The sequence below is a fragment of the Ostrea edulis genome, chromosome 1 (genome assembly GCF_947568905.1).
Source record: "Ostrea edulis chromosome 1, xbOstEdul1.1, whole genome shotgun sequence".
In the NCBI taxonomy this organism is placed as follows: domain Eukaryota; kingdom Metazoa; phylum Mollusca; class Bivalvia; order Ostreida; family Ostreidae; genus Ostrea; species Ostrea edulis.
The window spans coordinates 85461399-85533487 of record NC_079164.1 but is presented as its reverse complement, the minus strand read 5'-3'; the positions used below and the strand labels follow the sequence as shown (position 1 = coordinate 85533487).

The following is a 72089-nucleotide window of genomic DNA, read 5'->3' as shown; positions in this document are numbered from 1 at the left end:
GTTTTCCTATTCTGTATACCTAAGCTAAATTCTAATATTCAGCAGCAGCATTATATAAAACAAGATACAAATGCCCCCCCCCCCCCCCTCAAGTACTCATACTGATGGGAGACTTTACATATACCCTGGTATGTTACATTAACACTTTATGACAGTTCTGGATACAGCCAAGAGTCATAACCCTGGGGTTATGAAATTCACAATTTTGGTACATCCACTTTGCTTCTCCTAAATCCCGTGGCGATCCGAGTTAGATTAGGTCCTCAGTACCCCTTGCTTGTCGTAAGAGGCGACTAAATGGGGCGATCCTTCGGATGAGACCGCAAAAAAAACGAGGCTCCGTGTCACAGCAGGTGTGGCACGATAAAGATCCCTCCCTGCTCAAAGGGCGTAAGCACCGAGCATAGGCCTAAATTGAAAAATTCTCAAGCGGGACATTAAACAATATACAATCAATCAATCAATCACTCTGCAATATCTTTAGCCCTTCAACAATCGCAAACTCCCTTTTCATTGCCTCTTCATGGCAATTACTTTTCTCACGTGTAACGAATTTTAGGGTTGCTGTTTTCCAATGTTTAAAACCACTAGATAGGAAAGTGTTTAGGTCAAGTAAAGTCAGGTGACCTATTGTAGTTGGTCTGCGTCCATCGTCTTCCGTCGTGCGTCAGCAATCGGTGTATTTTGAAACTGGGAGGTTACCTATGAAAATCATTCGATTCTTCAGAATGTTCAAATTTTGGTTTAAAGTGTTGCGTAGTGAAAATTGTATAATTAGAAATTGTTACGATGAATTATATTACAACTGTGATAGAATGAAAAATTGTAGCGAAAATTGGACCTATTGCATTAAACAAAAATTGTACGATATAGGGTTAGGATATATTTGGTGTGATCAGGAGAATGCAACTTCTAAACTTTTCTTTCCTGTTATAAAACAGAGGTTGACTGATATGTGTGTTCAAAATTTAGTTGAACAAATTAATTGTTCTTCAAAGCGTATTATTTACAAACATGTTATTGATCACTTTTCTTTACAGTATTACCTTTGTAAACCTATACCTAATATGTATAAAAGACACATTTGTCGAATTAGACTATCCTCTCATAATCTTGAAATTGAAACAGGCCGCCATAACAATATACTTAGAGAAAATAGAGTATGTAAATTTTGTAAAAATGACATAGAGGACGAATACCACTTTATATTAATTTGCCCTCATTACGAGGAATTTCGACATAGATATATCAAAAAGTATTATTGGCAAAAACCATCTGTTTTCAAATTTGTACAATTATTAAGTGTTCATAATGTACCCGAACTTTGTAATTTAGGGAAATATTTATGTCTTGCACTTAAGTTGCGAGAAAACCTTGTTTAAGTCATTCTCCGTTGCTTGCTTGAATTAGTACATTGCCATACAATGTCATTTTTATGTACATGTATTTATGAAATTGATGTGATAAGACATATGTCTTAAGCAATAAAGAATATATAAATTGAACATTTTTAACTTCTTGATAACTACCATTTCAATTATTTTCATATTTGGCATGAAGCATCTTTGGGACAAGGGGGACATAAATTGTAAATTTTAGGACTCTTGTACTCCTAGCACCTTAGGGGCGAGACAAAAACTGCCAAAAATTGACCAATTTTCAAACATCTTCTCTACAACCGCACATCTGTATGAAAAACTAAATGCATAGTGATGTAGAACAGGAAGGCCTCTACCAAAATCCCTGCGGTAAAGGTTCTGACTCCAGGGCGGGGCCAAACTCAGTATATAGCATTTATGTGTAAAACATAAAAAAAAAACAAAAAAAACCCCACATCTTTAATGCTTTTAATACTAAATTTAAACTAAATGGATATTAAGAATGAACTGGTAGCCTTTACTAAAATTGTAAATTTCATGATACCAGGGGTAGGGGTATTGGTATTAGAGTGGGGCCAAAATGGCCAGTGATTGACTGTGTTAAACATTTTTAACTTCTTCTTGAGAAATACCCTTTCAATTCTTTTCAGATTTGGTATAAAGCATCTTTGAAAGAAATATGACATAAATTGTAAATTTGAGGACTCTTGCACCCCTGGGGCATTAGAGGTGGGGCAAAAACTGCAACAAAAAAAATGACCAAATTACTGTATTAAGCATCTTTGGGACAAGGAGGACATAAATTATAAATTACATAGTGATGTAGAGGAGGAAGGCCTCTACCAGAATTATAAGTTTCATGATCCTTGGGGTAGAGGTTCTGACTCCAGGGCGGGGCCAAACTTGGCATATAATATTTATGTGTAAAACAATTAGAAACATCTTTAATTTTATTGATATCAAATTGAAACAAAATGGATATTTAGAATGAACAGGTAGCCCTTTACCAAATTTGTAAATTTCATGATTCCAAGGGTCAGAGTTTTCGTTTTAGGGTGAGGCCAAAGTGGTCAGTGATTAGATGTGTTAACAATTGAACATTTTAACTCCTTGATAACTACCATTCCAATTCTTTTCAAATTTGGTATGAAGCATATTTGGGACAAGGGGACATAACAGAGATAACTTGCTTAAAATCATAAACATATTACTGTTTCCTGCTCGACAAAGAATTGCTCCTTGGGGTGACAAAAATGAGAAAGATTCAAATTTTAATTAACTTCTTATGCTTAAGGTAGCTCATTACACTAAAATTTTATTTATTGGCTCGTGAAAATACCTCTTATGAAGTATGATTTCCCCATCGAAAGAGTGATACAATCTCTCAATTATTTTATATGATTTTTGTGATTTTTTCCGGAATGATAAAAAAGATGTTTGGTTTGCAAATAAGAGATTCTTGAGTCAAAATTTCGCTGTGATTTGATGCATGATATGAATATCTAATAAAACATGCCTAAAAGATTCAGATATAAACGTTCTGGGTTTTTAGAAAAAAATATTTATGAAAATTGAAAACGTTATTTGTTAATATTTTTTAATCTACGGATAAAATCTTCAGAAAACATGTCAGTTAGAACAGAGGTATATCAAAGAAATATGTTATAAAAAGAATTTGAAACGAAATGACCATATTTCAGATATAATCACTATATTCAAACTGGAGAAAAAAGTACCTATCCCGATCAAAATTAATAGATATTATTAAAATAATCATATTGTTGCTAATTGTATGCACTGTTAATCAAGAAATTAGTTTCTTTTATAAGTTCGTTTAATTTTTAAACCATTTTACATCAAAGGAATGTGGTTTTCTGATTATAATGTTTTCTATTCGACAAAACTGCATTACAGTGTTGGGTTATTTTGTTACTGCTTGGACGGTTTCTTCTCATAGGAGGCATAAAACAATATTATCAACAAATAATTCAATTTATGCCGCTTTGAGAAATTAGTAACTTTTTACACCGTCGGATAGTAACGGATTTTTGAGCAATCAAATTCTTTGTTTAGATAGCGTCCTTTTTCCATGCGTCCTTTTCCAAACTTTCCAAAGCCTGTTATTTTGCTGTGAAAATAAAACCCACCACCCACCCTTTGCCAATACTGTTTCGTTTATATAGAGTTGCATATTGTTACTATCAAGGTTTGCAGGTTTGATTTTGTTTTATTTGCAATATAATCTGGTGGTATTTTGCAAGGCGCAATTTTTGGACGCCTCCAAGGATTAACTCACTTACGTATATATTGTATGCATGTTCCATGTACTCTATAACTTGTATTTGTACTTCCACTACATGTATTTTTCTAGTCAGTCTCAAAGGGGGGTCACACTTTACCTGACACCTATGTACATGTTTCAGCAGGTATTGTTTATTCAGGTGATCCCCCTTAATGGTTTGTTATCCATTTTACTTAACAATTTACCTTATGTCATTCAATAAATGACATATTCGACAAAACTGCATTACAGTGTTGGGTTATTGTGTTACTGCTTGGACGGTTTCTTCTCATAGGAGGCATAAAAGGAATGTGGTTTTCTGATTACAATGTTTTCTATGACTACCTTTTAATAATTCCGATCGGGCTTGGTTCAAATTAGAAAAATCGTAATATTTCTGAATTTTGACCATTTCATTTCAATTTCTTTTTAAAATATATTTCTCTGATATACCTTTTTTCTAACTGACATGTCTTTTTTTGAAGATTTTATCCGTAGATGTAAAAATATTAGCAAATAACGTTTTCAATTTTCATAAATATTTTTTTTAATTAAAAAAATTAGAACGTCTATCTGAGTCGTTTAGGTATGTTTTCATAGCTAATCTTATTATGATCAAATCACAGCTAAATTTGGACTCTAGAGTATCTTATTTACAAACAAAGTACCTTTTTTATCATTCCGGAATAAATCACAAAATATTCATATAAAATACTTGAGAGATTGCATCACTTTTTCGATGGTGAAATCATACTTCATAAGAGGTGTTTTAACGAGCCATTAAATAAAAATTTAGTGTAATGAGCTATCTTAAGGCTAAACGCATTGGCGGCTTCAGGAATGGCTACAACGCAATACAAACATGAGGTAATGTGAGCAATACTCACTAAGAATACTCCCCGCTTACCCCAATCTTCCAAAGGGTGTTGTTAATAGGTATAAATTACCTCTTTCATGAGTGTAAAAATATGGTATGCCTTTGTAGAAGAAAATGGAAGATATAGTCCGAACACAAATCCATGGTATAAACCTATAATTTTGACCTTGAGATCAAAGGTCAAGGTCATAAAGAGGTCATGAATGTACATGACACATAGTCTCATGTTGATACACCCATGTCTTATGGTATGACTATGTCAAAACCTTATAATCAATTTTGACCTTGAGGTCAAAGTTCAAGGTCATATAGAGGTCATGAAGGTACCCGACACATCGTCTCATGGTGATACACTCATGTGTCAAATATGGTATGCCTATGTCAAAGAACAAAGAAGTTATGGCCTGGACACGAATCCCTTGTAAAAAAAAAACCAAAAAACTTTAATTTTGACCTTGAGGTCAAGGGTCAAGGTCATATGGAGGTCATGAAGGTACTTGACACATCGTCTCATGGTGATCCACCTGTGTGCCAAATATGGTATGCCTATGTCAAAGAACAAAGAAGTTATGGCCCGGACACGAATCTGCACAGACAGACAGACGGACAGACACACAGAGTGATTCCTATATACCCCCCTGAACTTCGTTCGGGGGGTATAATAAACGTGCTGCAAATGAAATTATCCAGGTGATGGGGGTGCACGTCACATCGTTCAAATTCTGGTCGCTAATGGCAGACGAAACACGAAACGTCAACAGAAAGCAACTTGTTTTATGCATTCGATGAGTAGATCAAAATCTGACCACTCAGGGAGATTTTTAGGGATACATTGTCTTGCTGACATTGGGGCCAATTTAATAACCCTAGCCATTAAAGACGCCCTTTTGCAATCTGATCTGCCCATCAGCAAAGTACGAGGCCTGTGTGCCAGTGTTAAGACATGGCTGACTGGTTCAAAGACAGGTAGAGCAACACTGGAACTCAGAGCCCTTTACATACACCACTTTAACCTAGCTTACAGCGATTCTATTAAAGGATGTAAGCTCCTTGGACATTGCAAAAGATATAAGAAAGTTGATTAAAGAGTCTCCACGAAGAGTGAGTATTTTCAATACATGTACAGATACGTATAGGAAAGATTTCATTTTAGCTGGTATAAAAACAAAAGTTACAAAACGTTAATCTTGTAAAGCTCGCACTCAAGGGCTGCACAAGTCAGACATTCGAAGAAGAATTTTTGTCACGACCCTCTATGATACAGATTTGAAACCAAAGGACTTTTAAATTTACTTCCAAATTATAATGTTGAAAACCGTTTTTGCCAAAAGAAACATCGTCAGATACATGTGTGTATCAAATATGGTTAAGTCTTTTTTTAGACATTCAAAGAAAAAGGTCTGTTTGGCGAGATCATCAAAATTCTCAAACTAATTTTGGTACTTCTTGCAATAAACTCTCATTCAGCGCCTTGAAAAGATTGAAATCGTCACTTAGATCAACAATGAGCCAAATACGAACAAACAGTTTGCTTTTATTGCATGTTTAGTAATATGAGACATGCACTGAATCCAGAAAAAAATAGTTGAGGAGTTCCTGAGTGAAAGTCAACACAGACAGGCGGAAAGTTCACTTAGTGCCAATTGTCTAATGAAATGATTGAAAACAAATGTCACCAAAAAATAGAGAGAACAAAACAAAAACCATAAAAGCAAACAGATTTAAAAAATTCGAAAATTGAAAACAAACTAAAAATATATGCATTAAAAAACAAGGAGTCCGTGGGCCCTAACCGTCACTTGAGTATCATAGTTAAGTCTCAATATGGAGTCCTTTGTGCACATGTTTATGATCTCAATATGGAGTCCTTTGTGCACATGTTTATGATCTCAATATGGAGTCCTTTGTGCACATGTTTATGATCTTTCAAAATATGCACACAATTCCTATTCATTTACAGAAGGAAAAATGAACATTTGAAGCATATAAATCATTGTGACATCCCCCAACTCCCACACCTGACCCATGGGCCATGAATTTCACAGTTTAGGAGGAGGACATTACAGACATCATAATCATGCACTCCTATGACTGAGAAAGTAGAGAAGAAAGACTATTTTTCCAGGGCCTGAACCCTGACCCAGGAACCATGAATTTCACAATTTAATAGAGAGCTTTATGGACATCATAATCATGCATTTAGTTTTTCTCAAATATACATGTACATGGCAGTAGCGACAAAAATTTCTAAGATCTAATGCATTTTCACAATATGGCCATATTGGCCCCCAACCGATGACCTGAACCTCTGGTTAAGGAGTCATGAATTTCACAATTTGATAGAGGGCTTCATGGTCATCTAAATCATGCATTAAGTTTTTCTCAAATATATATGGGAATAAAGAAGAAGATTTTCTAAGATTTAATACATTTTCACTATAAGGTTACATTGGCCCTGCCGGTAGGGTCTGAACCCCTGACCAAGGGGCCATGCATTTTTCAATTTTACTAGAGGGCTTCATGGACATTATATCCTTGCATTTAGTTTTTATCCCATATGTGTGGGAGTAGAGAAGAGGAATTTTGAAAATATGATATTTTTAAAGCATGTTTCGCCCTGCCCATGAGTCCCCAGAGGTGGTAAGGTAATAAATTTCACAATTTATATTTTTTTTATCCTAAAGATGTTTCACACCAAAGATTGTAACAATTGGCCTTTTAGTTTGCAAGAAGTTAAAAATGTAAAATTGTCAACGAACGACAGACGACACACGACGACTGACGGAACTAGGTCACCTGAGTGACTCAGGTGACCTTAAGAACAGAAAACTAAACCTGCCAAACAAACCGTTTGTCGATTTCAAGCCCGTGTAAATGGTGAGGGGTTTTCAGACAGAACTAATTGAATTTATGTACGTATACATCTATTCATAGTATCTTAAAGATTGCACAAACTTATGCAATTATTCGTTAGGAAGTCGTGTTTTTCTCATATCCTAGACAAATATTTTGTTTAGTGCCCCCCCCCCCCCCCCCGTGAAATTGCTTCCCACAGTCCTGCTGTGTAAAGAAAATACAATAATACATGTATATGAAGATTGAATCATTTTCAAGATTCTGACCTTACCCCTTAAGTTCCAGAAGTGCAGTGACCATGAAATTCATAATTTAGTTCTCTTACCCCCAAAGACTTTCCATACCAAATGATGAAAATGGTGATGCATTTACAGAAAAGAAGTTTATTATGTTCCCTTGTTAGCGAACAATGGACAACGACGGACAACTGATATTATACAAGTTAGATAGTGGAAAAGTGTATCACTCAAAATGGTTAAACTGCATAGAAGACATCTTAAATCGGACTCGTAATATGAAAATTTAGAACGATCATCATGTTAATGTTAACTTTCATTTATCTATAAAAAAAAAAAAAAAAAAAAAAAAAAAAAAGGTTAAACAGTCTTTGTATAACTCTTTTGTTGAAACTTGGTAAGATGAAATATATAACTCATCCAGGTGTTCTAATTATAGGATGTACAAGACAACTTTTGGTTTTGAAAATTATTTAACCACACTACCACAAGATTTACTGTATAATTTTTGACGACTTAGATGCAGTAGCCATAAATTGCCAATGGAATCTGGCAGGTTTTTAAGTATTAATGGGTCTGAACGATTATGTACTCTTTGTAACAAACAAGAATTCGGCGATGGATTCCATTATCTGTTCAGCTGTACTTATTTTCTTCATGAAAGGTGTAGATTCTTGCCAAAACGCTTAACTGATTATCAAAATACTATTATATAATGAATTTATGAACTGTAAAGACAAATATGATAGGACTTGCCAAATTTATCAAGTTAGTACTGTCCATTTTGTTTTAATGATATAACCCCCCTGTTGTGTTTCGTTCATTGTGTTCAACATTGTTGTTGGTCTTACCTTTTTGAACTATTATGCTCCATGTGGAGCCTTTAGTGAAATAAAAAAAAAAATTCAAAAAAAGTTTCAAAAGTTTCAAGCATTTAGTTACAATGCTACAAAATACATGTATACACAAAATGTAATAAATGATAATGTCACAAATTATGTATCCCAGAGATGCATTTCTATACATTTTTGCTGGGATCAAACCCACGAATGAAAAATACAATTCAGCCATTTTGCCTTCCGCATCACAATAAAAAAACATTCAGGTGCATGATCCGGACCTGAGATATTTTCTAGACCATAATACATTTGAGCTTCGACCATTCTTCATTTCAACCAAAACACATGAACATTTATTATTTTGTTTTACATCATTACAAACATCTAAACAAAAACATTTGTTTCTATTCTAAACTGATTTTTACTTTTGTGTATAAAACTAAGTATTCAATTAAAATGAGGAAAGGTTTTTTTTTTGTTTTGTTTTTTTTATTGTTTCTTTATATATCATTAAACATTCATCTGGCTAAACTGCATGCACATAAAAGTTTATTCCTAATTATACTGAAGAAATAAATAAAACACACTCTTTAAAAACCAAAACTCAAACTCTCTCTTTCTCTCACATTCTCCCTTCCTCTCTCTCTCTGAGACAGGTTCCCTGTGGTGAAGATTTGTACAGATAATGGATATAAACAAAGAACACCGTGATTACGGCACACACAAGTACAGTCAGCCTTACACCCCTACCCCCTGCAGCGCTTCACATGCAGAAACATCCGCTGTCTGATTTTGATTTGAACGTATTTATTGTCTAAATATATAAAGAAATTAGTTACAAGTTTTAGCAACTTAGAAAAAAGTCTTACGCAGCATTTCAAAGTTTTCAACAACCACAGTATCCTTTAGTACATTGAGGTATTCTAAAAACAAATTTGAATTCTGATTATCAACTTCAGTAGCCTGCTGTCGCGGATCTGATAAACTTACCTCTTGGCGAGATTTCGCAGACAGCAAATCCAACACAGCCGAAATTCTCTTATGTTTACACAAAGGATGTGAATTCTTTCTTCTGTGCGCCATGCTCCAGAATTTCCCCTATTAGCTAGTCGTAAAAACTTTTCTTCACGAAGCTGTAGCGATTCCCCAGAAGTTAGGAATGATGAATACCAGATGTCTTTTCACAAATTAAAGAAAAGGTCGCTCATGAAAGTTGTTCAAAAATTCTATACGTCCATATTCCCCTAATTTGATAGAATCTGTGTCAAAAATACTACTGCCCTGCCTCTGGAACGAATTATTCCGTTGTGCCAAATATGGTGCGGATACATTAAGAAGTGACGAGATCGTGTTCCGCACTGAATCTGGGGGAGCGCTGTGGTGGCGCGGCTGATAGCAGCGGAACAATCGCCAAAAATAATCCACAACGGGGTTCTGCCATCTTTGCCCCGTAAAAGGAATGTCGTATATTTTGAGGTTGGTTTCCATGGCAACGAGCGATTTAGAGGAAAGAAAACCGCTGTAAACATACACGAATTTATCATCTACAGCTGCACGCGGAGTTTGAATTTAGAGCCGATGTGAGATTAAGTTTAAATCCACAATAAAATTTTGTGTTTTACTTTCTTTGTCTGTCTATACTGTATACCTCCAAATACATTTAAAGAAAAAGAAAATTACCCAAACCATTTTATAGAGCATTATCAGTATCATTTATTTTGTGAAATTTCTGAGATCCTGTAGAATAAAGTGGATGAAACTTATTTTTTATTATGATTATATAATCACATTTGCTGAAAATTCTAGTGTAATTCAAGTTATGTTTGGAAATTTTTATTGGCAATTCCGATATTCTGTGTTTCTCGACTTTGTACAACAGATTACTTGAAAAGAAAGACAACTCCATTCTGAAGTTTTTTTTCTGTTGTTATTTTTGTTGGGGTGTTTTGTTTTGTTTATTTACCATACGGAAAAAATAGATTTTTTTGCTAATAATGAGAATTAACATATATGAAAAAGACAATAGGTATGCATCAAAATATTTATGACGATTACTATCCCAGACAAGTGGTTGGTTGGTTGTACGTGTGTAATGTCTAACGTCCCTCTCCAGAATATTTCGCTCATACGGAGACATCACCATTGCCGATTTTCAAAGATCAATTTATTCAGAAGTGGTCTTCTGATGTTGATGACTCTTCTAAAGGCCAGGTTTATAAACTTTTCAAACATTGTTTTGGTTTAGAGAAATATGTACTTGCTTTGCCTATAGAATTAAGAAAATTATTTATGAAATTTCGCACTTCAAATCACCGTTTACCCATAGAGACAGGAAGATGGTATGGTATTCCCCACAATGAAAGACTATGTACATTTTGTGATAAAGGAGAAATAGGAGATGAATTCCATTTTATTTTGCAGTGTTCAACTTTTTCACAATTAAGGAAAACTACATAGACATTTTTTTTTATGAAAGACCAAATGTTCTCAAGTTTTCTAATCTATTGTCAACTCAAGATGTGAAACTATCAAGAAATCTCTGTGTTTTTATTTCTCATATTTTTGAGATTGTCTGTTGTTCTTCGTAATTGTTCTTCTGCTACCTCTTAAACGTATTACTATTATGTTTATTTATAAATACAGTGTATATTGTGTTCCCCTCTGGTATCCAAGGAAGTAACATTGTTCCATTTAGGCCTATGCTCGGTGCTTATGGCGCTTGAGCAGGGAGGGTTCTTTCTTGTACCACACTAGCTGCAGAACTGTAGCTCTCTGAAAAAATATTGTGACGGAACAGAAAGCTACAGATCCACCCCTCATAAAAACCTTCGATTTACGGCGCACAAAAAGCTGAGGTTGAGGCCTTATATCGCTGCATTCTTGCATCACCGTCTCATAAATTTAATATTAAAAAATTCTTAACATATTTGCCTACTATTCTTGTGTCCAAACATACCTTCGAATATTCATTAAAGCCCCATACGACCCGAAAACTCACAGCTTCAAATTATTTCGTTTGTTGACGTAGCCATGTTAGGTAGCCCGTCAATTCGAACACTATTGGTATCGGTATCTATTCATAAAATTGTTATACATGTAAGTTATGTACACGCTCTTCATTTATTATCAACACGAATAATTGTTAGAAATTTAAAAAAAAGTATATAGTTTTTCTAAAGGTAAAATAAGCTCTTGATTAAAGAAAATGCTACAAAAGCCCATTATGGTCCTTAACACTCGTGTGGGAGGGATGGAGACCGGACCAGACTAATGAAAGCCGCATTGTCGTGAGTTTAGCTATTTGAATAATTGTTATTTAAAGGAACTGGGATGATATAAAATTATTTGAAATATTTAGCCAAAATATTTGTGGGGATTTTTTTTTCAGTTCAGTTCAGTTTATTAGCACAAAACCATACGGTTTACAGGCATGTAATAAGTACACCACATACATGTAGAAAAAGTAATGATATTCATCTATTACATAAGACGTTCACATCAGTATACACATGATAATACTGGGGGTACAGAGGTGTACACAACACACATTATACAATACCCATATTTCTGCTCCAGAATTGAGAACACGTGCAACATAAGTATCAAAGACTGTTAACTTTGTATATTCAGAACGTTATCTTTACACGTGTTTAGGATATACCGTGTTAACTTTGTATATTCAGATCGTTATCTTTACACGTGTTTAGGATATACCAGACATACACTTGCTACCCTGTTGAGCTAATATTTTTTGCATTAGGGATATTAGTTCACATCTAGACATTATTGTGTAAGTATGGAAATGAACTGGGATTCACATCTAGACGTTATTGTGTAAGTATGGAAATGAACTGGGATTCACATCTAGACGTTATTGTGTAAGTATGGAAATGAACTGGGATTCGTACTCTAACGTACTCTGGTTAGTAGTACCCCTAACGTACTCTGATTAGTAGTACCCCCATTTGCCACGGTATTTTTATTACGAAAGTCTACATGTATATCAAAGTGTTAATTATCTCGATAAACTGCCATGGGTGCACATGATCAGTGATGTGGGAAATTGGTCATTATCGATCTCCATGCGTACACCTGGGCAGAAGGTACCCAGTATTAAATAAACAAGATAATTACTTAACATGAACTGTAGTCTTGTTGTTTTTACCTCATCGACAAAATATTTCAGTTTAGTTATGGCTTCGCCACAAAAGAGGTTTCTGTTGAATTTCTAAGAATTATTACATAATTGTACCACGGAAACCATCCGAAATGCACACAATAGAAAATCTACAATTATTCTACTGTTTTATGGTCCATAAAAAGGAGGACAATGGGTGAATTTTTGGCTTCAAAACAAGCCAAACAGCCATTCAAATGAAAAACAAAACAACAAACAAGTATGATCATTGTATTTCCTTTTTTTATTCAATTGAAAGGCATGTCCATAGTAAATTATGTATAATGTATGAAATCCTCGATTTTTTCAAGGAGAAGTTGTACCCAGATTCCAATACCTAAAATGGTACAATTCTTAATGGGATAAACTCGTATCAAAATTTTGATTACTATATAATGACAAACTTTTTCTCCAGGAGGACTCTTACTCGAATTTATATGACAATAAAGACAGTTTTTCTCCATGAGAATCCATTTAAGAAAATGATTAAGTTTTTTTTTCTCAGGGAGAACTCGTACCTAGATTTTCATAATTTTTTTTCTCCAGGAGAACTCGTACCCAGATTTATCGGATAAAATGACGAAGTTTTTTCTCCAGGAGAACTCGTACCCAGATAAATATCCAATAAAGTGACTATGGTTTTTTTCCGGGAGAACTCGTACCCAGGTTTTTATGACAGAAATGATAAAGTTTTTCTCCAGGAGAACTCATACCCAGATTTTTATAATACAATTGACAAGTTTTTCTTTAGAAGAACTCGTACCCACATTTCTTTATGATAACTACATATGTTTTGGTTTTTAGGCTTGCCGATCAATGTTAAAAGCGGAGCGAATTAGGACATGCCCTATTCGTCCAAAGAGCTGATCCAAAATGACATTTCATTATAACAGTGTATTTACAGTCTCATCCGAAGGACCGCCCAATTTAGTCGCCTCTAAAGCTGTAAACCTATTTCTCTATAATGATTGAATTTTGTTATGAAGTTGTAAACCTATTTCTCTATAATGATTGTGTTTTGTTATAAAGCTGTAAACCTATTTCTCTATAATGATTGTGTTTTGTTATAAAGCTGTAAACCTATTTCTCTATAATGATTGTGTTTTGTTATAAAACTGTAAACCTATTTCTCTATAATGATTGTGTTTTGTTATAAAGCTGTAAACCTATTTCTCTATAATGATTGTGTTTTGTTATAAAACTGTAAACCTATTTCTCTATAATGATTGTGTTTTGTTATAAAGCTGTAAACCTATTTCTCTATAATGATTGTGTTAGTTATAAAGCTGTAAACCTATTTCTCTATAATGATTGTGTTAGTCAAAATGCTGTAAACCATTCTCTATTTCTCAGTTCCACCCTAAACTATAGCAGCCAAAAGAGTGCATCCTCAAACAGATTTATGAACAGATATTCTGCCATTTGAGTTATAAAATTGAGAAAATTGGCATAATTTACATAAGATGCATCGTTTATGTGTGTTCAAATAGACATTGCCAAACTTATAGTTCACCTTCCGAAGTCTATATAAACACCTGTACCGTGGGTACATGTATCTCTACTGGAACATCTGGACCGTGGGTAACTCTACTGGAACATCTGGACCGTGGGTATCTCTACTGGAACATCTGGACCGTGGGTAACTCTACTGGAACATCTGGACCGTGGGTATATCTACTGGACCATCTGGACCGTGGGTAACTCTACTGGAATATCTGGACCGTGGGTATCTCTACTGGAACACATGGAGCACGTGTATCTCTACTGGAACACATGGAGCACGTGTAACTCTACTGGAACACCTGGACCACGTGGAATTCTGCTGGAACACCTGGACCGCGTGTAACTGGACTGTAATGACATGAACAACACTCTGGATCAACAGGGACGTTCGCATTCTCGTGCCAGGTACAGGATGACACATTATCCAGTCATTCAAGTCCAGTGTTACATTTTAATTTCCTCAATTTCTAAACTGTTTATTTGATATGGTTTTATTACCGGTGTTTTGTTCTTTTCTTTCATTTCATTATCTTTACTAAATATTGTTTATAGGTTTATCCTCTAGTGTTTTGACCATATACATGTAACAATTTAAATAATTTGAAATGTAATCTTATATAACATATTATAACATGAGACATATGATAACTTATAACACATTAAAACATAAGGAATACCATATCATATAACACAATAAAAACGTGAGGCATGTAATACCATTTAACACATTAAAACATGAAACAAGTAATGTCACTAACACGATAAAAAAGTCAGGCAGGCAAAATTATACAACACAATAAAAACACGAGTCGTGTGATACCATATAACATAATAAAAACGTGACTCATGTTATACCATATAACAATAAAAACGTGACTCATGTGATACCATATAACACAATAAAAACGCGACTCATGTGATACCATATAACATAATAAAAACGTGACTCATGTGATACCATATAACACAATAAAAACGTGACTCATTTGATACCATATAACACAATAAAAACGTGAGTCATGTGATACCATATAACACAATTCAAATGTGAGTCATGTGATACCATATAACACAATAAAAACGTGACTCATGTGATACCATATAACACAATAAAAACGTGAGTCATGTGATACCATATAACACAATAAAAACGTGACTCATGTGATACCATATACCACAATAAAAACGCGAGTCATGTGATACCGTATAATATAATAAAAACGTGACTCATGTGATACCATATAACACAATACAAATGTGAGTCATGTGATACCATATAACACAATAAAAACGTGAGTCATGTGATACCATATAACACAATACAAATGTGAGTCATGTGATACCATATAATATAATAAAAACGTGACTCATGTGATACCATATAACACAATACAAATGTGAGTCATGTGATACCATATAACACAATAAAAACGTGAGTCATGTGATACCATATAACACAATACAAATGTGAGTCATGTGATACCATATAACACAATAAAAACGCGAGTCATGTGATACCATATAATATAATAAAAACGTGACTCATGTGATACCATATAACACAATAAAAACGTGACTCATGTGATACCATATAACACAATACAAATGTGAGTCATGTGATACCATATAACACAATAAAAACGTGAGTCATGTGATACCATATAACACAATAAAAACATCGGAAGTGTAATATACGATACAATCAATACTTCAGTATGAACTGCGTCGCTTTGCGCCGGCATACTTCATGAAACCCGTTAACGCTTCGTGAAAATAATCCCGGCGTGAAGCGTCGCAGTTCATGCCCTCATGTATTTTCACAAATGAAATTTATTTTCTAACTGTATATTCTACTTTCATTTCTGTCGGGATTCCCAATGGTTAAAATAGACGCATTATACATGTATTTATCAAGATTCATTCGCGCATTGTTCACCACTGCTGCGCATTCATTAGGAAATGAATGGCTGTTATTTCATTTTGTAAATATATAAAAAGCAGAAACATTGGAAATATAAATATAATTGTATAAAGTATATCACAGGATACTTATAATCATCCTTACGGAAATACCATAGTCAACCATAATCAACTTGACTACGGGAAAATAAGTAAAATGCATCTGATATTTTTACTACGTTTGGTGTTTGTTGTATTAAAGTAAATATTTCAACAAACTAAACAATAACAACTATGTTCTAATGTATAGTCATCTTTGATGTTAGATTTACCATAGACATAGGGCTCACGGCGGGTGTGATCGGTCGACAGGGGATGCTTACTCCTCCTAGGCACCTGATCCCTCTTCTGGTGTGTCCCGGGGTCCGTGTTTGCCCAACTATCTATTTTGTATTGCTTATAGGAGTTATGAGATTGATCACTGTTCTTATCTTCACCTTTCATAGTAAATGAAAACCTTTGAAACCATGATTAACTAAAGTACAATCTTTGATATACTATAGAAAAATGTTGACACTTCGATTTACTCTAGTTTCTGTAGACCTGTAAAAGATCTATAATTGAATAACTGAGCTTTGATTTACAAATAAATCTTGAATGATACTATGTATTCGCATTGCAAATTTTTTTACGGAGGTCAAAATAAGCCTAGTATTTCAGAACAGATGTTTACGTTATCACAGAGGTCAAAATAAGCCTTGCATTTCAGTACAAATGTTTAAGTTATCACAGAAGTCAATATAAGCCCTGTATTTCAGTACAGATGGTTAAGTTATCACAGAGGTCAAAATAAGCCCTGTATTTCAGTACAGATGTTTAAGTTATCACAGAGGTCAATATAAGCTACAGATGTTTAAGGTATCACAGAGGTCAATATAAGCTACAGATGTTTAAGTTATCACAGAGGTCAATATAAGCCTTGTATTTTAGTACAAATGCTTAAGTTTTTTACGCAGGTCAATATAGGCCTTATATTTCTTGGAATGCTCAACAGTCTGAAGCCTGTCTTTCCTCTTGGTGTACCCCAGGAAACGGCGCACATTGTCGTCAAAATTGTCCGCTTTCATGACTACGCTCTCGAACTGTAACTGATCGCTGCTATATCCATAGAAGGAGCGGGGGTGGTAGGCACATGCCCCAGGGTACCCGTAATCGATGTGGGACATCGAGGAGGAGGCGAGGATGTCCGTATGCTTCATCTTGTACAATTCTCTCATTAATTCGTTAAATTTGGACCTCTGTCTCTGTTCCTTCAAAAAGAATTTAGCTGGTGAGTAAATATTTGTCATACATATTTACAAAAAGGCAGTTTCATCTAGTCTCAATGAAATTCATTTCGTATTCCTTTTTTGTAAACATATTTCTCATATTACAACAACCACTAGTGGTACTTCACTTAATATAATTTTGAATAACTATATTAGATAGATAGATAGATAGATGTAAATAAATAGATAATATTGGTTGATTAATAGGCAAGATAGATGGATGAAAATAAGGAAAACATAATTCTGCATTTATTACATAACAAATTTCATTTCAATCATATTCTCAACCATTACAAATGTTCTCCACCCGAGATGAAAAGTACTCAATAAATTAAATTACTGCAGGAATGGAATTATATTCTGACATATAAGCCATTCAAAGCAGGACAAACAGAGTTACCACGGTCTATACAACTCCAAACATCCAATAATTCCACACCAACAATGAAATTTACTTTGGAAGAAAAATCTTTTTGAAAGACATTCTATCCACAGAATGGTATACAGAGAAAATAGAATGCAATCAATATTTTCAACAAGCACTTTAATTGTCATCAATAAATTCACCGCCAATGAAACTGGTTTATCTGGATTTTTTCCTTCTACATTGAGGGACATGAAGAAGGCGGGTTTCGGGGGCTATATTCAATTAACCCTTTCTCTGCCGACACATCATAAAGCTTTTTAAAGACTTATGACATATTGTTTTGCAAGATATTTAAAGTATATGTACACAGATACAGACAAGATATTGGCCGTATTGACCGGTCGGGTAGAGAAAAGGTTAATGCTATGCATGTCCTACAACACCGTGTAGTACAGCTATCCAATATTGATATGAAAATTAATGCAATGCATTATGATTGTGTATTCAAAAGAACGACACACACATTAACAAACTGCAGCAACTTGGGGGAAATATCTTTAATATCGATGGTGATGTTGAGGTCATTAAGAACTTTCAATACATTCTTTTATGCCTTTGTTATCCTCACTTTTTCATTGTTCATTGATCGAATTGTGAAAAAGAAAAGTCAAAATTTTGCAAATGCATGTTTCAGTTTGGCATTCTATACAAACCAATGAAATGAACATGTATTTAGTTTAATCATCTATTTCAAATAATTGGTGAGGGAGATGCTTACAGCTTGTTTGATGAAATAGAGAACTTCAGGATCCTCTTTCACAGGTTCATGGCGTAATCTGACGAACGACCTCTCCTTCCGCTGTATCAAAGGAGGCTCACACTTCAGGGGTGGTAACTCCGTTCTCTCTGATCCATATAATTCTTTGTCTGTGTCTCTGTCTGTCTGACAAGATTGCTCTCTCATTTCAGACGTCTTGTTTCCATTTTGTGGAAGTTCAATCACTAGTGTTAGGTCACGCTCTCGATTCTTTTCCTCATCCCGTATAAGAATTTCAATTCGTTTTGGATTCGGTTTTCGAGATTTGGAGTCATTTTGTGGATATATGGGATCAATTGTACGTTTGTGTGGACCGTCTGAGATGTCAGGGTTGCCTATAAGGGATGCTGACACATCGTGATGACCGTTGTTGTGTTCTTCAGTTTCCTCGTTTGGCGTCTTCGTGTGCGATGGACTGGTAGAATGCACCACGGGTTCTAGAACTTCCTCACCCTCTTGTTCTGCATGTTGGATTTCATTATGACAGAAAGTATTTGAATTTTGTCTTTCAGTGTCAAATTCTTTACTGATTATTTCATCATCTTCAGGCGTTTCCTGTTCTTCCGAATGGTACTGATTTGTCACATTATACTGTTGCACTTTATCGCGAACTAGTCTGCTTTTCTTTCGAAGTTTTTTCTCTGTGTCCCAGTGTGCAATACCCCGAGTATTTATCACTTCTTCACTTTTATCAACTCCTCGTTCGCTGTTGGAAGACCCGCCATCCTGTGTATCATTTTGGATATCCTCCATTTCTCCTCGTTTGGTTTCCTCGTTTTCATCAACCTCATGTAGCCGTTTGATTAAATCGTTGTCATGGTTTTTCTCTGTCAGACCACACTCATTGTGGTCGGTGTACTCATCATGTGGCTTGGCATACAGCTGAATTTTATTGATAGTGAGATTTGCCGTCTGAGTTGCGATCGTATCGACATCGTTATCTAAATTTTCGTTTCCGCTTTCAGATTCACTGTTTTGTGATTGTATACGATAGCTGGTTATTGAATTAGTCGAAATTTTTCTTAAAAGTTCCTTTTTATGTAATTTTTTATCTGCCTTGTTTATGCACTTCCCGTCGCTATCTTTACACTTATCTTGATTTATTACCTGAAAATTATCTTTTATTTTTGCTCTTTCTTCCTGTCCTTTATTTTCCAATTCAGTTTCCTCGTTTTCAACAAGTCCTTTTTCTGTTTGATTGGCACTGTTCTCTTTCACATTGTTTTCTCGATCTGTGTTATTTTCAGGACTGGTACTTCTGGAAATAGTGCCTCTGGAATGTGTCTGATATGTGTCATTTACAGCACTGGTAACTCTGGAATGTGACGGAGTTTTCCTGGATCCCTCCTGAACTTGGCTTAACTTTGTTTTTTGTGCTAGTTGATGGTCCTGGCTCTTTAGCCATCGCTCTACCACCGCTGCTTCTGTAAACTTACGTAATTCGGGATTTTTGTATAGCTTGGAATTGTGGACCCTGACGTCGTGCAGTGATTTTACTAAATTGTCACTATGTTCTTGTTCTTCCTTCATCAATAACTTGATGTTTTCAGCCAATATTCTGAAGTCGTCATTACTGGACTGTGGAAGGAAAATACTGTTAAAACTCAGAGACTTGTTAAAAAAGTAAAATCAATGTAGAAATAGCAACCGTTGTCCTTTTGAAGCTCTTATAATATTTGATTGAAATTATGTACATGATAACGACCACTTACTTTAGACATTCTAGGTGAAGACTTTGAATTACCAGTCGTATTCGCTTGTAGAAGTTCCAGCCTTTTATGCCGTGGTTCTAACGATGTGTTGTCAATATTGGAAATAACTTTCGAATCTGTCTTGGAGTAGTTGGCATTCAATACATTTTCTTTAAGCTGTGTGTCATTGTTTCTTGGTTCCTTGACATCCGATTGCTCTGCTTCTGATTTCTGTAATCCCACGTTTAATGTCATTCCTTTGCCTTTGTTAACATTCGTGGGTTCCCTGACGTTCGTTTGCTCTGCTTCTGATTTCTGTAATACCACGTTTAATGTCATTCCTTTGCCTTTGTTAACATTTGCATCATCCACATCCTTTCCATCTTCTACTCCCTTGCTGTCGTCCACATCATTTCCAGCTTCCGCATCCTTGAAGTCTTTCATATCCTTGTCGTCCTTCACATTATTGTCGTCTTCCACATCCTTGCCGTCCTTCACAGCCTTGTCATCTTCCATATCCTTGCCATCCTTCACATCCTTATAATCTTCAATATCCTCCACATCTTTGTCATCCTCCATATCATTGCAGTCCTCTACATCCTTACCGTCGTCAACGTTCATCACACCCATGCTGTTCTCCACACCCTTATCATCTTCCACATCTTTGACATCCTCCACACCATTGTCATCCTCCACATCATTGCCCTCCTTCACATCTTTGCCACCCCCCATACCCTTGCTATCATTCAAATCTTTTTCATCTTCCACATCTTTGCTGTCCTCCACATCCTTGACATTCTTCACACCCTTGCTGTCCTCCGCATCTTTGCCATCCTTCACATCCTTGCCGTTCTCCGCATCCTTCTCATCCTTCACATTCTTGCCATCCTCCGCTTTCTTGTCATCTTCAACATCCTTGCTGTCATCAACATCCTTGTTATCCTCCATATCATTGATGTCCTTCACATCCTTGCTGTTTTTCACACCCTTGTTATTCTCCACATCTTTGCTATTATCTACATTGTTGCCGTCCTTCAAATCCTTGTCATCCTGCACATCCTTGCCATTCTTCACACCCTTGCTGTCCTCCGCATCTTTGCCAACCTCCACATCCTTGCCGTTCTCCGCCTCCTTCTCATCCTTCACATTCTTGCCATCCTCTGTTTTCTTGTCATCTTCAATATCCTTGCTGTCATCAACATCCTTGTTATCCTCCATATCCTTGATGTCCTTCACATCCTTGCTGTTTTTCACACCCTTGTTATTCTCCACATCTTTGCTATTATCTACATTGTTGCCGTCCTCCGCATCTTTGCCATCCTGCACATCCTTACCGTTCTCCATATCCTTCCTATTGTTGCCATCCTCTACATCATTGTTGTCCTTCACATCTTTACTGTCCTTCACATCCTTGCCATCTTCCACATCATTGCCGTCCTCCACACCCTTGCTATGTTCAACACCATTTTCCGCAACATCTTTCAATAAAGTAGAAATCAGAGGTGTATAAGTCGGGTTTGTAGAAACCCTTGTCACTGTATTTTCTCTCCCTTCGATTTCAGATATTCTAATGCTTTTATTTTCATTTGACGCGTCTTGTGGATTCTTATTCCTATCATTGATGGGACTTCCCATCCTCTGTCTTATGCCTGTACACGTTTCATCCATGAAATGCATTTCCGAAGGGTTTTCAAACGAAATGATATCTGTGACAGCATGTGATTGATCATCTCCGGTATCCGTCCCAGTTGTATTTTTTGGTGGCTGCGTTGGAAATGTAATTTCATTTGTTCGCTTTCTCTGTATTTCGTTGTCATCTTTGTTTTTTTCAAATCTGTTGTCGGTGCTTCTGGAAAACGCTACTGTTTCCGCACTATTAGATTTAATGGATGATGTTGATGCAATTTTATCCATTTCCGTGTCTGAGTTCATTCTGTTATGACCATACTTTTCAGAGACAACATTCGGACTAACTGAAACACTTGGTTGATCCGGTTCATTTCCTTTATCATTACATTCTCTGTTTCTCTCCACTGTATCGTCAACACGTTCAGAAAACTCTATATGTTCCGAACTATTTGATTTCACAGGTGGTAATGTTGCAATTTTACTACCTTGTGTTATTTTGCTCTCTTCGTTATGGCCAAACTTTTCCGAGGCAATATTCGAACCAATTGATACGCGTAGCTGGTCTGGTTCACTTCGTTGATCATCGTGATTTCTGTTTCTCTCGATTCCAACGTGAACGTTTTCAGATAACGCAAAACTTTTCGAATTGTATTCATTAATGGGAGTTATTGGTAAAATCTTTTCTTTATTATCATGCCTTTTTAAAGCAGATCTTGCACCAGCTGAAAGATTTTGTCCAGTCGGTTCACTTGGTACATTATCAAATTTCTTCTTGTTCCTTTCTTGAGCTGGTTCACCTAATTGTAATATAATGCAGTGATTTTGTTCTTTGTCGTATTTTCCTCTCTTTATTTCAACTCTTACGACTTGGTTGTCGTTCAAATTCATTTCATTCATCCTCTCACCCTTTTCATTTGCAGGTTTGAAAAACCCTGCATCTTTCTGTGTTGTAATTTCCTTTTTGAAGGACACGGACTCCTGTGATACCCCGCTCAGTTTTGACGCTGACTTCTGCCGTAGCCCATAGTTCATTGACCCAGACCTACTCCTGGAATAAGGGGAGGAGGGGATGGAGTTAAGAGTCCGTGTTGACCTGCTCGTCCGTCGACTTCGTCCGCTTTTTAAACTTCTGCTGTTCTGGGTACCTCCCTCCTCCTCCAGCGCTCTTAGTTTGTCCACCATAGTGGTACTGCTCCCTTCGTTGTCTTGTATGACAGAAAAGCGTCGACGTTTGGAGTATCCCCGTTGCGTTGTAGACGTGGATTGATCTCCGTGGGATTCTTCTGGTGCCAAGCCGCACAGTTCCTGGTCTACCATATCTTGTATCACGCTCTTACGGGATGCATCGTACCATTTTGAATTACGACGGTATCGTGTCTGGTCTCTTCTGACGCGCACGGGATATAGAGCAGAAACCTCTCTTTCACTGAATTTTGAGTCTTCATTGATTGTGGACACATGACTTACACTTTTTTCGCTGTTGATGTCGTCATCTTCCGTCTCATTTTTTGTGACTTTGGTAATCGTGATATCTTCTATGGCGTTTTCGTTCCGCTTCACTCGTTCTGTTTTAATGAATTCTGCTAACGAGAATCTCCTTCCTTTATTAGTGGCCATCTGCAACAAGGTAAATTTAATTATTCACAGACAATTGAAATTTTGAAAAACCTATGGGTCTTAACTTTTTGAGTTTTCGTTGTCTAACTGAAAAATGAGTATCACATACTATCATTACTCGCACTCCGCCAAAAGCCATAATTTGACAAAACTTTGATAATTACTAAGTTTCAAAACTGCAGCCATGATGTCTCACGATAGGTGAGAAAATGATTTTGTCGCTATGTTTTCGTTTTTAAAGCTGTCAGGGAGCATGTTTTGAATCACTTATATGCGCGGATTGAGCCAAAATCTAATTAAAGTTCAAATGGGATACACTTTTGGTACATTATAATGTATAAATATATCAGACGTTTTATGCGAGTTGGTGCATGTAATTTTCATAGATAACGGTTGTCATGAAGCATTTAAAATATTATAATTGAAAACGTAATTTTAAACTTTATTTATGCTTACTCCTCCTAAGCACCTGATCCCACCTCTGGTGTGTCCAGGGGTCAGTGTTTGCCCAACTATCTATTTTGTATTGCTTATAGGAGTTATGAGATTGATCACTGTTCGTTATCTTCACCTTTCATTTACAAACGAATAAACGATTTAGAGACTTTGGGCTTATATTGAAAAAAGGGTACATTCATTAAAAACGTTGTTCGAGTTCGTCATTGAAATGCAGTCTTTAAAAGGACGTTTTACATGACGTTGATTTTAATTTTGTAGTCACATCTGCAATTACAATGAATCACGTGAAACATGGGTTTATCCATTCAATAACTCAGATGACCTTTATATTATATATAACATTACAATGAATCACGTGAAGCATGGGTTTTATATATGATTATATCATCCATCAGTAACTCAGATAACCTTTATATTATATATAACATTTTCATATATTTATTTGTGTAATTTCAGTATTTTAAAGAATATATACATGTATAAACAAACCTTGACGTTTTATGTTTGAAATTTTCGATAAAGATTATGTGACAGGCAGATGAGAAATGCATGTATTATCTTGGTTATTGTGGGAGATATATAACCTAAATAAGCATGGGGAAATTCTAATGTTTCATTCCTTATCAAAACAATATCATAAATAATATCATAAACAATATCATAGTGAATCATGATATCAGGTTTTTTTATCTGTTGTATCAAATTTTTCACGTAGTATCAAAGTTTTCAGGTAGTATCAAAGTTTTTAATATCGTATCAAAGTTTTTATGTAGTACCACAGTTTCGCGTATAGTGTCAACGTTTTTTTTAATCAATATCAAAGTTTTTGATTAGCATCAATATTTTCAAGTCTTCGGTGATTCCGAAGGTTCGTCGGACATTTAAGAAATAAAATATCATTTTTGAATGTTGTTGGGATATGACATGAATTGGTCAGGTGATCAAATCCTATAACGCCCAAAGGGTGTTATAGTAGATTTGATCACGTACCAACTTCATGTTATATCCCAATAACACTAAAAATTATATTTTATTTCTTATATTTATATTTTCTATTTTGATTTGTGTTCTTACCGAGCTTCCATGATTTTGTAGCAGATGACCAAAATAACGATCGTAGAACACAAAATATAGTTCGTTAGAGTTTTATCGAATAAAAGATTAGGAACAATATCAAAGAGAATATAAGATATAGATATTTAATTGAAAATGTTAATTTAAAAAGACGAAACGTGTAAAATAAAGGTAATTTAGAGCGTAAAGTTAACTGAAATGACAACAAGAAGAGCGGAGTAAACTACACCCGTGATGTGATTTGGTCGCGATCAGCGATGGAGAAACTGGCGTCGGTCTAGCTGCAGGTATGTTGCGTCTTTTATTTACCTTCAGTGTGTGTAAAAGAAAATAAAAACGAACTGACGGAGTGTTTGTTCACTTGAGAGATTTCTGTTGTAGGATTTTAATGAAGACTCCCACCGGTACCCTGACATGAACATATAAATTTTTCGAGCCTCGAAACCAGCCTCGCTTATGATCATGCCGAGTCATAGCCGTGATGAAAGTTGCCAGAAAACAACAGGTTAACTTATCATCTTAAAGTAAATAGGCTTATAACTCTGCCTACATTTTTTCACTTCCAATTTCATAGAACTTTATTTTATAAATTCGCCATACAGAAGTTGCAGACGGTATTTAAAACTGTATAAAATGAAACAACAGAACGGTATGTTTAATGTTTCTCTTTTATAAATTGATGAAATTCTTGTTTGTTTACAAAATAAACTCTGTATAAATATCCTGCTGCGTTTGTTTCTGTTATGATGTTATTGCAGTGGTGGATCCAGGGTTTACGAAAGGGTTGTGTGAAAGTCAAGTATTAGCCAAAATACTCAGCTATTTTGGGTGCCAATCTGGAATTTTACTCACACTATCTCTATTATTAAATTTGTGGCGAGAGGGAGGGGGGGTCTAAATCCTCCACTGCATTGCATAAGCAAGAAGTCCGGTGAAAATACAGGAACTTACTTTTGAAGCGGTGATTGTATTCATAATTTTTAATTTCATACGCAAGAACTGATCACGTGACCAAATTCATGTCACACAAAATTGAACATCGATTTCATTAGTACTGTCATATAAGGAAGTGCATTAGCAAATGTAAGTATTGGCAAATGTCCGGTAAATTTTGTTTTGGTCCGATCAATATCAGTTGTTGGCCGGACCATGCAAGTGTCCGATACTTTTTCCCCCCAATGAAATACATGTCAGATTAGGTAATTTTTCAATTTTTAGCAGCATGTCCCAAAATTTATTCTGTTCTTTAGTCATTGCAAACGGAAAACGTGTTTATGTTTAACTCAAATATTTATCAAACAATTCCTTCGAGAGGGTGATAATACAATTGAGCAATATCCCGTGAAACTACAGCCGTCTTTGAACCATTAGGTAATAAATAACATGTAAATCAAGCATTTAAACTATACTCTGATCAAGAAGTACTTGAACGACATGGGCATGTTTGATTGAACTATTTGAGTTACGGGAATTGCTCGAGTTAAAAAAAACGTGTATTTCATAACATTAGTGTTGAACACGGGTTGGAAATGTTTACTCCACTGACGAATCTGAAGTAAAATGCTTGGGTTAATAAAGTACGTCGCCGATGCCATCCTGGGCCAGAAAGTTCAAATTAACATGAAAGCTTCCTTACATTTCTTAAAATCGTGGCTCCTGGGGGTAGGGTAGGGCGACAATAGGGGATCAAATACCGGGTCTGTCAGATTCGGAGGAACGTCGTCTGCCATTTTGGCTTGTTTACGTCGTTACGGTAACGTCAATATTGAACGCTCATACTCGGAATGTTTCGGGCGCATACAATTTACGCAATACAAAGTTAGCGTTCAATAAATTCTCAGGATATTGAATGCTAACATCCTCTCTATTTTACACAGACTTTATAATAGACTACATGTATTTATTAGCTATATAATAAAATCAAATATTTACAAAGTACGACAAATTTTTTTTCGTATGAAGGTTTTATATAATATCTCAGTTTTCATACAGTAAATCGAAGGGTTTTTACTACACCTTTTTTTTTTTTGGTTGGAAGATATATTTTATATCCAAATATCAAAGATTTTTACTCTTGTTATTCAATTTGTCAAAGTATTTTGCTGAGGCAAATCAAAGAATTGATCTACGTTTTCACTGTTGTAAATCAAAGTTTAGACGTAACGAAGTTTGAATGATAATAAATTATATAGTAATTTGTTCCGGTTGCATGCATACCTCAAAAAACATTTAGTCATTAGATATAAATATTTGATTATATGTAGAACATGTTCTTATGAAATACATTCGTTATCTTATTTTAATTCAATGTTGAATTATAAACGCTATGCTTACTGTTTTCGCCGAATATTTCACATTATGGGAACGCTGTCAATCCATTTACTATCCTAAATTGTAATGGTAGAAATCTCTGTGCATTCCGTTTGGAGGTGGGTACTTTAGACCTGAAACATCTACCTAATCAATGTCTGCTGGGTGCGTGACAAGGCCATGTCGTGTAGACGTAATGGTTTCGATTTCATATACCGAGCACTGACATCCGCGAACTCCAAACAATAAAAATGTTAATTAGACATACACTCGGTGTAAATTTAGGCAAACAATGGGTCACTTACCATTGCATCGACGTTTTTGCTAATAAACATTCAACGTATGAAGTGGCTATTCTGAAATAGAAAAACATTGTTTGTCTAATGACATTTTGGTGTTAATTGAAGTCCCGCTGTTTCAACTTCAAGTCTGATTTTAAGTTTTACATAGTTATGATTTCCGATTTCGCACGCAGCAAGGGCATTCAAAAATCCATATGATAGTCAATGAATCATTCATTAATTACATTATATACGATTAACCCATCCGTTTATTCCTCCCGTCAGTTGTATGCAGCTCGAAACAACAAACATGAGACAACTTCCAAATTAACGCGATATATTGTAATAACTTTCCTTGATTATACATGTACAAGTTACTCATGGGCTGAGATGGTGGATACGTAATGTACCTGAATGAGTACAAAAAGCAAGAGGCTGAAGTACCCACGGGTTCGGTAAATATTGTACCCGCGGGCTCGGTAAATATTGTATCCGCGGGTTCAGTAAATATTATACCCGCGGACTCGGTAAATATTTTATCCACGGGTTCAGTAAATATTGTACCCGCGGACTCGGTAAATAGTGTACCCACGGACTCGGTAACTATTATACCCGCGGACTCAGTAAATTTATACGATTTATCATTGTTGATACATAAAACGTCATCGTGATTTACGTCATTTTCTAATCAGTGGTGTATTGATTTATTTTTCCATCTTAGAATACAACAATTTTCTATCCAAAATACTGATGCTACATTTTGTTAAAAATTTACCGGAGATAAGCTCCAGTATCTGCCTTGATAAGGATAAAATATTGATCAGAATTCACCAATGTTGTTCCTGAGGACTACAGTTTTCTGGGAGTATCCCCCATCCCCTAAGGCTATTAGTGTCAAATATTCCTCAAAATTCAATGTTTTGCTTCCCTGAAACTAAAACATTTCCAAACGCTAGCCCCCTTCCCTCTACAGAGAGAAAATCTCACTTAGAATACACTATTTTGCTTTATTAAGCAAACACTTTCCGGAGAAAAGTCCCAGAATTCACCTGATGCTCAGAATTCCCTATTTCGTTTCAGTAAACTAAAATGTCCTCTGGCAAGCCTTCGAACCTTTATAGATGTTGAAGAATGCTCAGAGTTGATCATTGTACATCATTTAAACTGAAAATTCACTTGTGGCAAGTCCCGAAACTCCCCTGGAGGGAGTTATGCAATTTCACACTCAACTCTTTCCCAGCTCTTTCAATCATTGATTGCGCCCCTCTTACTAGAAAACCCTGGATTCGAAAGTTCAAACTGATAATGTGATTTAATGTTCGATGTACTTTGCACATGTATAATTATATTAAATTGATCAAATGTGCTATTTCTATTCATTTTTGAACAGAGTTAATATTACAGTTTCGGTTTCAATTAAGGACATGTGGGACGATGTGGCCAAAAATAACTCGTCAATGAATATTTTTTCTTTTTTTTTTCATGAAGCACCATCAGGATGTCCTTTATAATGTCTTGAACACTGTTATTTTCCACTGTAAACGTTATTCTCGAGTAAATAACTTGCAGAAGAACATAAGATACTAACACAAACACATTCATATCAATAAAACCGACAAAATGACAGCCATCATTCTAGGAATCCCTAGAATGTTTCTTCATTCAATGTCCACTGGATGTTGCTGGTTGAAATATCGGGGTGTGCTGATTGAAATAGGCGGGTGTGCTGATTGAAATATCGGGGTGTGCTGATTGAGATAGGCGGGTGTGCTGATTGAAATATCGGGGTGTGCTGATTGAAATAGGCGGGTGTGCTGGTTGAAATATCGGGGTGTGCTGATTGAGATAGGCGGGTGTGCTGATTGAAATAGGCGGGTGTGCTGGTTGAAATATCGGGGTGTGCGGATTGAGATAGGCGGGTGTGCTGATTGAAATAGGCGGGTGTGCTGATTGAAATATCGGGGTGTGCTGATTGAAATGGGCGGGTGTTCTAATCAAAATATCGGGGTGTGCTGAATGAAATAAGCGGGTGTGCTGATTGAAATATCGGGGTGTGCTGAATGAAATAAGCGGGTGTGCTGATTGAAATAGGCGGGTGTGCTGATTGAAATATCGGAGTGTGCTGATTGAAATAGGCGGGTGTGCTGGTAGAAATATCGGGGTGTGCTGAATGAAATAAGCGGGTGTGCTGGTTGAAATGCTGGTGTGTGCTGATCGAAACATCAGTGTGCTGGTTGAAATATGGGGGGTGTGTGTTACTGATTGAAATATCGGGGTGTGCTGGTTGAAATATTGAGGTGTTGATTAAAATATTGCGATGTGTTGATTTGAAATACTAGGATGTGCTGAGTGAAATACTGGGTTGAGCTGATTGCAATACTGTGGTCTGCTGGTTGAAATATCGGGGTGTGCTGATTGAAATAGGCGGGTGTGCTGATTGAAATATCGGAGTGTGCTGATTGAAATAGGCGGGTGTGCTGGTAGAAATATCGGGGTGTGCTGATTGAAATAAGCGGGTGTGCTGATTGAAATATCGGGGTGTGCTGATTGAGATAGGCGGGTGTGCTGATTGAAATAGGCGGGTGTGCTGGTAGAAATATCGGGGTGTGCTGATTGAAATAAGCGGGTGTGCTGATTGAAATATCGGGGTGTGCTGATTGAGATAGGCGGGTGTGCTGATTGAAATATCGGGGTGTGCTGATTGAGATAGGCGGGTGTGCTGATTGAAATAGGCGGGTGTGCTGGTAGAAATATCGGGGTGTGCTGATTGAAATAGGCGGGTGTGCTGGTTGAAATATCGGGGTGTGCTGATTGAGATAGGCGGGTGTGCTGATTGAAATAGGCGGGTGTGCTGGTTGAAATATCGGGGTGTGCTGATTGAAATAGGCGGGTGTGCTGATTGAAATAGGCGGGTGTGCTGATTGAAATATCGGGCTGTGCTGATTGAAATACTGGGGTCTGCTGATTGAAACATTTAGGTGTGCTGAATGCGGGTTATAATACAGTTTGATAACGTTAAGAAATATGCAATCATACGTGTATTTGCTCTTTTTAAAGAAATTTCCCGTATGCATGCGTGTATGATACTTTTTTTCCATTGGCAATTTCATTGTATAGCTTAATTTTATATGGTATTAACTGAGATGACATTAGGTCGCACCAAAAGACGGCTTTGGAATGACGGCACAATATGCTTTTAACCTCTTCATCGTCTTAGTGTAAACTGTCCAAACTCACTTTCATAGAAAATAAGTTAAAATTACCTTCATTCCTTACATATACATAATACTGTAGATGGTTATTAATCCTTATATAGCACACAACAACTTAAAGCAAATATGAACATTGAAACGATATTTGTTTTGCTTTGTAATGCGGGAAAATTTTTAATTAGCATTATTGTATAAGAGATCAGAGGAAAGTGTCATTAAAATCGACCACCGACAAAGTAAGTTCTCCAACCATGTACAAAAACAAGCTGTTTATACGCCCAATTTTTATTTTCATAACAGTAACATTGAATCACAGAGAGTAGATGAAAAGTATTTGGGTGGATAATCAATGGCTTCCATTAGCAAAGGTCAGGTTCCATTTGATTCGCTCAATATAGCGACGTGCTTATTCTGAGTCCCACTGGCTATTAAGTGAACAATCTAAAAACGCCGATAAACAATCAAATGGATGCATTCTAATTTTTAATTAGTTTTAAATATATTTTATTTAAACACAACATCTGTATATAGACTGGTGGCCTTGACTGGTGCTGGCCTCAGAAGAATGGTTTGTAGCACACTCTCTCCCGCCGCTCGCTTGCTTTAATGGCTTTAAACACAGACATAAAAAGCGTTGGGAATTTGGTGAGGAAATACTTGGTCGGCTCCTCCATAATTTCACGGGTCTTTGCAGTTCTGTAAAAACAAAACAAACAAACACTCTAACCGATTAATTTATATTGAGTGGTAGAAGATGAATACATACAATCATGTATTTTTTCAATATATCAAAAATAATGGTTTTAGTCATAAGAGCTTTTGTAAAATGAGTTACAATTCAAACAAGAGGCCCATGGGCCTAGAATCGCTCTTCTGATACATTGTAGAACAGACAAACATTCTCACTAACCAAGATTCATCAATTAACAAAGTTTGATTATGTTAAATCAAATAGTACCTGAAAATTTAAATGTAACTGTCCATACTTTTGGTCGACACACTGAAGACTCAAGATGTATCAACTGACAAGTCAAATAGTATTCAAATATAGCCGTCTAATTCCAAAAGAAGGCCACAGTGACCTACTTTTTGGTCGACACACTCTGAAGACTCAAGACCCATCAACTGACAAAGTTTGCAATCTAATTAAAATTAGATCTTCCATCCGCTCCCCAGTTTTCGATACGTCGCGACGTATCGAAAACTGGGGAGCGGATGGAAGATCTAATTTTAATTAGATTGACAAAGTTTGACGATTGTAAGTCAAATAGTATCTGAAATATTCAAATATAGCCATCAAAATCCAAAAGTAGGTCAAGGTGACCTACTTTTTAGTCAACACACTCTGAAGACTCAACATACATCAACTGACAAAGTTTGATAATTGTAAGTCAAATAGTATCTGAAATATTAAAATATAGCCGTCATATTCCCAAAGTAGGTCACGGTGACCTACTTTTTGGTCAACAAACTATGAAGACTCAAGATGCATCAAGTGACAAAGTTTGATGATCCTAGATTTCATAGTGTCAAAATAAGCATCTAAAATTGAAAATATGAAATTTGAATGCCTGCAAAATTCAAAAAGTAGGTCACTGTGACCTACTTTTTAAAATAAATATGCTTCGAGGCCTCTGGACGCATCAACTTACAAGGTTTGATGATTCTAAACCTCTTGGTATCTGAAATAACAACCTAAAATGTATTCATAAATGACTAGCCATAAAATTCAGAAAGTAGGTCATGGTGACATACTTTTTATATGACGCAGTTGAAGGTCCCATGATCCATCAACTGACAACTTTTGATGATCATAGGCTCAAAAGTGTCCAAGATATGCATCAAAATCCATTTAATAATAATTACCTGCGAAATTCAAAAAGTAGGTCACCATGACCTACTTTTGAGACAACATGATAATAGGTCCTAAGATGCATCAACTGACAAAATTTGATGATCCTAGTCCTAATACTAAGCAAAATATCAAAGTTTTAACAAAACAAAATTTAAGCTCAACTTTGAAGTGATCTTGAGACCACACCCTTTGCCCCAGGATGATGCCTTAAACAATTTGTTATCTACAACTTATCCTCATCCTTATGCATAAGTTTGGTGATAATTTGCCCAGTGGTTCTTGAGAAGAAGATTTTTTAGCAACCACTACTTTTGTTTACATTTTCCTAATTATCTCCCCTTGCTAAAAAGTCACGACCCTAGTTTTAGTACAAATGAAAGCCCATGGGCCAAGAATACCCTGTGACAAATTTGACAAAAATTGGCCAAGAGGTTCTTGAGATATACATGTAGCCTTTTTTCCAAAAAGTTGACGCACACCGCACACGAGACATATGGCCATATGATTAGCTCTTTGAGCCTTCAGCTCAGAAGAGCTAAACATTCTCCTTTATCTACTGAAAACGTGAATAAGAGAAAGTTTTGGTCTGATTCACAGGTGCTTGGCGTTTTAAATTATATATAATTTTAAAATGTCTTTCTGCAAACAAACTATTCACAAGGTACAGGTATGTGTGGTCTGGTTGTAGTTGTGTGTGATGTTCTAGTAAAACCCAATGTTTCTCTTCTATAATGTTATGTAGCATCAAATGTATACATAATTAACGTGTTTTCCACTCTGACCAGTGCAGAGTGGGTTCTCGTGTCAGCGCCTACTATGACATAGGAGTAAATATATCATCAGACATTCGTCATTTCCATTCATAATAATGAGCGCTTGGTGAAAAAAATCCTCAATCTACTACCAAGCACCCGAAGCGTTCCTCATATAAAAATTGACCATTTCAAACTTACAGTTTATCGAAGTGTAGACAGGAGTTGTATATAAAGAGAACCAGTTCTACTGAAGTACTCCTGTACTGGCGAAACGACCGCATCTCCTGCATGACAATGGGCTCCACGTAACTAGTCTGTAAGCCAAGATTGGTCAGCATTTATAATTTACTTTCACTCATTCACTATATAAATGAAAATTGTGTTGATTCCAATTTTTTTTTACTGTTTAATACAACTATAAACAGACAACATGTAAAACCCTGTCTTCCAGACAGTCTATTTGGTTCTTCGTAGCCGCAAGCTTTTGTCAAGGCTTTTCCTTGGTTTATTTTAATTGTATTTGAATTTTAACTGACCCATTCACGCAGAGTTTCATCTTGCTCGGCAGAATTTACAATATCTATCATTGTGATTGTCCCACTGACAGCTCCTAATATAGGAATTCTGAAAAATACGACATGTAATTATAAAATTACTGAATTTAATGTCACAGAGAGAGGATCATAGGTCACAGAGCTCAATCTAGTCACAGTTCTCTTGATAAAACCTGAAATTGGCTCAGCACAACGTCGCCATGCTGTAGTGTAGACTGGTTTTCTTCTCACAAGAGGACGTGCCATTAAAAAAATTTCCTAATAAATGCACTCTAAGTTACAAACCCATTCCTGATGTCCCGGAGAACGTCTGATCCCACAATCAGTATGAAACGAAGCTTCTTCTCGTCCGCCCAGAAATACGGATGTCTGAAATATACGGAAAGAATTCGAAAAAAAGTACGTTAAATTGCCTATTTTCAAATTTCGTGACATATACTTTCAACTTTTCCATCGTCAACTTCCCATATTTATGTAGCAATATTACATTATCACCTGCATATGGTGTTTACATCTCTCAACTGATTCGATACACAAGAGCGTGTTCTGCGTATGGTCAGTTTTTAAATCGAACCAGGCTCCTGACAAACAAGTTGATGGTACGGGGGTTCCAACAGTCTCGTTTAAAATCAGCATTTTGCAAATTCTATGGTCGGTATAACGATCTAGTTTGTCGATACAACCTATCATTGTGTCAAATGCTGCCTGACGTGTTTCATGCCGATTGTTAGGCCGTTCTTGGCACACCGATTTTGACTACGGGTGATAGCTCCGTTTACCTGATCAAGATATAGGGTTCACGGCGGGTGTGACCGGTCGACAGGAGATGCTTACTCCTCCTAGGCACCTGATCCCACCTCTGGTATATCCGGGGGTCCGTGTTTGCCCAAATCTATTTTGTATTGCTTATATGAGTTGAGATTGACCACTGTTCGTTATCTTCGCCTTTCATACTGCAATTCACTTACATCTCGCGAGACTATATTCCCGCGATCTTGCCTTGTCGGATTTTCCACGAACGTTCAATTTGTTAAGCATTATTTAAGTATGAATACAAAAACATTCATCATAAGTCTGTATACAAAAACATTCACGAGAACAGTATGTTTGTGTCAAGGCAGCTTTGTAATCGCACAAATAATGAAGCACAGCGCTAGGATACAGGATACTCCCGTCTGGGACTACATGTATACATAATGTACATATCTGTGTTTTGCAAAACCGAAGTCACACGCTGTGACCCTGTAGTTTTAACTACATTAGACCTGACCAGTTTTGATGGAGCTAACCCTTACAGTGTATATGACATGATCTAGACACGATTGACTAAGTATAGTTATAAAATTACAAAATAAGGCCACATTGACCTACTTTGGGGTCATCACCACCACCACCCCTTATATGCATCAACTAAAAGTTTGATGGTCCTAGGCCTCACAGTGCTTTAGATATCATCCGGGTATCTAAATATGTACAGTCATTAAATTCCAAACTGAGGCCACAGTGAATTCTACCTTTGGGTTGCGACACATCATCTTTCACCCAATATGCTTTTGAATAAGTTAAAGAGGTTCGCACTTGAAATTTGGAGTAATGTAAATTTTTTGGGAAACGTATTTTTTATTTCTACTTTGATGGAGAATTAGGAAATTAAAAGAAAAACTGGGGTCGCTACACTTGTTATTGAGCTAAGCTATTAGGTGTTTATATAGATAATAATTTATCATGGATGCACAATGGGAGTTTATTTCAAAGAAATTGTAAGAAAACTTGGTGTACTAAAGAGAGGGGTTTATTTAATGTCACCAAATGCATAAAGGTTTTCAATAAGTATTGTTTTTCCACATTTTACTTACTGCTATACTGTCTGGTGTAACGTACAAAATCAACTATATTTAGAAGGAAAAAATCAAGCTGCAAAAGAGGGCAGTAAGAATATCTTTAAATATTCGAGATATCAGGACCTCTACCATCTTGGCTAGCCAAGGTTTTGCGATCCGCTCCCCTACTCCAGAGAAGCGAAGCGGATCGTAAACCCTTGGCTAGCGAAGATGGACCTCTACTGGCTTTTTATTTTCTTGTTTGAACTGGATGCCAATTAAGGATTATTTCATGTTTAGAAAGGTTGTCTTACTGTTCAAGGTTATAAACAATCAAATGCCAAATTACCTAAACGTATGTCAATATACAAGATATGTCGAATGGTTATATGTCTAAAACTGAAAATTATAAACGTTCATACAGCTACTCTTCTGCATTTCTTTGGAACAAACTGTCTCAAAATGTTCGAAAATTTGGTTCAGCTGGTATTTTTAAAGCTGTGTATCTGACCATATAATTGTTCAGGTCATTGATATGTAGGACCACAATGGAAACTAACTATACGCTAATTTGTGTCATTCTAGATAAATAAAGGCTATTATCATTATTACCACAGTGTTCTAAACATGACCTTTTTGCACTTAAAATTTATTCAATTGAACTTGATTTGTTTGTTGGTGTCAACACAACATATGCAACACAAATTAATCATTACATAAAATAGATACATAATCATGTCTTTTAACACTTCAGATCAAAAGATTGATATTAGTAATGTAAATAAATAATTACCTTTTTGCACTTGATATACGGAAAAATTCACGATATCAAATTTGAGAGTTTAAAGGACATATTAGAAGTAATGTCAATTTCTAAAACACATCATTTTCAAAGTCTTGTCTTAAAATTTAAAATAGAACTATTAAAAGTGGGGGTTAGAGACCAAATTTTTAAATTATTGGCGAAAATACTGAATTTTTATACAAAATTTCAAGTAAATTAATTTAAATTTGTTAAAGAATCGGTGTTCTGTTTTGAAAAATATACCAACTAAATTAATAATTTACAGCTTTTGATCTAGTTTCAAGTCTCAACTACCTGTATCATAAATTATAAAACTGAAATACATGTACAGGAGTATAAAAATAGAAGATATATTGGATGAAACCGAAACTGTAATATCACGCAGATTTGGAACTTTTTGATTAATCAGTCCTTCCGCCACAAAATATAGTTCCTGCAAAACCCTTTCAATATTTCAATTGATACATTTTTTCAACTGGAAAGGGTCTCAGTAATCGATGTGTAATATGTTTGCACCAATGGGATCAATATCGAACCAGTAAATACTTAGTTATAGCATCCTGCTCAGTTGTGCTCAAAAGCTCCCTTAAAATGATCCTAGGCCTCATAGTGTGCAAGGTTTGATCCGGTCACGGTTTGAATTTTATAGTCATAAATTTCCGGGAGAAGGCCACAGAAACATTTATGGGTCGTGACAAACATTTTACCCCAAAATGCATCAGCTGACCAGATTTATAGTCTTAGGACTAACAGTGTGAACAATATAACCCGAACATGGAAAGACAGACGGGAGATCCCATACGGCCACTCAGTCGGGCCGCCAGTCAAAACAGCGGCATATAGAATGTTATTAATAGTAATGTATACAAAATCCCAGCTCCAGTGGATCTCGACTAACACGTACATGAGAATGTCGGAGAATTCAGGACGGGCAACGGACGGCATCACTAACATGTCAGACAGGAGGCTGTTCATCTCCTGGTTCTGTTGGGTGACCTTGGACCAGTTCGCCTGGATGCTAACTGTAATCTCAAGACTATTTTCTCCGTACGCATGTTTCCCCCCGGACATGATGTAACATATCAGCATGCCTGCCACCTACAGAAATGAAATCCAGTGTATACACCCTGTACATAATAGCTATAGGTAACAAGTACATACAAATATTTTCATTGATAACGTATTATTTGTTGAATTCGGTCCACCAGATAATAGAAAGGAACTCGGGGGCCCCGGGTCATGAAGCGGAATTTATTCCAAAACATTACTTTTGTTAAAAACCATTGTGATTCTACGCAAAAAGGACTCGCAAGTTAATATCAAAAAGTTGTTTATGCAGTATGTTAAGATCATGTCTTCCAACAGCCAATTGGAAGTTCCATGGTCACATATAGCTGGTCTGTTTTCGTATTCTTTTAAGGCAGAATTTATTCGAAAATTCTACATAACAAAAAGAATAGCTTGTGGTGACCTTAAACTCGATATCTAGATACATCGACGACGTTTAATGTTTATGTCGATTCGATATATCAAGTGAACTCGAAATGAAAGACAGCAGAGAGGCTTCCACTTCTGTCTGTTTCATATTTGGATGTTTTTATTCTTCTTCAAATCATAGACTATAAATGCAAACCAACAACTCAACTTCATGACAAACGAGATACAAGAGAACATATTCTGCATATGATGAATATCTAAATCGGTCAAAAGAGGAAGCTTACTCCTCCTTTGATATTTCCAAGAGTCCGTGTTTTCGATTTGGTTTACTATTCTTTATTGATTCGCTATCCTCACATTCAAATAAAATATTCCGAAACATGTCAAGCAAAATTGTGTCGAAGAGATTTAAGATATATTATTATACCTCATATAAAGAATCACTAGTAAAACAAAATCTGATTGGCCGAGAAGGTCACGTGACCGTCGTGTTTGCCCTGCAACAAAACTTCGTGTTCCACCCCTTCGGATATCTCGTGTTTCCCTTTCGTGTCCAGTTAAATGAACAAACCCGAGTGTTCCGAATGATGCAGACAACAACATGCATGCAGCCTCGTGCATTTCCATAAATTTAACGTCAAGGTAAACGAATTTTATTGTGACTTCACAATGAGTCCGAGTCATTGTACTTTGATAGTTCGTAAGGCACAAAACATGCGGGTCTCTGATATACAATTAAATTGCTTGGTTTTGATTGATAGAAAAAACAAGCAAGTAAATAAGCATTCATGGAGAATGGAAATACAAAAACTGGTTATCATATCACTGTAACTCGTTGTTTTTACATTCTAATACGTTGACAACGCGGTGTTATTGTTAAGGCAATCTCAGCTACATACAATGTATAGCTGAGCGGACTCCAATTTCAAATACATTTTTGTAGTCTTGCTTTGTTTCGGTATAATAAACAATTTATTGCATGAATGTTCGGGAGATATGAAGATTTATTCACCCAAGAAAAATCATATTCCCCGAGGGCAACATGATTTTTCTTGGGTGAATAAATCTTCATATCTCCCTCACTATCATGCAATAAATGTATATTGTATTATTATACCTCAGTATGAGAGTTATATGCAACGCGTAATCTGATTGGTCTAGACGGTCACATGCCAGGGATAACAAAACTTCATATCTCCCAAACTTCCACCAGAGTTCGTTTGCTCACAAACCAAACTCTTCCACTTAGGCATTATGGGATAGCGATTTCTTAGGCCGCGTATACTGTGACGTCACTGTAGAATGACGAAAAAACATAACGTCAAACGTAACCAACTTTCAAAACAAGAACGTAAACATCAAATTCATTACTTTACACAATAATTTGAACAGAGTATCCCTACTTTTTAATGATCTTTTGATCATTTTATGTTTAAAATAAAATCCATACTTTTATATTAATGCTTTTAATATTAATATCTTCAGACTTTTAACTACGAACTACTTCTTTAGTGTAATTTGTCTGCGTGATAATCGCGGACTCACAATATACAAATCTGTATATTGTGGTGCGTCACATAGGAGAGGTCTATTCGTAGGCACTGTGACGTAATGAGGCCTCGACGGGGAGTTTGCATATCTCCCTCTCAAACTTCCACCAGAGTTCGTTTGCTCACAAACCAAACTCTTCCACTTAGGCATTATGGGATAGCGATTTCTTAGGGCGCGTATACTGTGACGTCACTGTAGAATGACGAAAAAACATAACGTCAAACGTAAACAACTTTCAAAACAAGAACGTAAACATCAAGTTCATTACTTTACACAATAATTTGAACAGTCTCCCTACTTTTTAATGATCTTTTGATCATTTTATGTTTAAAATAAAATCCATACTTTTATATTAATGCTCTTAATATTAATATCTTCAAACTTTTAACTGCGAACTACTTCTTTAGTGTAATTTGTCTGCGTGATAATCGCGGACTCACAATATACAAATCTGTATATTGTGGTGCGTCACATAGGAGAGGTCTATTCGTAGGTGACGTAATGAGGCCTCGACGGGGAGTTTGATCTCCCTCTCAAACATCATATTTCCCTATCATATTTACCCCTTGGGCAGCCTCGTGCATTTTCCATAAATTTAACGTCAAGGTAGACGAAGTGTATTGTGACGTCACAATAAGTCCGTGTCATTCTACTTTCATAGTTTGTAAGGCACAAAATATGCGGGTCTCTGATACACTGTTGAATGCATGGTTTTAGTTGATACAGAAAACCCAAGGAAGTTAATCTACATTCAAGGAAAATGGAAATACAAAAACTGGTTATCATTTCACTGTATTTCGTTGTTTGTATCTTCTACCGTAATACGTTGATGGCGCGGTTTTACCGTTAGGGCGATCTCAGTCATATAGATGAGCGGACTCCAATTTCAAATACATTTTTGTAGTCTTGCTTTGTTTCGGTATAATAAACAATTCATTGCATGAATGATCGGGAGATATGAAGATTTATTCACCCAAGAAAAATCATATTCCCCGAGGGCAACGCCCGAGGGGACTATGATTTTATTTGGGTGAATAAATCTTCATATATCCCTCACTATCATGCAATAAATGTATATTATTATTACCTGAACATCAGACTTGAAGGAATATGCCTCAGACTCCGTGATCACTTCCGTTGGTGTCCAGCAGTTCCGGTCCGCTGTAAACCATAAACGATAATGTCAAGTGATGAGTACAGTCACGGAGGAAAACAAAAGCAAATCGCGATGAAAATTTCAACTCACCAAATATCGCCTTGTTGCTCATTAACTGAATCCGTTTTGTGGAGGCCCTGGGAAAACCATACTCACTCAGTCGGAGTCTACCTTCGGTGTCAACTAAGATGTTGGAAGGCTAAATTGGAAAGAATATTTATGACATTTTAAGCTGTGAACTATTGGAATCTATTCATTGAACAATTTTTTTTTATTTTCACAGTTGTTATTTTCACACATAACAATAACAACCGGAAGTGGTAATTTTTGGAATATTCATCCGCGATATATACAAACTGTACTTTTAAGATTTTTTCTTGATATTTTCACTCGTGAATAAATACATCATTTCAACCCGTTGGATAGAGCAAATATCACATCATACAAAATAGATATCCTATATATATGCAATGATGACGCCGCTACATGAAACAAGTCTTATATCACAGAAGTCCAGTGGGACATGTCATTACTGGTGACTTAAATATAGCTGAAAATTACGATCTGAAATCCCTCATTTTAAGAGAAGGGTGAAGATAACGAACAGTTATCAATTTCATAACTCCCATAATGTAAAACTTATACGGTACCAATTTTGATGCACCTGATGCGCATTTCGACAAATAATGTCTCTTCAGTGATGCTCAAGTCGAAATTTCGGAAATTCGAAATGACAAAAAGCTAAAAGGAACTAAAAGGAAAACTAGAGTGCCAAAAAAACTGGAGCCAAATTCGTCCAAGAATCAGAGCTATGCATGAGGGAGATATCATCCTTAAGCAATACAAAATAGAGAGTTGGGCAAACACGGACCCCCGGACACACCAGAGGTGGGATCAGGTGTCTAGGAGGAGTAAGAATCCCCTGTCGACCGGTCACACCCGCCTTGAGCCCTAGAAGAGGTCCAAAAATGAGAGAATCACTGTCTCTCAATTCAACGAGTCAATTGGCGAAGAAATTAATTTCTATCATGGATTCTGTCGAAAATCATGTCATACAATCAATTAAATATGAAAGAGACACCAAGATACCTTGTTAGAATGGATAAAGAGTTATATACCGGATTATATGGGTTCAATTCGAGTCAGTGATATAGGATATTGGCTCATTTCGTTATTCGACATAAATTTATAGTTGTAGTGTAAATTCAGCATAAAGTAATAAAAGGTAAGTTTGAGTTATTTGTCATTCCACACAGAGTAATACGGTTAAATCTGGATCATTTCAAACGTTTTCGAAGTTAATGATAGAATATACATGTATACACGTGGATTTCAAATATCAATGACTTCTGAAACTTCGAAGGTCATTATACTGACGTCATTTCAAAAACTTTTGAGGTTTTATAAGTTGACAAAATATGTGAATTGAAGTAAACGTTATTATTTAATGAATTTCATTAGCACCTTATGAAAAGTATCCCAAACCAGTTAGATATACAAGATGTATAGATTTGTTCGCAGTCCGGAATTCTCTGGATTAGTCCAAATGAAGAGGATTAAAAACTGACGAGTAATGCCCAGAAAGATTAACTACTTCCTACATACTAGACCAACAGAGAACTGCTACGTATATGTATGTACTAACCTTCAAGGAAATCAGTATTGATGGTGAGGTGTGTGGATCTTAAAACTTACCATGATGTTTCCGTGGGGGACACCACAGTTCTCGTGGAGAGACGCCAGTCCCTTCACCAGCTGCCAAGCAAGCTTGTTGATTGTAAGTGGATCCAACTCCTGAGTGAGACAAAGCCTGTCGATGTACTCCGCCAGGGTGTACTCGTGTAGCTCCATCGCTAGGTAACACATGTCCTCCTCAATGGCGAAGGACTACGGACAAAGTTAGAAATGATGTATCAATACACAATAGATTATCGCATAGATCACAGGTATGTTAAGGCAGGTCATGCTTCATTTATGCACGTAAACTGCATAATTTTTAAAATCTGTCTTACATAGAGAGAGGGAGCTACTAACTGTTAAAAACTATTTTGGTTGTTTACATGCGAACATTTTGTATCATAACAACATGACAAACATGCGCTTCCTTATGACGTCATTGCATGACTGTTATAAATAGATCATGGAGGTACCTTAATAGAAAATGTAAAAGTAACACATTATCCCAAGATTCAAATATTGGTCTAACTGGCGATAATGACGGTAAAATACCCATATTATATCAGAATTACTGATAGAATCCTACCACTTTCAATAAGAAATAATTATTGAACATTTAAACACGAAACCATCTAGATCTAGCTCATGTTTTACATTTTGCATAATGCTATGTAGTTTTCTTTAAAAATTTTCTTAACAGACGATTCTATCAGTAATTGCCGTGTACATTAGTTTATGACCTTTCAAACGGTGTATAGAAAGTCTCTAAAAGTATGCGGCCTAATGTACTAATTTAACTATGTAATTCTGATATTACATTAATGTACTACTTTTGCAGTTTTATTTCAGTCTGTGACAGAAGAAAATCGGATCGACATGCTAAATGGAATGTTTTCTCCGTTAAACAAAGATGTCAATGAATGATATCAACATACCTTCTTAATATCAATAAATTCTCAGCGTTTCACATATATATTCCATATATCCCATGTCATATTTTTCAAATACTCTACATTTTGTCGATATTTGCATGGCACACATAAACAAATTCCTTGCATGTGTCAACGTCACTCGGTGTGTAGTCATGACGTCATCAGTTTACTTTCATATCGATCAGACAGAAATTACACAACAGCAGTATAGCATTTCGAATTTCGTTGGATCTTAGTAGCTGCATGGTTTATTTTATGCATAAATAAAACTTAAATAAAAAATAAAATCGGAATTTAATATATGCTTAGTGATATACTTATTTCAATTATGACGTAACATTGTTTCGTGGATTTTATCCCAGTAAAAATTTTCATAACCTGCCTTAACGAACCCGCGATGATGATGATGATGATAATGATGATGATGGTACTTTACCATATGTAAAAATACAATAGTTAAAGAGAATATATCAACAATAAATATCAAAAATCAAACTCTTCTGCGTGTCTTCTGGACGACTGGGTGGACATCCCACTAAATCAGCCACAGAAAACCTGAAATAGTCTATATACACATTAATATTTAACATTTACCAAAATCCTTCATGACGAATTCTGATCTGGTAAAGCTTGAGTCTTAATACACTGTAAAACGATATATACCTTGTATCTGACAAGAAAAAATTGCGTAAAATGATCCGATACTAAAGTTTCTAGGAATCCCTTGCCCAGTGTTCGACTTTTAAGGTCCACGGCTTGAATTGCCACCTCCGACCCGTCACTCAAAAAACCAAGCACTCCTCCTTCGTCTCTAGAAGGAAAGAAATTAAATTCAAGGTATAAACAAAACTTTCCGCACGAAAAATAACATTCTTAGATCATTTATTTCTGGCCTTTTCAAATATGTACTCACGAGTACGGGATCTTGAATTTCTCAGTTTCTGTCGGAAAGATGATTTCCCCGACACGTCTTCGTAGATGTTCTGGTAACTCATATATCTCTTGTAACTTTGACCTCCATCTGAAGCTGTTTCTGTGCCAATTGGTCACGGGCGCTTTTGGTGTTGGGGGAAACGTTATATTTGGCTTCCTCTCAAAATTCACCAGAGTGTCTTCCATTCTAGTATTCATCCAATCTTCGACAGTACTATTGGTCTCTTTACCTACTACGTCCTTTGGATGTCTATGTTGATGTTTTTCGGGATAATTCCTGGTGTCGGTGCTACTCGATAAAGGCTGATGACTTATCGCACCGTTTTCGGGATTATAGCGTGCGCGTACACCCACTGGATGATTTACGTTATTCGGAATCCTACTTGCATCTACTTTTGGTATTTCGTGGCACAACATGTTTTCAACCTCTTGTTTCGACAATCCTAAGGCTGAAGCGTAATACTGAAAGTCGTGGAAGTAGTTGGTCTCCATAGCGGCAGGGTTGTTGTACTGTTGATAGTAATTTTGCAGCTGAATGAATTGTATCAATTCCACTTTGTGCCGATTTAGTGCGATTTGTGTCTTGTCTACTAATCTTTCTTCAGCATCGTGAAATCCAGGAAACGAGCAGGCATATTTGTCCTTCTCATCACGCAGTTCCTCGGAATATGCAATGTCCTCCTGGTGGTGTTCAATAGTCAAAGCATTTCTGAGGATACTATCTCCTAGAGGACAATTCCCGGAAATTGTTTCCAACTCGCACTTAGCTTTTTCAGACTCGGTATTCTTTGGAAGATATCGATTTTGCCCGAGTGTGATATCTATACCAGTAGATTGCAAACCGTCCAGGAAGCTTCTTAATGCACTTTCTTTATCGACAAGCAATTGCGAGTTGCTGAGTGATTCGGTTGGCTGCACGAATTTTGTACCCAAGTGAGGCATTCTGCGCTCATGGCCAATAGGTTGAATGATTGCTACTTTAGTGTTATTCATTTCACCGGAATCTGATCGCATGCCATTTGGATTCTTCGTAAGCTCTGTCTCAAGTTTGGTCAATGACATTTCTTTACAATGTTTGACACTCGAAAGGTTATGATTCTTTCCACTACAAATAAAACCTTCTGTTGTCTCAGCTACATTGGGTGGAACATTTGAATGATCTCCTGTTTCACGTTTTGTCAGAGGCGGAAAGTTGTTTGCAATGTCTAGATTTTCAGCATAGCCTTCTAGGTCCCTGTATCTGGATGCTTGACCGATATTCATATCAAATGAAGAGAATTCGTTTGTGTGGGCCCTTTGTTGTTGCTGAGTATGAAATAGTTGATTGTTGATGTTTATTGGAGTGTCTCTGTTGAGAGTTTTCTTTGAGATTGTTTTGAGTGAAGACGCTTCTTCTTTTGTATACGTGAAAGCAGGATGCCTGAAGACAGGGGTGAGCTTGTTATCATCCTCCTTCTCGTGGTGAACTAAATATCTAGTTTCCGGTATTTCTGAGCGCGTGTTATTCATGAATTGTATTGCCACGTCTTTCAATGTTGGCGCTGGGATTTTGCCCCATGGAAATGTGTTTTGTCTCCCTTTGGGAGTTGCCACAGTAGTATCCAATGATACCATATCATTTTCTGAATCTGCTTGGATAATTAACTCGACAGTATCCGGTGTAGATGCACCAATTACTCCCATATCATTGCAAGATTCCTTTTGTGATTTGCTACATATTCCATTATTTTGATCATAATGAGTATGAATTTGTGTGTCTTCCTTTATGAAAGAAGCCTGTTGTATTCTATATGGAGTATCATCTAACACCTCTCGAGTAGGAAAGTATTCTAATTCTTTTCTGGTACCCTTCTTTACCAAAGCACCACTATCGTATGGAAGTTGGTTTGGTTGTCCGGTAGAAGGTGACATACAACTGTGTTGTTTCCAAAAACTATTTTCTTCCGCAGTATGACGAACGTTTCTTTTAAACTGGGATGTTTCTATCCAGTATGGATCGCTTTCCACTTCAGTGGAGCACAGCTTGCTATCATCAACCCACGCTGGGATTTCTTGGCATGGATCCTGATTTACCTTGTATTCATCACTGTCCCGAAGCTCTGCTGTTGATTCAGACTTCACTGATCTATGAACATTTTCGTCCTCCCATTTTCCAGGCATACTTTGTTTAAGAGAGGGAAATTCTTTCAAGTTATCGGTTTGGATAGGCGCCACCGACTCTACCACTCGAGTGTTTGGAACATTATTCTCGGTGTATGCCGTCTCCTGTGGGCGCCGCTTACAGGTTACATCCGACCACCTACGGGATTCCGAATTCACTGATGAAAGCAACTTTTGAGGTCCTAACGGAGATTTAACCTCATTTTTCTTCTTAACAGGTCTCTTTGTATCCTTCGAGTATTCAGTCTTTTGTAGAGATTTTTTCCCAGTCACCTTCGTCCAAGAATCCATTTGATGCGATAAATTCCTTTCACTTTCATCATGCTGAGCATCTTCAGAAAACCTCCAGTTTGCTTGCAGGACTTTGTTATATGCCCCGCATTCTCTGCCTTTTCGTTTTATTTTATTTTTACCCTCTTTGCTGTTGGCAGATTTATTCATTGCTGCGTGAGTCTCTTTGTCATCCTCTACCTTGTCCATTTCTGTCGTCACACCATGAACATCAGCGAGTTCATTGGTTAGGTTTTCATTCTGATTACACAGACCATGAATCCCAATATAATCCCCTGAGTCCTTATCAATGACACTAGAGTTAGTTTTTTCGCCCATGTAAACTGGGTGTGAGTCACCCGACTCCATCTCCTCCATTCCAGTTGTGATGTTTTCTATTGATTCCTTTGTCTTTTTCTCTTTCTCTCGCTGTCGCCTCTGTTTCTTTCGCTCCCGCTTTTTCGACTTTTTCGTTTTCTCTCGTTCTTCTTCGTCGAGTAATTCTTTAATTTTCATATTTCTCAAGTTTCGCTGGAGGTCATCAAACCCATCCCAAAATCTTTTCCACAGCCTATGTCCCTTTTCCTTTAGAACTTCGTCGTGATACTTGAGCGTCTTAAATTTATCTTGTAGTGACGTGTAGGGCTCAATTTTGCCTGTGTTTTGCACGATCCAAGTCTGGCAAATTTTGCATTCGTTTATGCAAACGATGGGATAAAAAACAGCAACCATAAATTCCTTGTCGTTTTTTCCGGACTCCGTGTAGAATTTCAGCGCTCGTAGACAAAACTCGGGTCCTTTAGCTTGCAGAAACTGCCTGGCGAATCTTTCGTCTATCAGTGAGTTGTACTGATACATGCATGAACAGAAGATATTACACGCGCTGCTGACAACTTCCTGGTGACGTAAATACTTCTGAACGGCGGAGAGCATGTTTGGAATTAACTTATCGCGGAACAAGATGTCCCGACCCGGCTCAACTTTGGACAAATGTTGAAAAACAGGAACTAAAGATTCCGTGAAAAAGTCGTCAAAATCTATGAAATCCACCATATCTCTCATCCGATCTATTCGATTCTTTAAAACAAGTCCAACGTTATCATTAATTAAAATGCAGTATATATATATATAGATAGATAGATATATATATATATATGTGTGTGTGTGTGTGTGTAGGTGTAAACTCATGTCAGATTTATCCCAAAATTTGATTGCTTTAGGTGCTTTACCTTGATATAAGCTTCTCGATCTTTCTGAGACATTTTTCCAAGGATGTACTTGACAAAATTCTCACCCCCGTTTTCATCGTCAAAACCATGGCAGACGGCTGTGCAGTGGCACTGTAACGGTCCAAATCATAAACATTTAAATAATAATAATAATTGTACTTGATACACCATTTACTTCATATTTATGTTGTAATGCCTCGCTTCGAAAGCGGTTGAGGTTTGGTACTAGAACATTCGTTTCGAAACCGGAAGATCGTGAGTTCGTGTCCCGCTCGTGCCATCTAAGACATAAAAATAGGTAGTGTTTGCTCCTTCACCAAACGCTCAGCAGAATCACGGGTCTTTCGGATATGGCCTTAAAAACGAGGGTCCGATTGTCGCGTCAGGTGTTAACACGTTAAAGAGTCCTCACTGCTATGGTCCTGAGTGCTAAGCTATGTGCAGCGGAAAGGGCAAAAATATCATATAAGATGAAATAAGCGCTTTTAATTTTGGTACCAAATTCTCTGAGAGGGTATCAAATAATCATTTTATGCCAAATTTTAGCAAAATCGGTGAAGGTATCTATCCATCCCTATATTGAAAATTTTTATGCTTACAGAGAATGGCTCTTAAAATATAATTTTAATAGCCATAAAAACTTAATAAACGACAGTAAATGCTTAATCAACAAACAAATATACACAAAAGTTAGTTAAGTTTAACTGACAGTTATCGTCTGGTTATCATCTAGTGGGTAACTAATAATACCAGGTCACTAGATGACTGGGTAACTAATAATCCCTTTTACTATTTATTAGTAAACCAAGATATCTCTTTAAATAAGAGAGATAACTCTTTACACTAGAGAGATATCTCTATTAGCTGTAAAGATATCTCTGTAAGTTAGAGATATATCTTTTTAAGGTAGGAAGTTATCTCTTTAACCAAAAGAGATATCTCTTTAACTAAAAAAGATATCTCTTTAAACAAAAGGGATATCTCTTTACGCTAGGGAGATTTGAAGGAGAACTCGAAATTTTCTGGTAGTTAAAGGGTTAGAGCTAGAGACAGATCTCTGAAAGAGAAATCTCTCTAGCGTAAAGAGATATCTCTCTATCAATGTAAAAAGAGATATCTCTTTAAGTTAGAGAGATATTTAACTTATAAAGACATATCTTTTTAATTTTTCCCCCCGGTGATCATAATGACTTCTCCCTGTTGTATCGCCATTAATATGATGTAACCCTATTTTTCAACCAATCGATCACAATGCTTCTAGTGTAAAAGTGGCGGAAGAGGTGGTTGGGGTAACATTATCAAGTTGCCGAGAGGCTAAATCCAGTGTAGCTCACATATGTTATCAATTTATTGTTTTGTTCACATGCGGTAAACGCAAAATCTTCGCCAGAGATTGCAGCCATCATGGGTGGAGTTCGAGTGCCAACTATAGTCACAGAAGTAAAACTATAGTTCACCCGAACGTGCTTTAGTTTGCCGGAAGTGAACGAATCTAGTCGAAAATTACTAACTATTCTATCGCGTACTAGCGGTCTAGTTCAAAGATGGCGGACAAAGTGTGAAAAGTAGTTTGAGCACATTAGCAAAGATTAAATTTTGAGGAATATAAGACAGAAATCACAAAGAGGTGCATGTTTTCAGTTATTTTAGTCGATTTTACAATGTACATTGTATGTAGCTGAGATCGTCCTAACGGTAACATCGCGCCGTCAACGTAATTACGGTAGAAGGTACAAACAACGAAATACAGTGAGATGATAAGCAGTTTTTGTATTTCCATTCTCCTTGAGTGCTGATTTACTTGCTTGTTTTTGTATCAACCAAAACCAAAACCATGCGATTCAACTGTGTATCAGAGACCCGCATATTTTGTGCCTTACGAACTATGAAAGTAGAATGACTCGGAATTATTGTGACGTCACAATACACTTCGTCTACCTTGATGCTAAATTTATGGAAAATGCACGAGATTGCCCAAGGGGTAAATATGATAGGGAGATATGATGTCTGAGAGGGAGATCAAACTTCCACCAGAGTTCGTTTGCTCACAAACCAAACTCTTCCACTATTCGTAAGTGACGTAATGAGGCCTTGACGGGGAGTTTGAGAGGGAGATATGAAATTTTGTCCTCCCGGGCACGTGACCGTCTAGACCAATCAGATTACGCGTTGCATGGCATTCTCATACTGAGGTATAATAATATACATTTATTGCATGATAGTGAGGGAGATATAATTTAGGAAATTCCTACATGTATGATGGATTATTTTTATTTGATGAAACCTTCAAAATGATACCATGATTACAAAACTCCCACCGTCTGTGAAATAGGCTAGGCCTAAATACCTAAAATGTAACTTATTTATTAATTATTATCATTTTTTCATCCCAGTGCCTATGATCCAAACACACTGGGAAATGATTAATTTCAAATAATTCATCATTTATCTATTCATTCTGTCTATCTATTTTGAATTATTATTTTTATCAAAATTAGTCGGGCTCGGAGTTCTCAATCACACATGGTTGTCAGAAAACTGAGAAAGTCAAAGACTGAAATAGTTGAAAGACATTTGAGACTTTTATGAAAAATTGACATTTAATAGCGATGTCTTACTGTCGGGAGGAAGGTAAGCACACAGTCTCTCTTATCACTGAAAATGTTTCAAATTCCAATATGAAATATTTTTTATTTTTCGTGATATCTTGAAGATCATTCAATCATCGATTCTATACGTACTAAATATTTTCATACCGCCTAAGTTTTTATAACAATTGGATTGTATTATTGTAACAATGAAAGGAACATAATGAATTCGGAACAATTAATTCTCGCGTTTTAATGGTTTCACTGTGCTCCAACTAGTCTGGATTATTTAATATGGTATTTTGCTTACGTAACATTCCAATCCTAAGGTACGCGTACGCTCACATTCGCTACAATAGGATCTGATATAACCCCATAAGGGGTCACGTCCGCATGACATTTTTGCTGGGAATATTCATTAGAACCATCAGCCAGTTAGATTGCGCCATACAGACAATGGTTGCTATTTAGGCAGTTCCCGACAATTCGTAAACAAATTGCAGTTAATCTCTCTCCCATGAAGTTTATTCCACACTATAAAATTGTATATTCTCACATAAGGAATTCTAAACATTCGAAATAATGTCTAATCTATTCCGTTCATACAAACAACAAAACGTATATATATTATAATACACCCAAATTAAATTAATTGTAAATTGCGATTTATGTATGAATAGGGATGGGTATGCTTTGAATAGTTTTCAAGTTGGTTTACTTAATTAACGAGAGGAATATAATGCCAGTCGACGTAAATGGTGAATTGTGATGCCACATCTAGCTACAATGTTTCTTTCAAACCAAACAATTGCAGCCATTTTCCTTGAATTGTGACGATTTCATAAGTGACGTGCTGATTGGCTAACATAAAGTACACATTCGTGAACATGACCCCTAGTTGGGTTATGTCAAATCTTCTTACATAGAAGATTTGATGGGAAACGTCTAAATAATAACCATTGACTGTATTGTGCAATCTAACTGGCTGATAGTTCTCATGAATATTTCAAGCAAAAAGGTCATGCTGAAGTGACCCCCTATGGGATTATGTCAGACCCTATTGTAGTGATTGTGAGCGTATCTTAGTATCTGATTTGAATTAGATTGAAATAATAACTTCTATGGCGCATTATTTTAATCTCCCAAAATTGAAGAGTTCCTATATAGTCTGTTTTTTAAATTAGCGATATACAAGAAGGTATGTAGAGATAACTATGTCTATATCAGGTATATATACCAGTAATTTGATAAAAGTCCAAATATGAAGCCGAGCCGAATCTCGGACGAGATTAGACGATATCTTGATTTTATACCGTATCGATGTAAATCGACATATTTTGCTGATTCCCTGTAAATCACTGTAAAATGACTCATTCCCTGCAAAAAAGGACTTGGGTGCATCAGTTCAATGTACTGATACACACCTACTCTGGACACTTGGCGCTTTTTTTTATCTAAGTTTTGATATGTTCTGAATGGAATTATGAATATTCATTATAAAATGGAGTACTACTAAATTGTTTATTTTATATGTATACCACTTAGATAAACATTATAATGAAATAATCAGTGTGCGAAATTAACCATGGACCGATAGACAATGTCTATAGAAAATCGAGTTGGTCTATAACAATCAAAATAGCTATATAGACCAACTTGTCTATAAGAATTCTGAATAAAAAAATTGGTTGCCCACTGCTTATTTAACATATATGAGAAGTGGGACCAGTCTATATGTAGTACGTTGATGTTTCTGTTCACCCCTTAGCTGTAATAAAATGTTCCACAATGTAATTACAAATCCTTCAAATCAGATTATTCGATTTTTAACGGGGGGGGGGGGGGGGGGGGGGGGGGGGGGTCAATTTGATAATTTACTTCAATGTACACCATTTTCGTGCAAATTCGGAATGTCCTTTTTGAACGGTTTTAAAAATATGTGGAAGGTGCACGTACTTGAATCAAACAGAAAGTGGTCAGTACAACAAGTTCCAGCAAGGCTAAAGTTGCAGAAAATCATGAGAAAATGAAACGTAGTAGAACTGACTTAGATGAAGAATCAGACAGTGAAACTGAGCTATAACAAAATGAAAAAGAATACAAAATTCGAATTGAAAAGCTTGACATGCATGAAATTGAAAAAGAATATAATTTAACTATGAACAAATTGCTAAACCGAATTTGTGTCTATTATTTATTTTTCAATAACAATGAATATTGCATGTTAAATTTTGGTCTATAGGAATTTGTTGTGGTCTATAGGAAATAAAATGACTATGGACCGAAAGTCTATAGGACTTTAAAGTTAGTTTCGCACACTGAATAACATGGTAATATTTGTTTAAAGTATTTTGTTTTTAGTGATATTTACAGAAAACAACATTCAATTTATTGTTTATTGCAATCTGATCCCAATTGTTATTTTGTTTTGAAAAAATATCGAGTGATGTGACATGTATATTACATCAAAATCTAATGATATTGAGATATTCTGTAGGTAATGATGGGAAGGACCGAATTGTTTTTGTCACCAAGGAAGAGATAACGGCCCCCAGTGAAGCCATTATAGCCTTGGATGAGGAAGAGATCCATGATGGGCCCAGTAAGGCCTCTATACTACCATTTTATACTTTTTATTCTGCACCTTCATTCTACCACTCTGTACTACCTAAATCTATACTGTCATCCATTCCAGGGATAAACATAATAGGATCGGGCCACAATGGGGGATCATATTTTTTTTACATGCGAATATATAGGGAAAATGTTTTCAAGAATCACGACCATAAGAGTGGAGATTTACCTGAAAGCTTCCTGGTGTAAAGTATATTGAAGTTTGTTCAAATCATGGCCCACGGAGGTAGGGTGGGGCTACAATAGGGGATCAAAGTTTTACATGCTGATATATGCCGGTAGGAAAATCATTTTCTCCAGAACTAATGGGCCAGTTTCAACCAAACTTGGTACAAATCATCCTTGGGTGAAGGGGATTTGAGATTGTTCAAATGAGGGACCATTCATCCTTCAAAGGAAAAATTATTACAGAAATGTAAAAATAGTGTGGGGTCATTTAAGAATCTTCTTCTCAAGAACCACTAGCCCAGAAAAGCTGAACAATGGCAGGGCCAAGGTGACTCAGGTGAGCAATGTGGCCCATGTGCCTCTTGTTATTACTGAGGTGACCCTATACAATTGGTTGCCGTCTGTCGTCATGCATTAACAATTGAACATTTTTAACTTCTTGATAACTACTATTCCGATTCTTAGATTTGGTATGAAGCATCTTTGGAACGAGGGGGACATAAATTGTAAATTTCAGAATTCCTGTACCCCTGGGGTGTTATGGGTGGGGCAAAAACTGCCCAAAATTGACCAATTTTCAAAAATCTTCTTCTCTAGAATTGCACATGTGTAAGAAAAACTAAATGCATAGTGATGCAGAGCAGGAAGGTCTCTACCAAAATTGTAAATTTTATGATCCCTGGGGTAGGGGTCCTGATGCCAGGGTAGGACTAAACTTACTATATTATAGTGTTTATGAGTAAAACTCTTAAATAGCATCTCCTTTAGTGTTATTTATACTAAATTGAAACTAATTGGATATATTTAGAAAGAACAGGTAGTCCTTTACCAAAATTGTAAATTTGATGATCCCCGGGATAGGGGTTCTGACCCTATGGTGGGGCCAAACTTAGTATTTGGTATTTATGTGTAAGTTTGCTGATACTGTATAGAATCTAAATGCAGAAAACGATATACAAAAAATGGTGTGAGTTTTGAGTCTAGGATGGGTCCAAATTAGTCATATCTTTTAATGTTTTAATGTTAACACATATATTATATTATGTAAAGCCTTTCATCAGTGTGTGCACTTTTGCGGGCATTAAATTTTTAAGAACACCTCTTGTTTTATGCTGTTGGTGAACATTAGAATTTAGCTTTAATAGATATTCAGAACAGGAAATTATTCAGGGGGAGACATATTGTTTTTGTACTTTCCGTTCGTCCGTCTTTCTGTCACAAAATCTTATGAACGCTTCTCCTCCTATATGACTTATCGAATAGACTTGAAACTGTGTACAATGCTTCATTGCCATTTGTAGATGTGCATATTGTAGGGACAGGAGGATCCAATTATTTTTCTAAAAGTTATAGTGGATCTAAGAGGGATGGAGGATGTAAAATAGCTTGTGAACACTTCTCCTATATGGCTTATCGGATAGATTTGAAACTTTGTACAATGCTTCATTGTCATTTGCATATTTGTGGAATGGAAGGATCCAATTATTTTCGTAAACGTTATAGTGGATCTTAGAGGGGTGGAGAATGTTGAAATAGCTTGTGAACACTTCTCCTCCTATATGGCTTATCGGATAGACTTAAAATTTTATACAATACTTCAATGCCATTTGCAGATTTGCATATTGTAGGGACAGAAGGATCTAATACTTGTCCTTAAAGGTATAGTGGATCTGAGGGGAGGAGGGTGTAAAGTAGTTTGTGAACACTTCTACAGTATGTGACTTATCGGAGTTCATAATGTCTATGTTCCTGCTCATGCTTTTTTCTCCATACCTTTCAGTTCATTTAAAAGGGGAGGAGGTTTCATTTGGAGCACTTCCAATTTGGGGAGCTGAGGAAACCATTAAAACAATCTCTAGTTTTTTCTAGATTTCATAGCCCATGAGAGTAGTGATACTTTTTAACTAGTACTCAGGTGACCGATAAGGCCTGTGGGCCTCTTGTTTTGGTCTTACGAACTATGTTAAATTTACGATGCTCTTGTGAAACAATGTCCAAAGCAAGAGCATTGCTAGAAGCATCCCTGGGTAATTAGGTGGATTATAAACCTTCCATCAAAACTGATGCACTTTTCATCACTGATCACTCACTCCACTTACACACACATGCAATTAACATAGTATTGATGGGTCCATTCCAGCTCTGATACGAGATAATAAATAAAGAAATTCTGTTTGGATATAATAAATTTCTGATGCAATAATCCTACTGTGTCATCCTCAGTGTTCATTTTAACTGTTATTCTTTACTTGTACAAAACAATACCTTAATTTCTAATTATTTCAATGGGTATTGAATTCTTGTCACAGAGTGTAAGTAAGAGACTAAAGGCACACTGCTAATCTTGTGTAAATTCTTGTCACAAACATTTTCAGTTGGATTTGTGCAACCAAATGGAGAGCTGAATTTTGGCTGCCCCTGTGTAGGGGGTCTACACGCAGGGCCCTGTGGGTATGAGATGAGGGAGTTCCTCTCCTGTAACTTTTACAACTCAAAGGACAACAACGACCCAAGGGGTCAAAACTGTGATGACAAGCTTGAAACGATGATGACCTGTATTCAGAAACATGCTGACTACTACAAGGAGAAGATGTCAGGTGACCCAGAAGATGAGGAGGAGGATCCGTTTGCCATCAATGAAAATGAAGATGATGATGAAGTGTCATCGTCCCATATTGATGTGACCAGCAGCATTGTAAAAGACAAGGAGAAAGCATCAGAAGCTGGTACCACGTCATGATTTCATATGTATGAAGAATTAGTTAAAGTGTCAGCGATCTTTCCATGTGTGCTATTGTTGCGAGTGCTTGTGATTGTGAAAGTGAAATAGAAAACATTTACATTTTCTGTTGTCTGTAAACCCTATATACATTTCATGGCACTGATCTGTAAATCATGTTTAACTCACCAAATGATTTTAATGTCATTTTGCGGTGCATTTACCTGTGATGTACTTCTAAGTGAATTAGTAAAAAAAAAATTATCCTTTTTAGGTCACTTTATTTATTGCAATACACCAGTTTCGAGATACAAACTCTTCTGTGTAGGAGGTGCATTTAGTGGGACTTTGAATGTCTAAGTGAGACAGAGTGAACCTATAGTCAGTGAGGAAAACGATAAAATGTATTAAAATCAGCTTCTCTTTAAATAAGTAAATATGAGAGATACAAAATAATATCGAAAGAAATGTCCTACTAAAGTGGAAACATAAAAAATGTCATATTTGCAAGTAATATCCTAGATATGGTACTTATGATCATCGAAATAACATGATATATTAAGAATTCCATGTATTTAATTACTACCTGAATACTATTATCACTTAGTTTAGGAATCAGTCAAATTCAGGTGATCAAACAGCTTATGAAAATCTTACTGAGTACATTCACTTAAGCAGTGATGAATATTTGTCCCACTCCCGCATGTAAACAAATTGTTTCGCGCCTTACTATATACGAGAGATCTCCAAAGGGATATAACTTGGATGTATCTCGAAACCGGCGTATTGGTCTGCATCCATTGATGTGTGTTAACAATTGAACATTTCTAATTTCTTCTTGATAACTACACTTTCAATTCTTTTCAAATTTGGTATGAAATATATTTGGGACAAGGGGGGTGTAAATTGTAAATTTTAAGACTCCTGCACCCCTGGGGCCACAGGGACAGAGCAGAAATTTACCAATTTTCAAAAATCTTCTCTACAATCTCACATGTGTAAGAAAAACTAAATTCATAGCAATGTAGAGCAGGAAGTCCTCTACCAAAATCGTAATTTTCATGATCCCCGGGGTACAAGTTCTTACTCCAGGGCGGGTCCAAACTTAGTATATAGTATTTATGTGTTAAACATTTAAAAACCATCTTTAATGCTATTGATACTATATTGAAAGGAAATAGATATTTAGAATGAACTGGTAGCCTTTACTAAAATTGTAAATTTGATGATCCCAGAGGTAGGGGGTATTGGTATTAGAGTGGGACCAAAATGGAAAGTGATTAAATGTGTTAACAATTGAACATTTTTAACTCCTTCTTGTTAACTGCCATTCCAATTCTTTTCAAATTTGGTATGAAGCATCTTTGGGACAAGGGGGACATAAATTGTAAATTTCAGGACTCCTGCACCCCCTATACCTTAGGGTTGAGGCAAAAATTTACCAATTTTCAAAAATCATCTCTACAACTGCAGGAAGGGCCCTACCAGAATTGTAAATTTCATGATCCACAGGGTAGAGGTTCTGACTCTAGAGCAGGGCCAAACTTGGTATATATAGTGTATATGTGTAAAACATTTAAATATATCTTGTTTAATGCAATTGATACCAGATTGAAGCTAAATAGATATTTAGAAAATTATTATTGTGATTATTGTCTTTATCATTTATAAGACAATGCAGGTCACAGGTTTGCTTACATCATCAATGTTGGGTACCAAATATTAGGACTCAATATCTTTTTAGGTGCACATTCAATTGTGATGTAACAGTTGTAAAATAAAGTAGTACATGGGTCGTAATCCAGAAAGCGCTAGTGATTTGAATATATTTTGGAACTGCATATTTTCCTGCTTTTTTATTTAATTATTTATATAACAGAGAGAGGTAATCTATCGTGTCTAGAGACTGGACGCTGGTATTGGGGAGCAGAAAGTGAACAATATTCTAGCAAAGTTTAACCTTACAACTTCCCACCCAAGACACTAAATCAAAAAAGAACAAGGGAGTGAAGTTGTTAGAAAATTAGAAAAAGTAGCAGAAGTTTTAAGTGAATCTGTAATACAATCTAAAATTTAATTCTGATTCCTTCAACAGGTCATTTGATAATCCTAATTAGTACCAAAGTCAGTGGCTAGACAAGCATTCATACATGTATGAAAGGATCATACATCAACCAACATCTTGAAATTTATAGTATTAATAGAGGTCTAGTCAGATTGGGGCCATAATACTTTGATGAGCTCACTTGGTACAGTGGTTGCCCTTGGATAATAAATTGTCCCTATTGATTTTCAGGTCACAAGGTCAAGGATCAGTGTGTTGATCTGTAGACCAAGTCTTGTCCACTCAATATCTAAAGAACACTTTCCAGTCAAAAACTTTCCGACCACCAAACAACTGTATTGGTATTCTATGCTTGTATCGCACGTAGAACTACCACTTTAGTATAGATTTGTTCCTGGGCAAATTCTTCAAATGTTGACGCAAGTTATGTGACAATTTGATATTAATAAAGGTGTCACTTACTGTTATGTCAAAGTCACGTGATTTGCCACCGTGATTACGGTTGCCCCTGACTTGTAGATAACCAATATATTTTACTATCACTACAGACGTTCTAAACGAAATGTTGATTTTGATATTGCCACATGGGGGGGGGGGGGGGGGGGGGGGGGGGGGGGGGGCAGCATATCAAAGTAAAAATGGTCCACTAGGACCACTTTTGGTGAGTGGCACGCAACCATCATGGAGAAGTTTAATTGGTCTTGGCCAATATTAGGGATCGATTTCGGTTACAGCCATGTTTTAATTTCAATCCCTTTATTAAGAAAATATTTCTCTTTAGAAGTATTGTGGGCGTATTTACTTGGCATGCATCTGATATAGTTAATCTGCACTGTTTGATTTAGAAAACAGGGCAGTCAGATTGAAGTTTGATCTCTTAAAAAGGTTTCTAGAATATTGGTAGAGTTCCATTGGAGAAGACATTGAAGAAACACAGAGCGACAGGCAGATTTCTGTTTAGTATATAACTCTGGTGATCTTAACCAAAGGGAGATTGTGAAATGAAATGTTGTATATCCACAATTCTATAACTGTAGATACAGCTGGACTTACGTCATCTTCCACCAGTATCCCTGCTCCTTCATTGATCAACAGGTCTGCTACTGGAATATCTGCCTTCATAGCAGCAAGCATCAAAGGTGTACAGCCATTCTGTAAAATGCCCAGTTACAACCAGTGTTAATTTTTATTTTTTTTAAAACATGGGGGGGGTATTGCGTGTAGTTTTTATTTTTTTTTATTTTCATGTCTTACGTTGTCCATGATGTTGACCTCGCTGCCACTTTTGATGAGAACCCTGACACACGTCTCCCATCGCTTCTCCACGGCCAGGTGTAACATGGATTGACCTGCCTAAGAGTCCAACACGGTGCATTAGTTTACAGATCATGGATGACATTGGCGGATCTACTACGGGTTTGTTTTACGGCGGTGTGGAACATTGCGCATTACTTAACAAATCGTAAATAAAGAGATATAATGTCCAGAGCAGGTCCGATGTTATGTCGTCCTAGGTTTATTTGATTTCAGAGTACTGTCAATGATACCTTGTTCTGGTGGTTTATGTCCACTCGGGTCCTGTACGGCCACAGGATGTTGACTACCTTAGCGTCTCCAGTTTTTATTGCCAACATCATAGAGTTATTCTCCTCCTGTAGAAAAAAAACCCCGAAATAATTAAAAATCGTGCCTTGGTTTCTTTCCAAATATAAATACTTAGTTCTTTTGAGTTTTTATAATGAAAGTTAGCGTGTGTTTGAAATTTTCCCACCTACCGAGTTTTGGAGAGTGATGTCGGCGCCATAGGATAACAGGATTTCCATGGTGTCCACGTGGCGATTCTGTGTGGACAACATCAGCGGCGTGCTACCGTCCTGAAATAAAATTAGTTATTGCTTACAATTAATACACAATTTTATTAAAGCTTCACTTTTTATGAAGAGAATTTTCAGAATCAATAGAAATTTCAAGAGTTTTACTGCTCAAGCGTGGATCCATCAAAAATAAGATAGAGTACGTTAGTCAACCAATTATATAGATATATACATATTTTGAATATTTTATTTCCGTTTTGAACAACGTGTTATTTGAGGTTTTAAAAGGTTAGAACACCACCACCCACGAAAATCTATCGGAGAAATTCTGGACCCACGCTTTGAATCTTAGTAATTACCGCCATGCTGGTGTCGTCTGGGTTTTTCCCCGCCTCCAGAAATCGCCTCATTCCATCGATGTGACCAATGGCAGCCGTTAGACAGAATGGGTCCATTCCCACTTGAAACTTTATGATAGACAAACTCATTGTAAATCAGCGCAGTTCATAGACTCCGTATTCTAACATTGATCGTCACTAAGTACAGTACCTGGCAATATGTGAGTCATCGTTTTATCATATATATTTTATTGAAAAAGTACGTTTTTGAAAAAAAAAACTAACTTATTGAAGCATTTTTATAGATGTAATATTTTAAAAATACAGAAATATTTGTAGTTTCTTCACATATTTCAAAATAATCTTATCTGTAGGTGGTGCAGTGAAATCGCTCGTCAAATGCAAAATTGAAATTTTATGGCACGAATTAGCATTTTGAGGTTTAAAAAATTTTGCCTTGGTGATTTCATTAACTATATTCTCAATGAACGTGGTATCACAATATGTTTAGCATCATAAGAAAAGAAAATTTGAACAATTTTGCATAATAAGTGGGGGGGGGGGGATATGAAAATTGGGACTTTAATGACCTCACAATATTTTATTTCATATTATAAAGATTGTTTTTTCAATGAAATATATCGTGGAAAAATGAAATAATGACTCACTTCTGACCAGGTACTGCAACTCATCCCGTTTTATTTCGTGGTTGTTGTTTTTTTTGTTGTTGTTGTTTTTGGGGGTTTTTTTGTCGGTTTTTTTTTTTTTTTTTTTTTAGTATGCTATATGATCAGTGTACATTGTTTTAATCAAATTATTCAATACCAATCTATACTTTTATACCTCTGAAAACACAAATATCAAGTTCTACATAGAGTATTGTTTTCTGATCACTGAATGCATATCACATCATATGGCTGTAAGAAAGTAATTGGTGTCGAAAATTTTTATTGTAAAATTGTGATTTACTATCTCAATGACCAAAAAAGTGTGGTTTACAAACTATTGAAAATTTTAATTTTTAGCTCACCTGAGCTGAAAGCTCAAGTAAGCTTTTCTGATAGCCTGTTGTCCGTCTGTAAACTTTTTACATTTTCGACTTCTTCTCCAGAACCACTGGGCCAATTATAACCAAATTTAGCCAAAAGCACCCTCGGGTGAAGGGCTTTCAAGTTTGTTCAAATGAAGTTTACATGAAAGCTTCCTGACATAGTGCAGATTCAAGTTTGTTAAAGTCATGGCCCCCTGGGGTAGGATGGGGTCACAATAGGGGATCAAAGTTTTACATAAAAATATATAGGGAAAATCTTCTCAAAAACTACTGAGCCAGGAAAGTGGAAATTTACATGAAAACTTCCTGACATAGTGCAGATTCAAGCTTGTTAAAATCATGGTCCCGGGGGTTGGATGAGGCGACAATAGGGGATCAAACTTTTACCTACAAATAAATAGGGAAAATCTTCTCAAAAACCACTGAGCCAGGAAAGCTGAGATTTACATGAAAGCTTCCTGACATAGTGCAGATTCAAGTTTGTTAAATTCTTGACCCCCGGGGTCAGGATGGGGCCACAATAGCGGATCAAAGATTTACATAACTATAATGAATAGGAAAAAAAATCTTTAAACATTTTCTCCTTAAGAACCATTGGGCTAAAGAAGTTTACATTTGCACAAAAGCTTCCTGACCTAGTGCAGATTTGAAGTTTGTAAAAATCATGGTCCCTGGGGGTAAGATGGGGCCACGGTAGGGGATCAAAATTTTACATAGAAATATATAGGAAAATCATTAAAGGTCTGATGAAAAATCACTGGCCAGAAAAGTTTACATTTACAAGAAAGCTTCATGACAGCAGATTCAATATTGTAAAAATCATGGCCCCCGGGAGTAGGTTGGGGCCACAATAGGGATCAAAGTTTTACAGGAGAATATATACATGCATATGAAAAATCTTTAATATGAGCCAAGGTGACTCAGGTGAGCGATATGGCCCATGGGCCTCTTGTTAATGAAAATGTGCTATTTTGATAGTTTTGTATGTAACTTTAGCATAATAATTCATAAAATCAAAATTAAGTTGGAAGATTTTATCAAAATAAAGATTTTAGTTCTATTGAATATACAGTATATAGCATTATATAGAAATAAATTTTGGTATGGGAAGACAATAATGTAATTTTACTTCATTCAGAGCCTCAGGATAGGGTTTCTAACAATAACAAAAGTTTTTAAACCAAATTTTTTCTGTCATTGAAATAGTAAATCACAATTTTGCGACAATTTTTTTGGACAAAAATGAGAGCTAGTATATAAAACATATTCAGGGGTATTTTGATAAAATCTTAAACTTTGAATTTTATTAATGAGTATGGTTTAAGTTATATATACAAAACTATCATAATAGTACATTTTTACAACATAAAATAAAAATTTTAGATTCAGAGCTGATTTTGCTTTTAAAAAAATCCTCGAAAGAAGTTTAGTGTTTAAAAAATGGTATTTTCATAATGATAAAAGCAAAACGGTGGCGGTCAGACGGGTTACTTCTGATATTTCTAAACAAAATGGTTTTTATTTCATCCACATTGAGGAAAAATTGGCTCCAAGAGAAGATTTTGAAAAAAGATAGATTTAGGCGTACATGAAATATATAGAGAATTTTTTTGGTTTTTTTGTTGTTTTTTTTTTTTGGAAACTTACTTATGGCCAAGTACTTTACATATATAATATATCGTTACAATATTACCAAGTCGTTTCTGGACGCCAGCTTGAGAATTTCCTCTGGGTCTCTCTCCTTCTCCTTGAGAAGTTTTTCCAACATATTAATCGTTTGTTCGGCAATATTCGGAATCGACTGCTGTTTCTGCGTCCGCGTGTCTCCCTGTACGTGGACACAGACGTCCCCCTCACAAAGGAGACACGAACTTTTGTTTGCTTTCTTCGCTTTCAATTTCATTACGCTTTGTATCCCTTTGTGGTTAAAATAGTTGTTTACATGTATTTCTATGACGTCACGATATTTTCACGTTATTTTGCGGGTTTCGACGTTCGACATGAAAACGTGACGTTATTTCGTTAGTGTAAGAGTGTTGACAGTAGATAATTCCATATTTTTCGAGTATTTTTAAAAATCTTTTATAGTTGTAAAATTTTACTGATTTATAATTTTTAAATTTTTATTTAAATACATGTATTTATATATATATATTTATTTATTAGCTTCTTTGTGAACTGTGCGCTTCAGTAGTTATCTCGCCTTGCTCGTCGCACAACTTATGAGGCCATTGAACCAAACTTGCATCATATAGAAAGGCGGGTGTCAAAGTGACTCTTACTTTAAGCTTAAACCCCCCCCCCCCCTTATTGTACATAATCATTCAGTGGCTAAACTAACCGTATATATATCCTTATAATTATTATACAGTCCACTGCGAATCAACAAATCTACAATTACTAGTATATAAACGTAAAGAGCAATACACACGGTTACATGTACATGTTATGTTGTATAAAAGTTTTCGGCTTAATTTAGTTATTTCGCCTTTACTCTTTTAAAATATTATTTTTTTTAAATGTGGACCCCCGGGTTCCCTTCTTTCTCCCTGAATGATCTGCATGCACATATTAAAACATCGTCACATCCAAAAGGAATCTATCAGAATTAAAATTCAACTAGATGAGAGTCACTCAAATGAAGAACAAAAAAGGTGTATTGGCCTAATATTAATTTATTCTGCATAGTTAAAATCTACGAGAGTCGTATTTTGTGCCGCCGGAATGAGACACGCTGGAAAAGAGGCGAAACTCGCGGGTTTTGGAGAAAGGATTTCATTTGATATATTCCTATATTTATTACATTCCCGATGTGTTTGCCTTTGATATACAGGGCATATGATAGCCATTTCGTCATGAACGCTATGCAATTGTAAACAGTGTGCATACATTAGAAATTAAAGTATATAATATAAAAACGAACTTCATTTTTGAAAATACGTAGGAATATAATATACATAAAGTTAAACTGTAAGGCGGCATAAGTCAACGCGCTTCATGAAATATATGCCGACGTGAAGTATTGCAGTTCAAATACTCATGTATTTTCAGAACTGAAATTGATTTCTTTTTCAAATATCATGACTCTTATCATGGTCAGAAAACCTTGATTTTCAAATGAAATTTAAAAAGATTAGCTGCTTTAGTGTGTATTGATGGTAGACGAGGTTGTTGATTGTGGAGACTAAATTCACATAAACTCAGTTTATTCAACATATGTTTAATTCTTTGGTATCATCGATTCATTTGAGCGCGCAACAATTTAATTAATTAAAGATATCTTCAATTGATCAATTCTGAATTATTGCGCACTAATTGATTTGTTGATAGTATTAATTATTCTGCTGAATATTGATTGGCACTAATAGAATTGTGGCTCTCTTCAAATGAATTGATGACATCCACATTTAAATTGATGCTCGCTACAATTCAATTTTAGAGAACAATAATTGAATTAATGTGCACATCAATTCAATTAATGCGCACAATAATTGAATTATTGCTCTCTTCAATTAAATTAATGATATCATTAATCCAATTGATGCGCACAATAATTCGCTTGGAGAGGACGACTATATAATTAGATATATCTTCAATTCAAACAGATCTCCACAATTGATTTAATGATCTCTTTCATTGCATTGTTGTTCTCTTTAAGAGAATTGATGTGCGCATTAATTCCTAATACAAAATCGTTGTAAATAATCAAGTATACCGAGCTCCAAATTAAATTTTGCGAGCAATAATTAATTATATTATGGTGTGCAATAATTCAATTTATGTGTGCATAACTAACTGACGGATTCAAACTCCTTTTGAGTTTGTTTCTCCTATTCATCGTAGACACTTTTCTCGCCTTGTTCATCCATCTTCGTATGCTGAATTATAAAATTCCACAAGTGACTGAGTGTTATAGTGGTAGACATGAATTGAAGAAAAAAATAATTCCTACACCCCTCTATATATTCGCCACTGGCTTTAGGAAGACGTCGTGCAGACACGAGTATATGTATATATCAAAGGACGATGAAGAAGAAACAATGATCAGCAATGTCGGCCCCTCTATTCATGGGAAGTTTGATATGTATACTTGTTTTTAGGAAGATGCGCCTCTTCAAAGTCAGCATTACGTGAAAACGCAACTAAGAATGGGCATGATTAGAGGAACGAATCAATTACGATAAACAGTGATTCGGGCAATAAAGTTCACAACCAAGTCCATAACTCTAGTAACATATTACCCCCCCCCCTTAGGGATTTTTCTACACTATGATGTTTTGAAAGTATGAAATAAAAGTAAATGAAGGTTGTTTGACAAATTTATATTGGGGCGTTTTTAAGATATGGCCATTTGAATTTTACAATTTTTTTGCAAATTCGATATGGCTGTTATTGTGTTCCGTGCCGCATTCGCAAACAATCCAAACTACACAGAGACATTTTCACTAGCCAAGGGTTTTCGGTCCATTCCGCTAAGGGGGCTAGCGAAGATGACCCAGACAGGACATCGATGAGAAATACGTATAAAAATAGGAGACAGTGTAATATGGAAAGTGGTGTACATGTTTTTTTACTTTACGTAAAGTTGAACAATTTTTCAATGTTCGGTTAGCTTTTAAAGATGTCACATAAAAAAAAAAACACCTTTAAATCTTATGCCTGGAAAGTTAATCCGTTTCAAGCTCCTATCAACATCAAGAATAAAGATGTATCGTACATTATGGATAGAATGTAGAGGATAATGACAGTATCTTTCACGGAGCACAGTTTTCTAAAGATTAGAAGACAGAGTCCCAAGACTGATATAGACATATCATTCACTAGCTAGGAGCTATAATCGGTGCCTTACATGGCTTCTGTCGCTGATGTTATCAATAATTTAAAAATATTGGTTACTGGAAGTAAAACTTGCGCATTGAGGATGTTGCTCCCACAGGTGCTTGAGGACAGGACACAGCACCTACCCCCACCCCCGAGAATGTTGACGTCTCTTGCGACTTTTTTTTTAGTCAATCATTCATTTATTACATGTTTGGTCCATCTTATGCTACAACTCCGAAAATAAACGTGAACAAACATTTCATTAAAAAATACTACACCCGACTATCATACAATCGGAATCAACATTCTTTGTGCGGTGTCCTGTCCACAAGCGCCTGTGGTTGCTCCGAGTCAAGTGAACTGTAAGAGACGCCCACCCCCTGTGTTCACTATCGGCACTTTTCCCCACCCACAACTGTCTGTTCTGTACATGTAATAAAGAAACTCAAGTACAGAGGGGACCCACAAGCTGTGTTTTTTGTGTGTGATAAAAACAGTAGAAGAAGCCATTAAAAACCTGAAAAGAAAAGTGACCATGACACATGAGTTGGTTGGTTACATGATTGTATATTGTTTAAAATAACGTCCCGCTCGAGAATTTTTCACTCGTATGGAGATGTTACCATTGCTGGTGAAGGGCTGCAAAATTTAGGCTTATGCTCGGCGCTTACGGAGGGTCTTTTTTCGTGACACGAGGCCTCGATTTTTGCGGTCTCCTCCGAAGGACCACCCCATTTAGTAGCCTCTTACGACAAGCAAGGGGTACGGAAGACCAATTCTAACCCGGATGCCCACAGGACAACAATAAGTAAACTTTGATATATTGATTTGGTTGCTAAAGGGGTGATGATTTATCTAACCTGTAGAAAAACCTACACTAGGCCAATGAACGAAACAAGTCAGAAACTAAAGATGATATAATTCTTGAGCACCATGCAGGCAAAGGAATTTGACTTAATCCGTATATATGGATCTTGTTTTTTTACAAGGGCAAAAAGGATTGTCAAACCGTACTCTCAGGACACGTGCCTATATATATGATCTGAAGAAGTTTTCTATTTTTCTGCGATTTTAAACAAGAAAAAAATCTCATGTTTTAGCCCCAGAAGTAGTAAATGTCCTCATATATTTATGTAAAACATCTTGTCAATCAAAGTGTTACATAAGTTCAAATAATACTATACAAATGTCAGTGACATCTATAACGGATATGAAGATTTTTTCCCCCAGTTCTCGGTTATCATTTTTACAAATTTTAGATTCTTGCCCCAAAACTGGAAAAGGTCTCCATGCAAACAATCTGATTTATAGTAAAAGATTGTTATCAAATGTCCACATTATCTATATAGGATCTGAAGAAGTTTTACATTTTTCGGCGATTTTTTTAAAAATAGAAATATCATATTTTAGCACCAACCCTCGTATTTATATCAGACAACTTGATATATAATCAAAGGGTTACATACATTTACAAAGTACTTGTTTGCAAATGTCAATAACATCTATATCGGATCTAAAGAGTTTTTCCAATTTTCAGTTACAGGGGTGTATTATTTTTTACAAATTTCAAGGGTTTTTTTTGCCCCAAAACTCGTAAAACCCCCTCGTAGAAATGTCATACAATCTGATTTATACTCAAGGGTCTATGTACTTTAAAAAAATACTTGTTTGCAAAAATCCCCAGGGTGAGCCCCCATTACCTTTACTAGCCATGGTATACATGGTGTTCCTCGAGCCTTCGCTCACGTACATAAAAGTTTGCCATAATCGCCACTTTTATGCATATTTTATCAGATTCTTACGTAATTAAATCACGATATTACTGTATATATTAATTCATTTCAAACATCCGTTATAGAAAACTCGATTGAGGATTAATTGTTGACTTAAATGATCGTCAGAACTAGCGGAGAGAGAGAGACAGAGAGAGAGAGAGAAATTTCTACACATTACACAAAAAAGTATAAGAAAAGACATCCTGCATAGTGGACTATTCCATTTTATCTACAGCTATATTATATGATATGTCTGCTTGCCAAGATCAACAGTTCAATATTTTGTGAGATTTATATAGTAATACGTGTAATGCCACGAGAAGCAGACGTGTCTACTGACTGTGATCTGGTAACGTACTGCACTATGTTATATTGTATTCTATTGGCTGTGATCTGGTAACGTACTGCACTATGTTATACTGTATTCTACAGACTGTGATCTGGTACCGTACTGCACTATGTTATACTGTATTCTATTGGCTGTGATCTGGTAATGTACTGTACTATGTTACACTGTATTCTATTGGCTGTGATCTGGTAACGTACTGCACTATGTTATACTGTATTCTACAGACTGTGATCTGGTAACGTAGTGCACTATGTTATACTGTATTCTATTGGCTGTGATCTGGTAACGTACTGCGCTATGTTATACTGTATTCTACAGACTGTGATCTGGTACCGTACTGCACTATGTTATACTGTATTCTATTGGCTGTGATCTGGTAACGTACTGTACTATGTTACACTGTATTCTATTGGCTGTGATCTGGTAACGTACTGCACTATGTTATACTGTATTCTACAGACTGTGATCTGGTGACGTAATGCACTATGTATACTGTATTCTATTGGCTGTGATCTGGTAACGTAATGCACTATGTTATATTGTATTCTACTGACTGTGATCTGGTAACGTAATGCACTATGTTATACTGTATTCTATTGGCTGTGATCTGGTAACGTAATGCACTATGTTATATTGTATTCTATTGGCTGTGATCTGGTAACATACTGCACTATGTTATACTGTATTCTACAGACTGTGATCTGGTACCGTACTGCACTATGTTATATTGTATTCTATTGGCTGTGATCTGGTAACGTAATGCACTATGTTATATTGTATTCTATTGGCTGTGATCTGGTAACGTATACGTAATGCACTATGTTATATTGTATTCTATTGGCTGTCATCTGGTGATGTAATGCACTAGGTTATACTGTATCGGACTTGACGGTGATGGAAGGGGGGAAGTTTACAAACTCCGGACTGTGGCTGCTGTGATACCATGGTTACACTATACACATTGCGTGACTTGTTAGGATGACCAGGCTGTAAGACCAGACATCTAAAAAATCTAGTACAGTTTAAAAAAAAAGAAAGAGAATTGTTATTATACTTAACCGGTTTTTTGTCTGTTTGGCACATGGTAATCACTCAAAGTCAATAAAAGCGTGCAATCGATGTCGCCGGCACTTTATTAGAAAATAAGCTATATCAAATCATATATATTGTGTGCTATACATTCATGGACCCATAGCGTCCCTAGGCGTGGTATATTTTTTATTTCCCCTTTACTTATAAACTTGGTAGGAAGCGTAGATACATACGTGACTGTCGCCGACTTAATTTTTAAAATTGAACAAGCAAATATAAAAATCTGAGAGCGTATTATTTAAGTTTCTTTGCGTTAATATCATTTGTATTGCCTAAATTTTCATTCAATAAAAGTTTAACACCTTTTGCGTATGATTTTAAGCAGTGGTGTATATATTACTCCATGTTGCCAGATTATATTCTGTGATCATAGGGTCAATTAAACACCCAATGTATGGACAAAGATTTCGTATTATCTTTATGTTTTTGATCTATTTTGGCGCTAAAATATTCAAAAACTTTGGGAAAATATTCATCAAGCGATATTTGGATGTGGCATTGAGAAGAAGTTATCATTATTCTTAAAATTTTGCATTTTGATTTAAGAAATGTAACATACGATACAATAAACTTTTTATAAAAACGTATTTGCAGAACAAATGTTATCCCTTTTATGAAAATCTCGTAGTGTACAGAGAATGAAAATATAAACATTTCTTTTGCAGAAATCATTGCTTGGTCTAAAATTTGACAAACGTATCAAGATGTAACATTTGTGATGTAACATTCGTTACCGAAAAATTTATTAAGGGAATGATATAACAATTTCCCGCGTATTTTTGCTCTCTGTCTGTCTGCATGATGTGGTATACGACATGAACGTCTACTATGAACATTTGAGTTTGAAAGTCAATATGTGTTAAACTTTGAGAATTAGGATTAATTTTCTCTTACGGTAAGTACTGTTACAACAACTGCAATGTTTGATATACAATATTGATTAAACAGATGGAACGTTTTGGTCTGAATTTGTTCTTCTGATATCAAAGAATGTATATCGTATTCCAAATATCTAGAAATTTCCTCTGGTGTAAGAATTACATCGAGTAGAATGCTGGTAACATACGTAACTCAAAGTAACGCATGCTACTTAATGAAATGCTTGATTAGACATCAAATATTGAACTACATATTGACAAAATATCATCATTAATGATATGTTTGTTGAATATCAACTATGTTATGAAGACACAAATGTGTTGTTGTTCCCATATTCACTAGCATATACAGATATCTTTTGCAAGAAATACAGGCCATGCTTTTCTCTTATGATACATGTAACTATGCAATTCTACATTTATCAATTTGCTAGAATTCAGCATCTTTTCATAATATATCTTAGAAATGAAGGGGTTAATCTCTGATGATTGTTCTATGCAATCTTATAGAGAAATCATTAAAAAATATTTTACCTGAGTGTAACGTATGTTACCAGAAATTCCGTTACGTAATATTATTCTATTTGTTTTTAATTTTTTATTTATTTTTTCAGAAATGGCGCTTGTCAGAGCAGAAGTACAGAATAACTACCATGAAATTTTTTTTTTTAAATATAAGAACAACCATAAGAAACTGTTTTAGACCATATTATATAACCATATTATATAACCATATTATATAACCATATTATATAACCATATTATATAACCATATTATATAACCATATTATATAACCATATTATATAACCATATTATATAACCATATTATATAACCATATTATATAACCATATTATATAACCATATTATATAACCATATTATATAACCATATTATATAACCATATTATATAACCATATTATATAACCATATTATATAACCATATTATATAACCATATTATATAACCATATTATATAACCATATTATATAACCATATTATATAACCATATTATATAACCATATTATATAACCATATTATATAACCATATTATATAACCATATTATATAACAATATTATATAACCATATTATATAACCATATTATATAACCATATTATATAACCATATTATATAACCATATTATATAACCATATTATATGCTCCCCATGTGGCAATACTGAAAAGGTAGAATGTCTGTATAAACAGTGAAAATAAAGGTTTAACTACTGGTCAAAGGCTACCATAATGATACATGTAAGTTTGATCTAAGCTACTGGTCATTTGAGTCATTTTGTATGACCTTTGACCTTGTGACTTGAAATCCAATGGGGGTCATCTATTCATAAGGAGGCACCAGTGTTTCAAGTTCGATGTCTACCAAGCAAAGACTTCTCAACGGACAATAGCTTATGTCCAGAGTAGTTTAACCTTTGTCCTTTTGACCTCAAAATCAATAGGGGACATTCTACGTCTTAAGGTTCACATTAAATATTCATTCATAATACCGCGTGGTGGATTATACTGACAATTTCTATGGAAAGGTATTTCAAAATAAGTGTAACCGTCATGTATTTAAATTAAAACACACTGGTGGTTCGGGTTCTAAATTTCTGTATTGTAATATCCTAATTCTGGAGGATGATCTAAAAAATATGCAAAATACATGTAATTAAGTTCTTTCTCACTATATCATTCACACTTTTAGTTATATTAAAATAATGATTTCAAAATATTTATAAATTAATGTAATAAATAAATATTTTCCAATAGAGTAAACTCAAACTCTTACCGTAAACTCGGAAGAATAGAAACTGTAGTAAAACTTAGTTTCTT

At 35.8% G+C, this 72089-nt stretch overlaps 5 protein-coding genes and 1 long non-coding RNA gene across 6 annotated transcripts in view; 2 read left to right on the top strand and 4 right to left on the bottom strand.

Annotated features, from left to right (window-relative positions):
* The window catches only part of LOC125677144 (uncharacterized), a 19713-nt gene extending 9781 nt beyond the window's left edge, over window positions 1-9932 (bottom strand). The window contains exon 1 of the mRNA XM_048915114.2: window positions 9459-9932. Within this exon, the coding sequence (XP_048771071.1) occupies window positions 9459-9551 (93 nt within the window). The 5' untranslated portion in view covers window positions 9552-9932. The remainder of the gene's footprint in view (window positions 1-9458) is intronic.
* Window positions 9933-15621: 5689 nt separating this feature from the next.
* LOC125677164 (MATH and LRR domain-containing protein PFE0570w-like) lies at window positions 15622-27603 on the bottom strand. Its single transcript, XM_048915143.2, has 4 exons — window positions 27364-27603; window positions 20272-23496; window positions 18521-20137; window positions 15622-17357 (listed from the first exon to the last, which is right to left on the bottom strand). Exons 2-4 carry the CDS (start codon window positions 23494-23496, stop codon window positions 17034-17036), a joined length of 5166 nt encoding a protein of 1721 aa, XP_048771100.2. The 5' UTR covers window positions 27364-27603; the 3' UTR covers window positions 15622-17033.
* Window positions 25268-25751, top strand: LOC130054411 (uncharacterized). The gene is made up of 2 exons (XR_008802725.1): window positions 25268-25316; window positions 25411-25751. It is a non-coding gene; the product is annotated as an uncharacterized LOC130054411 (long non-coding RNA).
* A 3545-nt stretch (window positions 27604-31148) lies between the features above and the next one.
* Window positions 31149-59322, bottom strand: LOC125669248 (uncharacterized). The gene is made up of 12 exons (XM_048903724.2): window positions 59194-59322; window positions 47967-48077; window positions 44288-47814; window positions 44038-44185; window positions 42461-42652; window positions 40856-40964; window positions 40697-40770; window positions 37526-37719; window positions 34282-34365; window positions 33979-34066; window positions 33641-33756; window positions 31149-31528 (listed from the first exon to the last, which is right to left on the bottom strand). The coding sequence occupies exons 1-12, from the start codon at window positions 59272-59274 to the stop codon at window positions 31390-31392; spliced, it is 4863 nt and encodes a 1620-aa protein (XP_048759681.2). The 5' UTR covers window positions 59275-59322; the 3' UTR covers window positions 31149-31389.
* On the top strand, window positions 50443-57715 carry LOC125677172 (mitochondrial intermembrane space import and assembly protein 40-like). The gene is made up of 3 exons (XM_048915151.2): window positions 50443-50597; window positions 53052-53156; window positions 55732-57715. Exons 1-3 carry the CDS (start codon window positions 50576-50578, stop codon window positions 56094-56096), a joined length of 492 nt encoding a protein of 163 aa, XP_048771108.1. The 5' UTR covers window positions 50443-50575; the 3' UTR covers window positions 56097-57715.
* A 38-nt stretch (window positions 59323-59360) lies between the features above and the next one.
* Window positions 59361-63246, bottom strand: LOC130048252 (cyclin-dependent kinase 4 inhibitor D-like). The gene is made up of 5 exons (XM_056144740.1): window positions 63037-63246; window positions 60314-60421; window positions 59916-60014; window positions 59688-59792; window positions 59361-59493 (listed from the first exon to the last, which is right to left on the bottom strand). Exons 1-5 carry the CDS (start codon window positions 63244-63246, stop codon window positions 59368-59370), a joined length of 648 nt encoding a protein of 215 aa, XP_056000715.1. The 3' UTR covers window positions 59361-59367.
* Window positions 63247-72089: the final 8843 nt, after the last annotated feature.

Bases quoted from the DNA above. Each gene is read 5' to 3' on its own strand.
- LOC125677164 (XM_048915143.2), bottom strand. From the start codon at position 23,496: ATGGCCACTAATAAAGGAAGGAGATTCTCGTTAGCAGAATTCATTAAA. The intron at 20,138-20,271 runs GTAAGTGGTCGT...TTCCTTCCACAG, and splicing joins CTTCACCTAGAATGTCTAAA to TCCAGTAATGACGACTTCAG. The intron at 17,358-18,520 runs GTAAGCATCTCC...TTCTTTTTGAAG, and splicing joins TCTATTTCATCAAACAAGCT to GAACAGAGACAGAGGTCCAA.
- LOC125677172 (XM_048915151.2), top strand. From the start codon at position 50,576: ATGTCTTACTGTCGGGAGGAAG. The intron at 50,598-53,051 runs GTAAGCACACAG...GATATTCTGTAG, and splicing joins GTCTTACTGTCGGGAGGAAG to GTAATGATGGGAAGGACCGA. The intron at 53,157-55,731 runs GTAAGGCCTCTA...AAACATTTTCAG, and splicing joins AGAGATCCATGATGGGCCCA to TTGGATTTGTGCAACCAAAT.
- LOC125669248 (XM_048903724.2), bottom strand. From the start codon at position 59,274: ATGCTTGCTGCTATGAAGGCAGATATTCCAGTAGCAGACCTGTTGATC. The intron at 40,965-42,460 runs GTAAGTTTTAAG...TTTCCAATTTAG, and splicing joins TCCCCCACGGAAACATCATG to CCTTCCAACATCTTAGTTGA. The intron at 31,529-33,640 runs GTAAGTTTGAAA...TTGTTTTTACAG, and splicing joins TGTCTACACTTCGATAAACT to AACTGCAAAGACCCGTGAAA.
- LOC130048252 (XM_056144740.1), bottom strand. From the start codon at position 63,246: ATGAAATTGAAAGCGAAGAAAGCAAACAAAAGTTCGTGTCTCCTTTGT. The intron at 60,422-63,036 runs GTAATATTGTAA...TCTATCATAAAG, and splicing joins TGGCGTCCAGAAACGACTTG to TTTCAAGTGGGAATGGACCC. The intron at 60,015-60,313 runs GTAATTACTAAG...ATTTTATTTCAG, and splicing joins CAGACGACACCAGCATGGCG to GACGGTAGCACGCCGCTGAT.